This window comes from Motacilla alba, chromosome 20 (assembly GCF_015832195.1).
Source record: "Motacilla alba alba isolate MOTALB_02 chromosome 20, Motacilla_alba_V1.0_pri, whole genome shotgun sequence".
Taxonomy (NCBI): Eukaryota; Metazoa; Chordata; class Aves; order Passeriformes; family Motacillidae; genus Motacilla; species Motacilla alba.
Window position 1 is genome coordinate 1,462,206 of NC_052035.1, and position 67,703 is coordinate 1,529,908.

A 67,703-nucleotide genomic window follows, 5' to 3' on the forward strand; every position below is an offset into this window, starting at 1 on the left:
TGCACATCCTGGGCTAGCTTGAACATCCCTGTGATTTTAAGGAGGACTGTGGCATTTGCTGAACAAGAAATCCTGCAGCAGCAACCACCTGAACTCCCTGGCAGGAATACTGCACCAAGCAGCAGTGCAGCACTCCCTGTACTGCACCAAGCCCTGCAGCCCCTCGCCCTGTCAAAGTCCTTCCCACTGCTCCTGGGATCCCCCTCACACCGGCCCACTGCAGCCTGGGGTTTATTGTGTTTGCATCCTCCTCTTTGCATTATAGATTTGGCCTTTGTCTTTGTTATTTGTGTCTCCAATTCTTCCCCTACCAAGTACATCAGTCGCTATGGAAACGATTATTTCCTCAGGATGAGTAATCTTTGTGACAGCCCCAAAACCAGCAAAAAGTCAGTGCATACACTGCACCTTCTACTTAATTCAGCAAGTTGTTAATTAGCTCTTCCCTTCAAAGGGATCAAAATCTGCCACCAATGATCTGCAGGGAAAAAGAAGGAGTTTTGACTGGCTGCTTTGATCATTTTGTGCTAACTTGGCATGAATCGGAGGAACCCAACAGGCAGCTGCTGGAGCAGTAACCACCATCCTGGCCCTGCATGTGGGAGGACCAGAGGACGTCAGCTGCATGTAGGAAGCTCCCAGTAACTCATAGCATCGGTGCCTGAACCACTGAGCAAAGCAGAAATCCCAGTGGAGTCCCAGCACTCTGGAGCTGACAAAGTCACTGCACCACAGCTGAGGGGTGCGGGATCTCCCCCCACCAGTGTCCCCAGGTGGGCAAGAGGCCAGTGGCACCTGACTTCTACCAGCCATGGTGTAGCCAGCAGGGCCAGGGCAGTGCGTGCCCCCCTGATGCACTGCTGAGGTCACAGCTCAAATCCTGTGTCTGTTCCTGGGACCCTCACAAAAAGAGGGACCTTGAGGGGCTGGAGCATGTCCAGAGAAGGGAACGGAGCTGGGGAAGGGGCTGAAGCACCAGGAGCAGCTGAGGGGCTCAGCCTGGAGAAAAGGAGGCTCGGGGGACCCTTCTGGCTCTGCACAACTCCCTGACAGGAGGGGACAGCCAGGTGGGGGTCGGGCTCTGCTCCCAGGGAACACGGACAGGGTGAGAGAAAATGGCCTTAATTTGTGCCAGAGGAGGTTTAGATTGAATATTTCAGAAAATTTCCTCACAGAAAGGGTGCTAAGGCACTGGCACAACGGCCCAGGGCACTGGTGGAGTCAGTGTCCCTGGTGACATCAGAAGCTGTGTGGATGTGGCACCTGGAGACATGGGCTAGTGGTGGCCTTGGCAGTGCTGGGCGAAGGGTTGGACTCCACGATCTGAGAGGGCTTTTCAGACCTTTACAATAAAAAAGAATCTCTGTAGCAGGGCCCTATGAGCATCTCCATGGGGCACCACCCACCCCAGCAGGTACAGCGCTGGCTCTGCGGGCTCCATGTGCAATATCCCAAAGCTTCTCCAAGGCCTGACATTAATGAGAGATGATTAAACAGCCCAGGCTCTCACAGGGTGACTGATGGCACAGCCCGGGCTGGACCCTGTGCCAGGATGGAGCCCAGACCCCCAAGGCACCCGAGTGCTGCTGCTGCTCCTCACACGGGGCTGAGGGCCAGGGTGGTGACCTGGCCCTGGCTACTGCAGGCTCAGTGAGAATTGTACTTTAGCTGAGTTCTAGAAGGATCCAGGGATGAGAGGCAAAGAGGAGCCTGAGCAGGGCATCTCCTCCTACCTTCTGGAGGAAGAGGCTCAGGTTAGGATGTCCCAGAGGAAAGCCTGGCTGGCTCTCTTGGGCTGCTGGATGAGAGATGCAGGTGAGCACTGCCAGGTCTCCGGTAAGAGCTGATGGCACAGGGATCACATCAGCAACCTCAAGAGCTCTTTGGTGTGGAAATGAACAGGCAAAAAGATGACTGGGAAAACTACCCCAATCCCAAACCCCTCCAAAAGAAGTTGGTGTCTCCAGTGATCCATGCACAGGAATAAACCCAGGAAAATCCCCTGACTGTGATCAGCCTGCACCACTGAGGATGGAATGTGTGAATGGGATGGGACAGACTGAGCTGCTTCTTTATTTCCCTTTGTCTCTACCCAAGGAAAACGTGCTGCAGTTCAAATAACAGCCCAGCAATGAATACTTCCTGCTCTGTTGTCTGGCCTTATCCCAGCAGTGACTGTTACTGACATTTCTGAGGGCTGGGGGCAGCACTCCCTGCCCCCTTCCCTGCCAGCATCCCACACTCCTGCTCCATCCACTTGGCTGCAAAGGCAGGAGCTGCTCCCAGACCCTGCAGGACCCTGGGCTGCCACCCCTGAGATCTTCATTCCCACCTGTGGAGAGCCCATGGGATGGAGGGGAGCTGCCTGCAGCCCAGCACTGCGCTTGGGCACTGCCAGGTCCCGGGGGGCAGCCTGGGAGGTGTCAGGGGTGTGCTCATCCCTGAGCAAAGAGCTTCCCTGAGTCACTGCACTCAGACAGGGGCAGGCCAAACAATCTGTTTTCCATCCACCCCCCCTCCCCTCCCCCGGCACTGCAGCATTATTAGAAGGTGCTGATGTCTCCAGATCGATCACCAGGGAAGGTCACGTGCAGACAGGCTGATTGCTTCTTCACGTTGCTGAGCCAGGCATTTTGCATCTCAAGTGTCACCTCTGGGCTGAACTTCACCCCTGTGCTCACCTCAGGGGTCTCCTATCCTGGAGAGGACACATGGTACAGACACAGGGGCCAGGCCAGGCTCTGACTGGCACAGCTGAGCTCTCCTTCCCAGAGCTCTCCCTGTGCTCCAGCACAGGGAGGAGATGCAGAGACCCTGCTCCAGGATTGCCTAAACAAACCCAGCTCCTCTCCCCCGCCACCCCCACAAGCAGCTTGATGTGTTTTCATATTTAAGTCCACCACTTCTCACTCTGCACACTCTGTTTTTCTCGCTACATCCCTGTATCCCCTGGCTGCACCCACCTGTGCTGTGGGTGTCCTGCAGGGACTGTAAGCCAGGCCTGCATTAATTCCTGGTAGGAATTTCTGTAAGGATTTGAAGGCTCACTTTCAGCGGGCTAAGTTCCTCCTAAATCTCAAGGCTTTGTTATAGATGAAACCCAAATTAGGCCAAATCAATAATTTGCGAGAGCCAAATTAAAGATTAACAAAAAGAAATAGAATTTATTTCGCATATTGGATCTCAATTTTTGCCAGCCACGAATCAAAGGAACACAGCCGAGCCCGGGACTCGACTTTGGGTGAATGCAGCTCTGATGCCCTGACGCGTCAGAACTGGTGAGTTCACAAAGTCCGTTCGAGTGAGTCCAGGATTTTTACTATTTTTCTTGTCTGGAGCCAATTTTCTTTTGTTCCTTTCTCTGTTGGCAAATATTCATACGGTGCTCGGTGTTAGAAGAATCCTATTTGTTGAGCAGAGAGCAGGGTCCAGAGAGTCACTCGAATGTCAGCCTGATTTTCTAAGACTTTGCGAAGCCTTCTGATGTTTGCATTCTTGTAACGAACTTTCTCACACACAGTTCTGTAAACAACTTATGTTTTGCATTCTTTCATGGAGGAGGAGAGAATCGATGGACTCTTGGTCTATCCAGTGTCCTTGGAGAGGTGGCACTGTCACCCTCCAATCCACTGTCACTTTTGGAAAACTATCAATGTTGGAGTCAGAAAATAAAGGTCCCTCTTTTTTGCTCACCTGGAGAGCAGCAGTGTCCGTGTCATCTTTTCGTGTCGTATTACGACACTCGAATATTCATGCAGTTCCCTTGTCCTCCGTCCGGTGGTTGCAGACTCCTGTCTCCTACTTGGACAAAGCTACCTTGGAATACACAACACGCATCCAGGAACACATACATGAAAATAAGGGTTAAGGGAACACGGGAACCGGGTATTCATACACTAGGCAGGAACTACGCCTCTTATCTGTGATCATTATGGGCCGGTGATGGCTCCAGACCACTCCAGACTCGCTTAGAATTTTTACAGGAGAAGTTCCCCTTCATTTGCTAATTTAGGTTTCTATTCAGTGGACACCTGTGGAAGCTACATTCTGATGAAGTAACCGATTTCCCAATTCCTGTGAAAGATTTCTAGGATTCCAGGTGCTTTTTGTATCAAACCCCGAAGCATGATTTGAACATATATATGTGTGTTTATATATATATATATTTCCCAGGTACAATATTTATTTGAGCACGAATTTCAATACATCTATAACAGCTTCATTCCCAAGGTGGAGAACAAGCCACTGGAGCAGCTTTTGGAAGTGGCCAGGGGGCAATTCCCTGATACCAGCTTCTTTATAAGCCTGTGCCTTGCCCTGGTAGCCAGGCGTTCTCTGGAGCTCTCGTGGTCACCACCATGGCACTGCCCCTGTGGACAGGGCTGGGGGATGCCTTGCTCCAGGCTCAGCCCAGCTCCCTGCTGCAGCAGCACGGGAGGGAGGAGGCAGTGGGAGATCCCTGCACAGCACCCACAGCACCACACCGTAACACATGCTGTCACCACAATGACAGCAGGACTTTCAAAGTCCTCTGTGCCATCTCATGGAAGATCTCAGATCCACACCCCATCCCAGTGAAAACCTACTGATCTGCTGTCCCTGGGCATCCCTCTGCACTGCTGTGCCCCCACCCAGGTGCCAGGAATGCAGTCAGATCCTGCATCTTCACACCACGTGGCAAATGCTACAGCCATGGGTTTTCCTTCTCTATGGATGTATTTCAGGTTTTAATGTAAAAATAAAAAAAAAATATTTAGCTTATTTAATGGCATCCAGACAATCTTTTTATTAAGACACCCAAATATTCTTCCATCTGTGTTTGTACTAAGAGAAAACGAAACCATTCTTATCAACAGACTTGTCAGCAAGTCTTGAGAAGAGGGTAAAATTAAGCCATGAGTGCAAACCTCTTGTTAATATGAGCATCTGTAATGCCCTCAAAATAGAAGGAAACTAAACATTAACTCAGTAAAATCAGGGGAGAAGCAAATTAACAAACTACTCTTGCAGAACAGTGGTTTTTCTTTCTTGAAAAAATCCTCAAACGCGTTGATCTCCCGCTCTGTGTCAAAAGGTGTAAAACTCTTCTCCTTTCAGCACCTTCCATGCCAGCTGCTGTAAGGTCAGCCCAAAAGACAGCCCAGCTGTACCAGCAGTTACCTGCACTGGGGTCTTTCTTCCAGTCAGTTATGTGTGCTATAAATTCTCTCTTTCTTACTCATAGCACAGCCCAGAGATGTTCTGCTGGATTTACCAGGTCAATTCTGAAGTCTGGTCACATAAAGCTATGGCAGGGAGAAATAAACTCAGCACATCTTAATTCAAAGCCTGAAGACACAACCTTCATGGAAAGCAGTTTGCATTGCTGAGAATAAATCTCAATCTTTGCCCATGTAGAAAGATCTAAGAATAAATTATTTGATAATGTTTATCCTTGTGTGGAGGTCTTGTATCATTCATTACATACTCAGGATAAGGAGCTGAGCTCTGAGCTGCTCTCCTGACTGGACAGGAATGCTCTGAGGTCCTGCCAGGGTGAATTAATTACTCTTCCCCTCCCTGGGCAATGAAGGGTCATTTCCTACAGGCCAATGCCGAGCCCAGCCCCACTCCTGTGTGCCAGATCCCTCCAAGTGTCTCCAGCTGTCCCAGAGGGACATCCCCTCATGCACCATCACAGCTCCTGACAGCTTCTCCCCACACCTCTGCCCTGCTCAGCAGATCTCTCGCAGCTGGCGCTGCTCCAGAGCCTGGGCCAGCAGGGTTACACCCTCCTGCTTGGCTTCTTTGTGCTGCTCCAGCTGAAATCCTTGCTGGCATTGCAAGGAGAGCCCCCCACCCACCAGGGGGGCAGAGCTCATCAGAGCTGGCCTGGGCACAGCCTCCCCATCCCACCAGCTCCATGACCCGGCAGTGCTGGGTTAATGGGTGGGCACCAGCAGCTCAGGAGTTCTGCTGCCCAGCCTGAACCCTCCACTTCATCCCTGAAAGATTCTTATTCCAGCTCCCACTACTGCAAACTGTGCCCCTTCCCCATGGTTGGGAAGGAACGCTGACAGGCTGCTTCAGAGAGGAGATCAGCTCTTTGATCTACTCCCAGAGAGGAGATCAGCTCTTTGGATTTCCACCCATAAGGGTTTAGGTGTTATTAATACTGTTGGGAATGGCATTCTTAATGCTAAATCAGTTTCAGCTTGAGCCAAGGAGGCCAAGTATCGTAGGCAGCACAGAGAAGGACTCACAGGAAGGATTCACAGAAGTTGAGGAGGTTTTTTGAAAAAGATAAAGAAATCTGTGATTAATCTCCTTAATGCAAAGAGCATTTTCTAGGACGTCAGTTTAATGACTCAACACTTCTGCCACAATGTCACAAAGTCCCTCCACTCATCCAGCTCCTGGAGTCCAGGGAATTTCTGGGTTTTATTCAGAGTCAAAAGTGCTGAACCCCTGTGGAAGGCAAATAGCTGGAGAAGGGAAGAGAAGTCTCTCAGGAAGGCAGGCAAAGGCACTCAGCAAATCCCCATCCTCAGAGGAGACTGAGGTTTTGGAGTCGCATCCCCACCCTCCTGTGCCTACACCAGGCTCTCCCCATCCTGAGATGGCCCAACACTGGCACCGGAGGGCTGGGAGAGCGGAGCACCCAGGGACAGGGACAGGGACAGGGACAGGGCTGGGTGGGAGCAGACTCGGGGGGTGGCTTTGCTGGTCATCCCGGCCACGGCTCTGGCAGCCATGGGGGATGGGCAGTGAGCACTGCCCAGGGCGTCCCGGGGGCTGCACCGCCCAAAATCCACCCCACGGTGACAAATGTCAGCCAGGCCTGTCAGAGCAGATGGACAGAGGCTAGGAAGCAGATGGAGAGAAGGGAATTTGGAGCCGATTTGAAAGGCCCCAAAGTGCCTCGTAAGGAAAACACATCCAGGCATGGACAGAGCAGCCTGCAAAGGTGGGGAGGACAGGATGTGAGAGGAGCTGCCAGGCATGGGCTGCTTCTGTCACCCGTGGGGTCAAAGGACAGCCAGAGCTCCCAAGGGATACCACACACCTTCATTCCCACTGGATGCAAACCCAGCTGGCAGCTTCCTCAACCAGCCACACACTCCGAGCAAATAAATCCAGGAGAGGCTGGGAGCCCCCAGAGCACCTCTGGGGGTTCCCTCCCCTCAGGATTGCAGCCATCATCCCTGGTGTCTGTGCCCTGCCTGAGCCCGGAGTGATGGCCAAGGCACAGCCCTGCGTGTGCCCACACCGGCACCAGCAGCTCCTGGGCGGCTTGGCTGGCTCCTCCTCACCCCCTCCATCACCTCCCTGCCCACCTCCAGAGAGAGGGATGGGATCTGGGCGCAGCGGGGAAGAGGAGCTGCGAGCACTGGGAGCGGGTTTGGTGCCTGTGCTGGTTTGTACACCCCTCTGCTGGGCAGCCAGCACAATCGCTAAGGAATGTGGCAGGGACCGCAGGGAGGAGCCTAGCCGGAAAAGGAATAAAACCAACATGTTTTTAAAATGAAAATGCCAGGGGAAAAAACCCAACTTCTTTAATTCCCAGTGTGGAAGACCACCACCAGCACTGTGGCCAGGCAAACTGAAGTCCGTGTGACCATCCCTTGGCCCAGCTCTGCCTGAGGAGACAGAATTGATCTGAGATTTTCACCAGAGGAATCCCTGAAGGAAAAATAAGCTGGGAATCCTTGCCTTGATGTTCCAGATACTGGATATCTAGAAGACCTGCATGGGATCCATATATAAAAATATCACTCATCTTTATGTTCTTGTAAGGCAGCAGAGGGTGGGGATTTGGGCTTGGACACATCAGTTTTTAGTCTAAGCTCAGACAGAGGTTTCCCACGTGTTCTGTGACTTTTCTGTCGTGGTTTAGTCCCAGCTGGCAGCTCAGCCTTGCACAGCCACTTGCTCACCCCAGTGGGACAGGGAAGAGAATCAAAATCAAAGAAAAAACTCACAGGTTGAGACAAGGACAGTTTATTAGGGAAGTAAAATCCACACACACAACTAAAACAAACCAAGCAATTCATTCCCCCCTTCCCCAGGGCAGGCTCAGCCATTCCCAGGACAGCCAGACTCCATCATGGTAACATCACTGCTGAGGAGAGGAGCAGAACAGCCCGTGGCTGTGCCAGCCCTGCTCAACAACTAAAGCATCCCTGTGTTATCAGGATTTTTGTTTTCAGCACAAATCCAAAACACAGCCTGGTGCCAGTTATTGGGAAGAAAATTCACTCCATCCCAGTCAAAAGAAGCACATTCCACCCTTTATTTCATGCCTATTATGTCATGCTCAGGTCCCATAGTATCTACACAACGTCATTAACCACCAGCCCACTTCCCATCTTTTGATAGAATACACAGATATAATTCCCCTAGTCTTTGGGCCGCTGTGTAAAATGTCTATAAATGTCCATAAAGTGAGCATTCAGCTCATTTAGTCCATGCCTTTGGGCTCCATGGCCTGGTGGTCACTCAGAGCTGGAGAAGTGGTGTTTGTGGAGAGTTACTGGGCACGCAAGGCAGCCCAGGCCAGGTCACTGCTGCCCTGCCACTGCTTCTTGTGTGGTTCCTCCACTGATCCAGGTAGTTCCTGCTGTAGTAATTCCCATAACCTGCAACTTCAATCCTGGGCTGCAACAATTTAAAGATATTTCCATGACAATCTCCACCTCTTTGGACTTGATTATCGGGTTTAACACTGCAGTGAACTCTTCCCTCCTTCCCTGCCCCTGCTCCATCTTGGATTTAATCACAGACTCGAGTCCCTCAGGGGTGTCCCTGCTCCAAGTGGAACTTTATCCATGAGCCACAGTCTCTACAGGAATATACCTGCTGTGGCACAGATTTATCCAGAGCCACAGAGCTCTGAGTTGCACCTGCTCCAGCGTGGCCTCATCCAGGGGCCACAACACCTTCAGAGACACACCTGCTCCAGCATGGCATGATCCACAGCCACATTCCCTTTGGGAGTGGCTCTGCTCCAACAGAGCCCTACCCCTGCCTCCATCCCTCTGTGTGTGCTAATCCATGACCACACAGTTTCGGGTGCTCCAGCATGGCCTCGTGCACAGCCAGGTGTACCTGCTGCAGCATGGACTTATCCCACAGCACCAGATGCCCTGAGATGTCCCTTCTCCAGCATGGATTTATCCCTTTGGAGGCACAACATTCGCAGGATGGACATCCCCACAGCCACACACTTCCACAAGTACCTGCCCTGGTGTGGAGTTATCAGGCACTTCGGGGTGTCCTGCTCCCGTGTGGACTCATCCCCAGGTCCCAGTCCCTTTAGGAGAGAACCTGCTCCTGCCCAGGCTCATCCCAGGTCCCAGCCCCTCTGACTGGAGCTCACCTGGGGTCCCAGCCTGCCCAGCCAGCACAGCACAGATGCAGCAGAGGTGCCACATCTCCCTGGCTGTTATCCAGGTGTTCCCAGGCACAGCACAGTGAGATGATCGGCACCACAGCCAGCAGGGAACGCCAAAAGCTGCCGCTGATGAGCACAAGACTGCAATCTGAGTGTGAGCCGAGCCCCCGGCAAGCACAGGAGCTGCCAATGAACAGCTCAACAGCACTCACCTATAGATTCCACCCAGCACATTCAGATCGAACCTGTCACTCTCTCGAATGCTTGGAGCCCCACAGCAGGCACCAAAAAGGACTCCCGTGGGCTGCTGCACACACAGGCAAAGCAAACCAAGGAATTCATTCCCCACTTCCCATGGGCAGGGAGGTGCTCAGCCACGCCCAGGACAGTCAGGCTCCATCATGGTAACAGGGACTTGGGCAGACAATCGTCATGACTCCGAATATCCCACACTTCCTCCTTCTCCCTGGCTTTACATTATGGTCTGGGATGTTCCTGGGGTCAGCTGTGCTCAGCTGTGCCCTCTGTGTCCCCCCAAGAGCTCCTTGTGCACTCCTCTTGCTGGAGGACTGAGGAGCAGAACAGCTCTGGCTCAGTAACTGAAACACCCCTGAGTTATCAGCAGTTTCCAGCACAGATCCCAAGCACAGCCTACACCAGCTACTGTGAGAATTAACGCCACCCCAGCCCAAAACAGCACAATGTTGTTAACCCAGCAGAGTGCCAGCTGGGTCTAGACACTCCACGTGGAGACTGATTTTCTGTATGTACCCATAGCAGAAGCTTACAGCCCTTTCATACAGTCCCCAAACTGAATAAAATGACAAATTTGGGTTCAGAGTTCAATTAGTGCTTTTTGTGAGCACAGAATTGATGGCATTACTCTGGTAGCCTACTCAGGGGCAGACAGGACCTCCTGCCTCCTCTATCCGAAGTACAGAGAGAATTTTGGCTGGAGTCTGTGGCCGTGTTGGAGGTGCAATAAGTCAACAAAACATCAGATGGTGCCACTGGGCAGAGGAACAAACACTTTCAGAGCCCAGGGATATCCATTTCCCTCAGCATGTGTGAGCTCTAGCTGTACCAACACCCACTCTGAGCCATGCTGGGAGCCCCTGCTGACATGGAGGCACATGGAGGGATCATGGGGGAAGGAATCCATTGGCAGAAGAGAGAGCAGGAGTCTGAGAGCCAGCACAGCCCATGTGCATCCGTGCTTGGCTGCTCTCCTGCACTGGCCACTTCAAAGACCAAGCCCAGAGGGGACCCACAAGGCATATGAGGACATTCCCTCACATTTTGCAAAGGAAACAGTGGGAAAAAGTCCCATTCCAGCAGTGCTGCACAGAAACAGTCACAGTCAGTTCAGCAGCTCTCTACATATGTGTCAGGGGATCCCATTTTGATCCAAACCCAGGAGTCAGTGGCTGGGATGGCTCTGAAAGAGATGTTAAGGCACAGCAGATGGATGAGCTGCTTGGTCAGCTCCTGGGAGCTGGTAACATCTCCTGACTGAGTTTTAGCTTGTGCTATGACTGGATGCCAATAGCTTTTGGAGCTTTCATGTTTTAACATGGCAGAGGACTTAAAATCCTTAGGAATTGCAGCTGGAGAACTAAAAATCCATAGAAAAATCATTGAATTGAAGCTCACTGATTTGTTGTGGCCTGTCTCTGAGACATTGCTTCTTTATCCCTTTGCTTTCTTCCCCCCATCCTGTAGAAGAGAACATTATCCCCTGCAATGCTCCCTGATCCTGATTTTGGAGAGAAAAAGCCATGTGCAAGATGAAAGGACCCTTGTAAGCAGGGCCACACTTTCAGGTGCCACGGGGACACCTCCTGTCCTCTGCTCTCCCTCCATTCCCCACAAACACAAGGAAGATGAAGGTGGGACACCCAGGGAAGCTGGGAATGACCCCATCAGTGAAGCACCCCAGGAACACCTGAACTGAGTTGGGCCATTTTGCACGTGAATCTTTCTGGTGTCACTGCCTATGGGCTCCCCAAGAGGAGCTACAGGAAAATGGGAGAAAACCTGCCCATTTTGCCTCTGGAGCAGGCCCCATGTTCAGAACTGGGCTCCCAGTCAGAGAAGTCTGATGAGAACGGGGTGATGGGAGAGGGAAGTGCAACAGAAATGGTCGGACATTTGACAGCAGCATCCTGACACACCAGTCTTGCAGCAGACAGCTTGTGGATAATAAATTCATAATATGCACACTTTAGACTGTTTTCATGAGCCATTCCTATATGGCCATACATGCATGCTGCTGGAACGGCTGGAGAAACAACATGAATTTCACACTTAGGGCTCCTCTGACAACAGATTATAAGAAATAATCACAAGCCAAATATTAGGCCCCAACAAGACAGACAAATTACATTGATATTTATATTGGACTAACAATAAAAGGCCTGTAGAAAGTTACCAGAGCTCTTCTTCATAAGTCACAGATTATAATTAATTACAGATTTGAACCTTTGTAGCAAGAGATAAGAGCCTTTTGCCCTTAGGAAGGAAAAAGATGAATGTAATTTCTTCTTCTGACACTCCTCCCTCCTTCCACTGTGGCTCAGAAACACCACAATACTCATCTGTCTTCATTTCTCTTAAATACCCAGGGAAAAGGAATAAAGGCTTGAACTACAGAGTTGCAGCTTCCAGTTGTGCAGCTCCAGCTGATTTGGTGGATCAAACCATAAAGCTCACAGATTTGGGGCTGAGTCCCGGGAGCACGCATCCTTCTGGGTGTGAGGAAAGCTGTGGATTCAGGACTGAGCCTGCTGTGTGCTCGTGGGTGTCAGGAACAGGACTGCCAATCAAGGGTGTAAAAATGACAGGGCACACAGAGAGAGGTCAGGCACTGATCCCAAAGGATGGAGAGGATAATTGGATCTTATCTGCATCTGCTCTGAGCAACCTCTGCCAGCCTGCCTGGACTGTGGGAGAGATGAGGTTCACCTCTGGTCACTGTGTCACTGTTTTGCAGCCAGTTCTCATGTTCCAGGATTTCCAACAGACCAAAAGAGAAGGAATAAGACAGCACAAGGGTGAGGCCATCCTAATTACAGCCAAGGCTAGTCAGAGAGGTCCCTAAGTGGCCTTGGAATAGAGGGAGGTTTTGCCATTCACCCTCTGGGCCCCAGGCTGGTCCTAATCCAGGACCAAGGTGGGAGAAAGCTAGAGGAAGAACAAACAATTTGAAAAACACATCACTGATTATGGGGGACAAACACTGAAAAAAGGGCAGAGGATGTGAGAAGGAAAGATTTGCAAATGTCTTGAGAGAGCACTGGAGGAAGATGTGGTACCAAGTGAGGAAACACCTTGAAGACTCTGGATTCCTTCTGAAGGACAGAAATGGAAAAACAAAACAAAAGGACGAGAGCCTAACATGAATCCTCCCTGTCTTTCCTTGGGGCTTCAGCAACTCTCACTCTGCTGCCACTTGCCAGGTGCCTTGAGGTGTTCCACCAGAGACAGCCACCACATTATCAGGGCCCCTGAAGCCTGAAAGACACAACAGCCAGTGCTGGTGTATCAGCATTCCATGGGACATGGGACTCCTCATCCTCTGCATATTCCAAAGAGCACACGGTGCCCACGCACTGATGCTTTGGAGAAAGGGCTCTGGCTGTGGAGCTGCTCTGCGGCCGTGCTGGCCCAGCCCCAGGGAGGTGCCTGTGCTGAGATCCCACAGGATCTACTCACACACGAGCAGGAAGCAGGGAACTGTGTCTCCTTTTCCCATCTAGACACTCCCTGACCCAGCAAATGCACTCCTAGTGCAGTTTGTCCCTTTCCTGATCTGCCTCACTCTAGTCTTGCTTTGCTGCCAACTGGTTTGGGGATTTTTCTAACCTGACTTTGCTTTTGGGAGTGGGTTTATCTGATTGTCTCATTACAGGAGAACCAATTCCCTCGTGTACTTCTGTTTGCCACCACCTGTGGTCCCAGGGTGGGCAGGGCCAAAGCCCAGCTCTCTGTGTGCACAAAACCCAGCCTGGAAGCACAGGGCTGTGATCATTCCCACTCTGTACAGCCCTGAGCTGAACAGGCTCTGTTTCATCCACCTCCAGGGCACAGCACTGGGATGTTCTCCCCAGAAAAGGTGCTGATGTAAACACCAGCTGAGGGCTCAGAGGTTGCATGGATAGCGCTTTTGCCATCAAGAATTTATTTTTCCCTGTTGGAACAGGGAAAGAAATTCCTTATACTGAGAGGCAGAGATGTTGAAGTGAGCATCATCATCTATGACAGAGCAGCTTTTATGGGCTGTGAAAACAGTACTGAAGGGCAAATATTTGGAGAAAGGCAGTTCCTCAGGGTTCTGGCCCAGAAGAGCATCCATCTGCAGGGAAGGCCTTAAAAACAGGCTGAGTTTTCCTCCTTATCCTTGGACCTTAGTCCAGGCTTTCACACTGCCTTCACCAGGCACGGGATGGTTTAGCTGCACCTGTCTAATGGGGTTGTTTCCAGTGGGTCCCACAGGCAGCTCCATAGCTGCCAGCACAGACAATTCCAGGTGAATGCCCCTATCAAAGGTTTTTAAACTTGTGCCTGGGAATGATTTTCTGGGTAGAATAGGAGTGGAAATAAACAGAATGCAGCTATGGTGGGGAGAGGAGCTGTGGACTAGGCACTACAACATGCAGTTATCCCAAAGGAGATACAAATTACTTAAATATTGGGGTTTTTTACATTTTAAGTCTTCGGTAGAATTCATCCTTAGTTCTGTGTACGCTCCACTCAGTGCAATGGTGTTGCTGCCCAGAGTAGAGGCTCAGAGACACTGTGACACTTTAGTAATAAACAGTTTTCCCACTTACCAGTTTCTGAGAAAGCTCTGGTGCTTCAGAGCTTGTTCTCCAACAGAACAGCTAAACATGGAAAATCCTGACTGTGAGCTACATCCTAACACTTCCACTTTTATTTCAGTAGGCTCAGGGACAAGATACATCTCTCGTACTGTTCCTCTCTGTGTGGGGATATTAAGGACTTAAAAAAGGATTTTGGAATTTTCTACACAGGGAGGTGTAATGGCTAAATTTAAGTCAAAATATCTCTCTTTGGTAGGAAAAAAAATAATACAGCAACTTGTAAATTAGTTACTGCAACTGCACACAGAAAACATTCCATGAATTTGTGAAATCATCCAAGCCCTTTCCACTGTAACACTGCCTGTTGCACTCGTGAATCAAGCTTTTATTAAATGAAAAATCTTGAGAGATTCTCCCAGTTCTTTAACTCAAACTCAGCAGTTGCTTAGTTACAGATTCACTCAGGGCAGCACCCTGTAAAGGGAAGGCAGTGGTAGTGCCCTGGCTGTCACAGACAGTATTTTCCAGTGTGGAAGCATGAGGTGAACACAAGCTGTTTTTAAAGCAGCTGGGAAAAATCCTGGAGTAGAACTAAATCTGGACTTTTTACTATTTTGATTATGTAGTATACAACATAAAAATTTTATCTGCATTAGAATAGAAATGCTTATATAAAATCTAAATATTTAATGTAATACAATATAATAATTAGAGATATATAAATTTGTCTCAAATATACAAATCATAGTGTACACTACAGATATTTTGAATGTGAAGCCCAGCAGACTGTAACTGTGCATTTATTTACATATTGAGAAGATTTTTACCAACAGACTGGGAGAATTTTCCTAATGCAGACCATTGAAGGGAAGTCAGGACACACTCTTGGTGACTTCAGGCAGATGTCTGGGATTCTCCTGTGCAGCTGTGCCTGGAAGGGACTCCACAGACAGAGCCCCTGGGGCTGCCCGGGCTCTCAGGAGGCTGTGACAGGGCTCTGTGGGACTGACCCCAGGGCTCTGTGGGACTGACCCCAGGGCTCTCTCAGACTTTCCTTCTAGGCTGATCCTGTCTCTGAAGGAGAAGAAGCAGTGCCTCAGAATGCTGGAAGAACAGAAGCTGACACTGAACAATCAGGTGTCTTGGTTATTTTCTGCTCTTAAACAGGCACAGCAGCTCTGTTCTCAGCAGAGAAGAGAAATGCAGGAGGTCAACGACCAGGTAGGCTGTGCAGTGGCATCCTCTTCTCCAGGGACACACAAGAGCACCTTTGGCTTGCAGGCCCCAGCCTCTTTCCCCTCCCAGCAGCATCCACAGCTGCCGTGTTCTGCCCGGGGCTGCTGCTGCACCCGCAGGCTGAGGCTGGATCTGGTGTCTGCTGCAGAAGTTTCCCCCCATCTTCTCCTGGGTCCCAGCAGGAAATCTGGGAGGAGAAGCAGCAGCAGCAGACTCCTCTGGAGCTTCTCTGTCCCTCTGTTAGCACTGCTGTCCCAGACAGAGTTGGTGCCTGTGCCAGGCACTGAGCAATGTGGGGACACAGACGTGGCTGTGGCAGGCTGGGCAGGGCACTCCCAGCGCAGCCAGTTCAGCCGCTGTTCAGAGCTGCAGCCCAAGGATGCCCATTGCCTCCCTCTCCTGTTTTCTCTACATTTGTCTCCATTGGAATCCTCTCTTCTGTGCCTTCTGGTCTTTGCCTGCAATCATTTCTCCTTCCTTGCTCTCCCTGCGGCCCACTCTGCTGCCTCAGGAGCAGCCCTGTCCCTGAGGCTCTGTGCATCCATCCTCCAGATGCAGGCCACACTGCTGGCAGAGATTGTGAAGAGAGATCACCAGGCAAGTCAAGAGAAGCAGCTGCTGGTAACTGAGGTGTCTGAGGTGTGTGTGAGGCTCCAGAGCTCTGAGGAAAGAGCAGAGGCCATTGCCACACGGTGTAAGGCCTTGGAGCTGGAGCTGAGGAAGAGACAGGCTCGGAGAGACAATCTCAGGGCTCGCAATCAGGAGCTGTGGAAACAGATGGAGGAAAAAGTGCAAGGTACAGCTTCTCCTCTGCCACCCACTGCCCCATGCTGTCTCACCAGCGGGGATCTCTGACCCCATGCAGAGGAAAAGGGCACTGCCCTAAAATGGCAGAGATGAAAAACAACCAGCAGGAGATTTATCCATCCACGTGCCAGTGAAAGCTTTTTCCTGAGAAAGATGCTGTGGCTGGCAGTGCCATCTGGCTGTGCTAGGGCTGATCCCGTGCACAGCTGGTGCCCTTCAGGTGCCGTGTCTGTGCTGAGGAGCTGCAGCTGGATGCCTCAGCTCCATTCCCCCAAACTCCAGGCCCTGCCAGAGCCTCCAGGCTATTGGCCTCTCTGGAGCAGGGCTGCACAGGCATTCCTCTCCTTTGTCTCTCTTAGATTGCTCACTCTGCACAAGGCCAAGAGCAAACACACTTTCCTATGCCTCAGAACCATGCCCCTTCCATTCCTGCCTTTTTCTCTGCCTGGAAGTTTCCTTCATTTCTGTCAGCTTTGGAGCCCTTTTGGGCTTAGGGCCTGGCAAACACAGGCAGGCAGAGAAGACAGTGCTGTTGTCTCTGCAGAGTGCACATCAGTTTAACTTTGCTTTGCTTTTCCCCTTCCCATTTCCCCTTTTCTTTCCCCTTCTCTGCGGCAGAGTGGGTGAGGGCAGAAGCCAGGCACATCTCTGGCCACATTGCCCTGGAGAAAGAGGCCACTGAAAGGCGGGAAGAGGCTGTGACTCTTCGTCAGGAGGTGGCATCTCTGAAGAGGAAATTGGAAAACCTGGAGAAGAAAAAGAAAGCTGTGCTGGTGAGAGTGGCAGATGCCACAAAGGGCCATTTCCTGGCTATGTTTGGACCTTGTGTCAATAGCTCTGAGGAGCACCTTTTTCCAGTTTAGCTTTTCTAATTGCATTCTTGTGAATAAGGAGGAAAAGATGTTGTAGTCATGGCAAGGCCCGGTAATGCTGAGGCTGCTGATTGTCCTCCATGCTGGGCTTCTGTGCCCTAGAAGCTGTAGTTCTCAATGTCCTCACTGTCTCTATTGACACTGCATGGTTTGGGGAATTCCTGGTGTCCAAACCCATGTTCAGATTTCTAAATATCTGGATCTGGAAGCAGGGGGGAGAAGACCAAGTTTGCTGTTAATAGAAAGGTTTTTTGGCCTTGGCCATCTGAGAGCAGGCAGTGGGGAGAGAGGAGAGGAAAGCCAAGTGCTGATGCACATCAGGCCGTGTGCCTGCAAGGGAGAACTGGTCCTGAGAGGCAGCAGAGAATGACAGACTGATCTGGCCATTGCTGCTCCCAGACAGGCAGTGGGGCTCTCGGGGATGGAGCCATGGAAACTGGATGGACAGGAGAGGTGGGAAAGCACTCCTGTCAGCCCAGCCACAGGGAATGAAAGGCTGGGGGTGTTTGCTCTTCCCTTCCTCCCTGAAGGAGAGCACATCCTCGTGGTACTGCCTGAATCCTGCTTAGCGTGCACTTGAAATCCTGGCTGCAGTTCTGGCAGCTCCTGCCCAAAGGAGCACTGGAGTGGAGCTGCAGGAGGTCGGGGAAGGGCAGAAAGGAAGCTGGGATGGGCTGAGTGAGCTGGGAAAGATGCAGCATCAAGTGGGGGCCCAGCAAAGGTCTGCAGCATCCCGAGGGGCTGAGAGAGAGGGGGCAGCCTGTGCCTGCCCCTGCGGCAGGAGTCTGATCCCGGTGCTCTCTGGGACTGATCCCGGGGCTCTCTGGAACTGACCCTGGTGCTCTCTGGAACTGATCCCGGTGCTCTCTGGGACTGATCCCGGGGCTCTCTGGGACTGACCCTGGTGCTCTCTGGGACTGATCCCGGGGCTCTGTGGCACTGACCCTGGTGCTCTCTGGGACTGATCCCGGGGCTCTGTGGCACTGATCCCGGTGCTCTCTGGGACTGATCCCGGGGCTCTCTGGGACTGACCCTGGTGCTCTCTGGGACTGATCCCGGGGCTCTCTGGGACTGATCCCGGTGCTCTCTGGCACTGATCCCGGGGCTCTCTGGGACTGATCCCGGGGCTCTGTGGCACTGATCCCGGTGCTCTGTGGCACTGATCCCGGGGCTCTGTGGCACTGATCCCGGGGCTCTGCGGGACGGAGCGCGAGAGACGCCGCGCACTACCAGCGCATGCGCAGAGCCGCGCGCAGCTCTCGCGCGCCCGCTGGAACCCGCCCGCGCCCCCGCGCGCGCGCAGCGCTCAAGCCCCGCTCCCCGAGCACGCGCGGCGGCGCGGTGACGTAAGCGCGCCCCGCCTTCTCTATAAAAGCAGCGGCGGGTGGCGGGCGCCATTGTGGTGTGCCAGGCCCGGCCGTGAGGAGCGGGCCCGCAGCGCCTCCGCCCCTCACGCCGCCAGCGCTCTCGCTCCTTCTCTCTTTCTTTCTGTCTCTTTTCCTTCCCCTTCCTCTTCTTCCTCCTCTCCTTTCCTCTCCCTCCCCTCCTCCCCCCCCTGCCGCGGACATGCCGCGCGTCTACATCGGCCGTCTGAGCTACCACGTCCGGGAGAAGGACATCCAGCGCTTCTTCAGCGGCTACGGCCGCCTGCTCGAGGTCGATCTCAAAAACGGGTGAGCGCCGTTCATCCGTCCGCCCCTCCCGAGGGCCCCGGGCCGGCTGGGCCCGTCCATGTCGCGGCCGCTGCCGCGTGGCGCCGGCGCAAGATGGCGGCCGGGGGGGGGAGCGGAGCGGGGGCACCGCGGCATCGTCCCGGGGACCGTGGAGTGCACCGGCGATCGTGGAATGCACCGGGGACCGCGACGTGGACTGGGGCCCGTGACGTTGTGCTCCCGCCGGCGCCTGACCGGGCCTTTCTCTTCTGCCCAGCTACGGCTTCGTGGAGTTCGAGGACTCCCGCGACGCCGACGATGCCGTGTACGAGCTGAACGGGAAGGACCTGTGCGGGGAGCGGGTTATCGTGGAGCACGCCCGCGGCCCCCGCCGCGACAGGGACGGCTACAGCTACAGCAGCCGCAGTGAGTCTGGGCCCGTCCGTCCCCGCGGGGCTCGGGGCGGCGGCGGGCAGGGCCGAGGGCGGGCAGGGCTCGGCTGGCACCGAGCCCCGGGGCTGGGCGGGGAGGGTCGTTAGCGGGGGGTACCCGGTGCACCGCTGGGGCTGCAGCGTTTTCCTCGGCACCAGCGGCGCCCTCGGGTATCCCGCAGCAGTTGTGGCTGCCAACCAGTGGCCTTTTAGAAAGGGTTTGCTCTGCTAATTAACGGCTCCAGTATTCCTGGGAGCATTTAGATGTGACAGCGATGTTGCATCAGTAATGTTAGTGTATAAATATTGTTGTGTAACTGGGGGAGAATCGCTCAGCTGTGGACTTTGATGTGATTGATTCAGTTGGATATATGGGAGGGGCGGGGGGAGGTTTGGAGCAGGAATCTGTTCTGCTGAAGGGGGTTGCTGTAAATATTTCTGTGCTCGGCTCGCTCTTGTAGCTTCTTGAGCTGAGCGGTGTAGAGCTTGAACGACCTAGTACTGTAACTAAAAGTACTAAGGTTGATTTTTCAGTGGTGTTTGGAATCGTGGTGTTGGGGGGGGTGGGTTTCTGTGTTTTTAAAAAAATCAAATGTATGTTGTTTTAAAATTGTTGCATGTTCAATTCAAACTTTTTAACAAGTCCTTGATGTTTCAATTTAAAAGTGACCAGTGGGGCTGAGGCTGTGTCCACTGAGGCTAAGATGACTGCCTTTCCTGGCCATGGCTTTTCCATACATTGTGTGACCCTTGCCCTATGACCCTTTGGCTGACCTTACCGGAAGCCATGACGACAGCAGCCTTTTGCCATTAGACGCAGGGTGATGGTGAGGATTCCAAGGGTTAGACAAAACTGGTTAAACTGAACTAGGTGACTGTTACCTTGCGTGTTTTGTGGCCAAACCACCACCAAAAACCTCATACTGTGATGTAAGTACTTAGTGTAACTAGTAAACGTTTTTGTAAAATGTAGAAATGCATGTAATCAGTTAAGTTTTATATTTTACAATGTTCTGTAAAATAAAACTTAGCAAGGTGAATCTAATAAGGAGCAGTCACTCTCTAACAGATCTTAGGAGCACAGACTTGTAGGATGTTAGTCTGTTTGATTTGCCATTAATATAGATCATGGCAAAATTGCAAAGTTTATTGGAGGCTTAGTGAAATAAAGTCCTACTCCAGTAAATATGATGTTAAACTAACTTTTTCAGAACATTGAGCCTCCTTCATGGTAGGAGACAACCTAACTTTGTTTCTTTGTACAATCAAGGTGGGGGTGGTGGCGGATATAGCAGTCGGAGACAATCGGGACGAGATAAATACGGACCGCCCGTTCGTACAGAGTTCAGGCTGATTGTTGAGAACCTTTCCAGTCGCTGTAGTTGGCAGGATTTAAAAGTAGGTATTGATGTTCTGTGTGGAGTCTTTTGTGAATATCAGGAAGCAATAGCTTCCTTTAATAGCAATGTTGGTTTTGTTGCAGTAGAATAATTTAGCAGTGTTTGTGCGCGTTGAGTGCTGCTTGCAGAGCTCCCCCATTCTGTAGCTGCCCTGTGCTTCCCGCAGGATTTCATGAGGCAGGCTGGGGAGGTGACCTATGCAGATGCCCACAAAGAACGAACAAATGAAGGAGTGATCGAGTTCCGCTCGTACTCGGACATGAAGCGCGCCCTGGACAAGCTGGATGGCACAGAGATAAACGGCAGGAAAATCAGGCTGGTGGAGGACAAGCCACGCTCCAGCCACAGGCGATCCTACTCCGGCAGCAGGTCCAGGTAACACGGGGGAACACACTGCAGCAAAAATGGTTACAATCAGCATGGGGATGGGTGCCCTACCTGCAGCAGTTACCTTCAGCTGATGGTTTAGGAATAGGAGGAGGCCTCAGTGTAGAAGGAAGCATTTTACATCAAACAGCAAAGCCAGGTTTGAGCAGTTTTTCATGTGTGAAACCTCAGATGTGATTCACTGGCAGTATGTTAAGCCCACCCTGGTGGGACCACCCTTGCTCTTGAAAAGTTCTGTAGCAGCTCTTCTCTGTTAAATTACGCTGCTAGATAGCACAGTGTATTAGATGTAATCATGAAGGTTCTTCCCTGTGAGGATGGATTTCCCAGAGCAGCTGTGGCTGCCCCTGGATCCCTGGCAGTGCCCAAGGCCAGGCTGGACAGGGCTTGGAGCAGCCTGGACTAGTGGAAGGTGTCCCTGCCCATGGCAGGGGTTTGAACACGGTGATCTTGTAAGATCCCTTCCATCCTATTCTTGATGATGGAGAGCACAACCAGGAACAAGAGAAAGGGAATGACATTTTAAATGTCTGCAGGTCACGATCCAGGAGACGGTCTAGAAGCAGAAGTCGGAGGAGTCGGAGCAGCCGCAGCAGATCCCGTAGCGTCTCCAAAAGCCGTTCCCGGTAAGTGCTCCAGAGTTAACACTGCCAGTGCAAGAGCTGCCTTGCTGACAGATGTTCACACCTGCTGGAAGTACACTGCAGGCCATGCAGAATAAACTCTTTTTCTCTCTTTAAAAGATCTAAATCCAGGTCACGAAGCAAAGACCGCTCCCGTTCCAGATCCAAAAGCAGGAAGTCCAGATCAAAGAGCAAATCTAAACCCAAGTCTGACCGGGGTTCACGCTCACACAGCAGATCCAAGGAGAAGTCTGAGAAGTCCCGGTCCAGATCCAGGTCCAGGTCTCGATCTCCCAAAGAAAACGGTAAAGGGGATGCTAAGTCTAAGTCCAGGTCCAGGAGCAGGTCTCGCTCCAACTCTCCACAGCAGCAGCCGTCTGCCAAGGCTCGCTCCGAGTCACCGCCCAAAAGAGCCGCGTCCAGGTCCCGCTCCAGGTCTCGCTCAAAGTCCCGTTCACGATCAAGATCCAGTTCAAGAGATTAGGACTACAACTCTCCTCTCACCTTGCACACTATTACGGAACATTTTCCTACCTGTCAGGCCATTAGTGTTATGTTAGTACTTCAGAAGTTGGTTTTTTCTCTTGCAGGAGTGAATGGCCTAGGAACTAAGGCATAAGGCATAAAGGTTTAATTTCTATTCCAAATTTGACAAAACCAGATGGAATGGTGGTACAAAGCACGAAGAGTTCCAATTTTGTAGAAATTGAGCTAAGAGTTTGATTTTATAGCATTTCTGCAGGAGTAACTTAACTACTCTTAAATGCAAAGTGGTTTTTATATTAAAAATAAACTGAATATAAACGGGCTTAAATATCAGCTTTTTGAAAGTATCCTTTTTTCCAATTTTTTTTCATGGCATTAGAACTATGGGTGTCATTAGCTTCGTAGGTTTCAGCTTGCTGCCAAAGGCAGGATTGCCTTGCTGGGCAGGTCACACAGTTTATCTTAATTTTGGAAGGAGTCAGCAAACTGTATAAACCAGTAACAGTACTAGGAAGATTTTAGACCAGCAATAAACTCAAGTTGGAGGACTTACGTTGTACCTTGTCTTGCCAAAAGAACATTCCCCCCATACTGAGACTGTATTAAAGGTAACAAAGGTACTCTGGAACCTGTATCCTACAGTATTGCTGAAAACCCCTTTGTTCCAGACTTGAAAGAATAAAAGCTTTCTGACATTTCTTGCTTGAATCTCAAGTGTCACTGTTGTCAGACACGCAGGTGTCTCTTGGCTGTGGTCCAAGTCCTTAGTATGCTGTATGGTTTGTCAGCCTCTGAATCCCCATTGGACATGAAACCCAGGTAAAGAAATCTGTCTTCCCTCCCCTTTGACTCACTTATGTTAACGTTTTGCTTCAGACTAGGAGAACTATAATCCTCTTGTGTGTAGGTCCGAACTTTATTGGAAATGTAATCTCTTGGAGCTAGAGTTCTAGTTTTAACAAAGGCTTTGCTAAACCACGTTGCCAGTTCACTTAAATTGTGGAATAGGACTCATCCCAAGAAATCCCCTTTATAGTTAAATTGATTTTTGTAACACGCAGTAGCAAACATTAGAACTGCCTTGTACTCTTTATACAACGTGTAGTTTGACTTGTATAAAATTAAATTGGTGACTCAAACTCTTGTGTTCATTGCAGTGAAATGGGGTTCTTGCTCTGCCTTGTGCTGGGGAAATTACAAGGTACCCTGCTTTTATGGAAAAAACTTCTTTGGTTTAGTGAGAGACTTGGTAGCTCTTGACCGGCTCTTGGTGGTGTGCTTGAAACCAGCACAAGCTCTTTGTGTCCCAGTGTGTCACCGTGTCCTTTCTGCAGGTGTGACTGGGTGTGACAGCTGCACCTCTGGTCCCAAGTTACACACCTGCCCAGAGGAACTGGGTCAGCACATGTGAAATGTGACTTGATGCCAACTTGTCTTTCCTGGAATTTCTTTATGCTCTGAGCAGTGCTCCTGAAATTCAGTTTCCCAGCATTTCCTGATGGTCTCTGCAAAGCTGGATTTTGCCTGTTGCAGGTGAGTATCCATGCTGGGGTCCTAGGGAGAGTGGTCAGGTCCGAGCTCACGTTCCTGGAACCTGGAGTAGTTCTGTGCCTGGTGTTGCCATAAGATCAGGTTATCAGCCTGGGTGCTGCAGTGTTATCTGCACCTGACCCTGGTGGTAATTAGTGATAAGGAGTTCTTGGGTTAAATTGGAGCTGTTTGCTGAGGGTGGTGTATTTTAGCATGAGTACAGAAATGGTGTTGCAGTGTTGATTCCTGCAGGATCTCAGATGGGAGGGGAGTACTGGGGGCTTCCTACAGAATTTACACTGGGCAAGAACAGTTAAGTTCAGCTTTACAGCCCAAGATGCCCTTGAGGACATGCTTATTTATGAGTTAAGCTGCTTTGCTTATACTTCTGATCATGGAGTAGGTCAGACTTAAAAGAGAACTGCTCCTCTTTCTAAAGCAACTTCACAGAGAACTCTGGTAAAATACATATCACACTCCTCAAAAGAAGGATTGAGCTTGGAGCTCAGCCGGTGGAATGTGCGTATTCCCAGTATGATAGCAAGATGTTGACCATTACTTTTTTGTAGATACATTCCCTTCTTTTTAAATCTGACCCCAGTGCCACCCTGAGGCTGTCCTGGCCACTCGGAGGCCGTGGGCATCCCAGCCTTGGTCAGCAATGCAGAGATGGCTCCTGACCAGCTGCACTCAGCTTTCTGAGCCAAGATTGCTGTGACAGTGACTATTTTGAGTCCTCCTTATTCATGAATTACAGGGAGGGGCCAGATTGTATTTAACCAATTTACGTGGAACTCCTTTAAACATCAAGACTTCTTTCTGTGTTACTGGAGCCACATTGTCTGTCTCCTTTCGCTGCTGCCCTTCACAGTGCCAATGAAGTAGGGATTCCTTGGCATGACTCATCCTTCTGGATCAGTTTCCTCTGGAAAGCCAGGAGGATTTTGGTAGTGCCAGATCCTGAGCCAGGTGGTGAAATGCATGTTGTGTGATAATGCTGTAAAGGAACCAGCAAAACCCAAACAGCCTCAGTGTTCCAGCTCAGCCAGCAACACTTTTTGTGGGAGTGGAACACTCTGAGGCTGGCGTGTGTTGGTCACCCTAAGTGTGATTATTCCCGAGATCTCTTCTGGGTGTAATGAAAGGGGTTGGGATAAATCTCCATACAAGAGTAAAAGGCTACAGGACCTGCATGCTGCTTGGTATGTGCTTGGCTTTGCCTGCAGTAGCAGCAATAGTTTGATAGGGAAACCACCTGACATTGTCATAACTCAGTTTTTAACCTGACTCTGGACACAACCTTTTGGGGGTGTGCTTCAGAATTGGCCACCTGACTTTTGTTGTTTCTTGTGGGTTTCTTGTGTGGTTTGGTGTTTTGGTTTTTGGGGTTTTTTGGTTTGTTTTTTTTTTTTTTTTTTTTTTTGTGGTGGGGGGTTGTCTTGGGCATAATCAATATTAATTTGTCTTTAAAAAGACAAATGAGAAACCTGCCTTCTCATCAAATGTGGGGTGCAGGATTGACCAAATCTAGGTGTCCTGTAGCAAATTGTGAAAGAGAAATCAACACTACAGTTAAAATTAAAACTTAAAATCTGGGACTGGATTTGCAGTCCGGTCCTGGCCTTTTCCTATATTTGAAAAAGCATTCCTCCATGTGTTTTGTTTTTTAACATAAATGCAAGTTTTTTCCTTAAATCATAGAATCTCTGATTGGTTTGGGCTGGAGGGACCTTAAAGCCCATCCAGTCCCACCCCCTGCCATGGGCAGGGACGCCTGCCACCAGACCAGGGTGCTCCAAGCATCCTCCGGCCTGGCCTTGGACACTGCCAGGGATGGGGCAGCCACAGCCTCAATTTGATTCACTTTTTATTTGACTCTTATGTTAGGGAGAGTTGTGTTGCTGTAAGGAAGGGCACAACTTCTGTGTCTGATGTACACTAAAATAAGTCTCTCACCTTGCATTATCACTGCTTGGAGCAGAGCTGAGGAGCCCGAGTAAGTGACCCTCCTTTTTCCTACTATAACATTTCTACCTTTCCATGCTGTGGTTTCAGATTTTGTTTACAACTGGGAGATGACTCTGTCCCAATCCTGATTGTAACCACCTTTAGATGAGCAATGGGGAGGGGCATCTAAAGCAATTCTTGGATTTCTTCTTCACGCATGGAATAACTTGAACTATTTCCAATTCCTGCTGAAGTCTAGTTTAGGTTGGCACTGTAGCATTCACAGAGCAATTTCATACATCAAAGAGCAAAAGTCATGAAAGCAGGAACTTGCCTGAGAAGCCTGGAAATCCCAACAAATAGCTGAGGTGCTGGGAATGTCTTTGAAAGGTGATGCAAACTCTGGGATAATTTGAAAGATTCATCATTTGGCTGTGGTTGGTGATAAAGTTGTTCCTTTGGGTAAGAACTGAATACAGTGATTTTGGTCCAAAATACCAAAAACAGTGGAGGGAATGCTGCAGGTGAGACAAGGGTTGGAAGTGACAGCCTGTGCTGGCATGTGGATGGAGTTGGGGACGTTGTAGATTTATTACTGGTGTGAGCAGCTCCTGAAACAGGATCATCCTGCAAATGGGAATAAGAAGTTAGTGCTGCAACACCCTCATCAATTCTGCTGTGTCCTGGCTTTGTCAGGGCTCTTTAAAGCAAACAGGAACATGTTACTTTAAAAGGTGAGTAGCACAACTAACACAAATAATGCTTTGTGTAGTGGCAGCAGTTCAGGAATTTTATCTATGTGTCCTTAGGATTATAATGGTCACTTTTACACTGTGATCAGCCCTTTGCCCCTCCTTTTTTGTTTTGCAGTTAGGTGAAAAGGGTGAAATAGCAGAATATGGGCTCAACTCTCACAGCTTCCTCACACTTTATTAGTTTGCTAAATGTGTATGTAGATGTCAGAGGGGAAGTTTCCGCTGTTTCATAATCCAGTAAAAATTTGAAATAAACAAACTGCCCTGGAGTGGCTCATAAACTTCCACCCTTTTAGCAACATCTGTCTTTACCAGGCTGGGTCGGAAGCACATGGGTGTGTTCCTGTGGGAGAAGGAATGGCAAAGCTGTTGGTATGATCCACACCACGGAAAAAAATGCTGACCACAGGAGATTTCTGTGGCTAATGCACGACTCAGAGTGTAGTTCACACCAGCTCGTACTAGCACTCAGCTTCTGGGCGTGATTCTGGGTGATTCTCTGACTCAAGGGCAACTTGACTCTTGTTCACAGAAAGTGGCTTTTGCGGGAGTATAATTTAGAATATCTTAAATACTCTTTTTATTCATTTTAAAAGCAGACACTTAAGTCTTGCTCCAGTGTTTTTCCTTTGGGGAAGAACTGAGTATGGTGATTTTGGTGTAAAACACCAAAAACAGCGAAGGGAAAGCTGCAGGTGAGACAAGGGTTGGAAGTGACAGTCTGTGCTGGCATGTGGATGGAGTGGGGAGGTTGTAGATTTATTACTGGTGTGTGCAGCTCCTGGAACAGGATCATCCTGCAAATGGGAATAAGAAGTTAGTGCTGTTTAGCCAGCAGGTGTTCAGTGGGTCACAGCTCGTGGGCCTGGTGTGACCACAGTGCACAACTGTGCCCAGGGAGCTGCTGGGGCAGAATGGGGTAAGGTGCAAAGTGCTTTCCCCTGCACAGCTCTTGTGCTCCTTGTTCTGCTCAGCATCGGCACAAGAGGAAAACAGCAGTCTCTTGTGATCACAGTGGTGACAGGGATGCTGTACAATTCACCTTTGGGGTGCCACAGCAGCTCCTGTTCTGCTCAGCTCTGGCTCCAGTGTGGAGCACGTGCTGACAGTCACGTGAGACACAAAAAAAGTATTTCTGAAAGAGCCTCTCCAGTTACCTTGTCTGGGTCTATCTGCGGACAATTAAAACCAGTTGCTCTGTGACACTGGAAGTGTAACCCACCACTTGCCATCATTCAGGTGCCAGCTGTATACATGTGGCAGCCCAGACCAGACTTGTTCTGTAGCTCTCCATACACAACATCCCCCTAGAAAGCATGAAACTGAAACACAGCATTGCAGTGACCTTCCCAGTGGGAATAAAAGCTGTGGATGGCAGCAGCTTCCTGGTGCTTCATGTTTTATGAGGTCTGTGTCAGGCTTTGGGACATGACCGTGGGTGAAGACACAAGTGACAGGCACTACCCCATGTGTGCTGCCATCATGTGAAGAGCAGCATGTTGTAGGGATGAATCCCAGCAAAACAAGTCCCAGAGCAGCACAGCCCTGCGCACATTGGGTCTCGTGGGACTAATGGACCAGCAGAGTTGAAAAATCCATGTCAGAATAAATTAAGTCATAAAAGCATTACAAAGAGATAGGTTTAAGTAAACAAAAGTTCACAGAATCCCGGAATAGCTCAAACTGGAGGGGATCCATAAGGATCATTGAGTCCAAAGCCCTGCTCCTGGGAGGGCCTCCTAAAATGAAACCATAGGGACTGAGTGTTGTCCGCATATTCCCTGAACTTGGTGCTTCCCTGGGGAGCCTCTTCCAGGCACTGAGCAGTCTCTGGGTGAGGAACCTTTTCCTAACGTCCCACCTGAACCTCCCCTGAGGCAGCTTTGTTCCATCTCCTTGGGTCCATTGCTGGTTCCAGAAGGGGGAGATCAGCACCTGCCCCCCCAGAGCAAGGTGCAGACAGCAGTGGAGTCACCCTTCAGCTTCTCTCCTCCCAGCTGAACGGGCCAGGTGGCCTCAGCTGCTCCTCCCAAGTCCTGCCCTCGGGACCTTTCACCATCCTGGTTCCCTCCTCCGGACACAACTCTAGCCCTCAGTTGTCCTTTGTGTGCTGAGGGGCCCAAACTGTCCCCAGGACTAGAGGTGAGGCTGCCCCAGTGCAGAGCAGAGCAGGACAGTCCCCCCCGATGTCCCCCTGGGCCAGGCTGGCCCTTGAGGCTGCCAGGGCTCCTGTTCCACTTGCCCTCAGCGCAAAGCCCCTGAGCCCCTTCCCCATGGAGAGCTCCCCAAGCCCCGAGGTATCAGATCAGATCCCTTCCAACAGGGGTCACAGAAATGGAAGTTGAGGCACAGAGAGGGAAATGGCCTGATGTTACATCAGCCAGAGGGCTCACTGGGAAGCTAGGCTGTTTTCTCTTTTTTACCTAATGTAGCTATTCCCTAGGAATTCATCATTCTGAATTCCTGATTGGTATTTTTGCAGCTAGCTCAGCCAGGAACAGGGAACTGATGGGCTGCTTTTCAAGGGACTGATTTTCACTCTGCTTCTGATTAAAATCTGTTTGACCTTCCCCCTGCAGCACAAAAGGATTGATATGGGAAAATCTTTTCCTACACTGTGCTACTGGAGTTTTATTTGAAAATGGAGAAGAAGGCAGTAGCAGCAAAGGAAATATATTGTTACTTCCCTCCTGATTTGCGGATCTGTTGCTTCATCAGAGTCTGACTTAATATTTTTAATGTGGCAAAAATTTTGGAGTACAAAACTCAAGGTGGCAAGGAACTTGCAGATACACTTAAGCCATGAGGTTGTTCCTACAGTCTCCAAAGTGAGCAGGAACACTCCGTGCCCCGGGTTTGGGCAGAGCTGGCTGTCAGGGTGAGCAGGCAAACTCCTCTCCCCAGCCCATCGAAAACACAGCAAGGGCTCTTCTCAGAAGCTTTTTGTACATTTGGTCCTTGTGCTTCCAGCCTTGGCTCCTTCTACTCTGCCTTTCTGCAGGTAAGTGGGACAGACCTTGTGTGTCTGAAGACACTTCTTGTGTGGCCACAGAATACTGAAGGGTGGGCAGGTGAGCAGCCCTGGATTTGAGCAGAGCTGTTTGGAAGTGCTACTGCAGTGTGTCCATCCTGCATTTCCACCTCAGGACCAGTCAGAGTGATCCTTCCACTTCCCATGGGGAATGTCACCTTAACATCCCCTGGTCCCTCTGTGGCTGGAGTGCTGGGGAGGGGATTCTGCCCTGGTACCAGAACCAGACAAGGCCTGGGTAGCTGCTATGGTCTCCTTGGCTGCTGTGGAGGACACATCCCCACTGGCCCTGTCTGATTCCTCTCAGAGGGATGTTTGGTTAATTACACGATCTTAGAATGGTTTGGATTGGGAGGGACATTAAAGCTCATCTCAGTCCATCCCCTGCCATGGGCAAGGGCACCTTCCACCATCCCAGGCTGCTCCCAGCCTCGTCCATCCTGGCCTTGGGGACTGCCAGGGATCCAGGGGCAGCCACAGCTGCTCTGGGCACCCTGTGCCAGGGCCTGCCCACCCTCATTCCTTTCCAATATCCCATCTAACCCTGCCTGTGCCAGTGGGAAGCCATTCCCTGTGTCCTGTCCCTCCAGACCCTTGTCCCAAGTCCCTCTCCAGCTCTCCTGGAGCCCTCTCTTCTCCAGGTGAGCACCCTCAGTCTCCCAGCCTGTCCCAGAGCAGAGTGGCTCCAGCCCACCCACAGCGCCCGTGCCTCAGCGAAGCATCACCCCGTGGCTCTGTGCTCCCCCGTCCCGTCTAACCGTGGCCCCGCGAACCGGGGCTGCCCGGCCGCTCCGGGGGGCTCCCGTTGTTGCCATGACGACGCCCCCCTTTCCCGCATCCCCCCGAAAAGCTGCGGCGGGGCTGAGCGCGGCCCTGCGGATGCGGCCCCGCGCGTTTCCACGGCGACGCCGCGGCTGAGCCGCCCCCTCCCCGCGCTCCCCGCGCACACTCGGACCGGCCCCGCGCCCCTCCCGCTCCGCGCCCCCCGCACCCCGGGCCGGGCCGGGCCGGGCCGGGCCGGGCAGCGCCGCCGGGGCTCGCAGCAGCGCCCGCCCGGGTGCAGGTAAGGAGCGCGGCCGGGCAGCGCCGGCCCGGGCTCGCCGCGTCCCCGCCCGGCACCGCCGCAGCCCGGTGCCCGCACGGGCGAGGCCCCGGCGGGGCCGGGCCCGGCGCTGGCGGGGAGAGCGCCGACATCCCCCGAGCTGGAGCCGCGCGGAGGGGCCGGGGGGGCCGGGGCTGCCCCGGGGGCGGCGGGGCCGGGACGGCGGGAGCGGCTCGCTGGCTCCGGCCGGGCCGCCGCTGTTCCCCGGACCCCGCCGCGCTGAGGGCCCGGGCCGGGCTCGCGTCCCGCCGGCGCTGCGAGCTGCGAGGCGCTGCCCAGCCCTGCCCGCCGGGACCGCGCTGCCCCGGGGGAGCCTCGCCGCGCCCCGCCGGGCTGGGAGCGCCTCGCACGGGGGGCGCTCGGCCGCGCTTCTTCGGGTGTTTCTCAAACACCGGGTGAGCAGGTGCTGTCCCAATGCCTGCAGTGACAGCGCCGCAGCCCTGGACAGGGCCCTGCAGCGTGCAGGGCTTTGGTCCAGCCTAGCAATGCACAAACAGCCCACCCAGGCTGTGCACAGTGTGCTCCACATGGTCCAGGACAGGTCCCGGATTGATTTTACTAGTTTTTACCTGGATTTCTTTACTAGTTATGAAAGAAAATAAATCACCGGACAGTTAAAAATATTTTGAGGTCAGGTATCCATCCTGTTTAGATGTTTCCATCTGCTTATAAGTGTAGAAAAATATCCAAACTCTGCAGGTGTGGGTGGTGAGTGGGGCTGGTGCTCTCTCAGGGGGCAGTGGGAGGTGGGTGTGGTGGTCCCCACTGGGCCCCTCAGAAGTGCCCGGGCTTCAGTCTGCCTGCTGGCCTTGGATGGTGTCACTTTGACCCCTTTGGGGTGGCACATGAGATTGCTGGTGACTGCTCATCCTTCCCACCTGTGGGTCTGAGCAAATCCACAGGCCTGAAAGCTGGTCCTGGTGACAGTGAAACTCCTGGGGACAGCAGGTGACACCCAGCCTGAGCGTCTCTGCTTTATCGTCCGTGTCTGAACTTAAAGCAGAAAGTGGCTTGCTGCTTTATTGCCCTTCTCCCTCTGATCTCCATTTCCACAGAATCTATTTACTCTTTTGAAATGTGTAACATGAGCAGCCTCTTACTGCACAGAGGGACATTTAATCTGGTTTTGAGATGTTCATAAATACTGTGGCCCACTCCAAACCTCACTATGTTGCTCAAGGACCCAGGAGCAGAACTTTGTGGCCCCTGGTTTGTTCCAGAGCAGGCATTTGCTCCTGGCTTTGGAGCAGCAGTCAAATTTGGAAGGGAAGAAGTATGTGCTTGTCTTTCTCCACTGGTCCACCTGCCTGTGCCAAGGATGTTCCTAAGTGCTCCTGTGTGTATACATAGCAAGTATTTTCTGCAGTGCCATTAGTCTCCTAAACACCTGCCCTGGGCAATGCCAGAAGTTGGGGAAGATCCAAGGGAGCAGCTCTCAGCCCCGCAGGTCTCTGTAGTGTTCTGGTGTGCCACTTGCAGTTTTAGCATTATCCCAGCTGGTGGTCTTTCTTAAAGGCTCAATTTTACCACTGGAGGTAATTAAAAATCTATATCTCAGCTGATGGCAAGGATGGGGAAGTTTTTTGTTATGGCTGAGGAAATTCCTGAAAAAAGTAATTTACAGAATCTCAGGCTGAGGGAGGCTGGAGGCACCTCTGGAGGTCACCTTGCCCAGCCCCTGCTCCATCAGGGCCACCCAGAGCCGGCTGCCCAGCATGTGTCCAGGTGCCTTTTGAGTCTCTCCAGGGATGGAGACTCGCCCACCTCCCCGGGCACCTGCACCAGTGCTCAGCCACCCTGCCAGTGCAGAAGTGTCTCCCGAGCTCAGAGGGCCCCTCCTCCTGTGTGTCACTTTGTGCCCGAGGCCCCTGGGGCTGTCCCTGGCCCTGTCCCCTCTGCGGCCTCCCCCTGGGTTTTTATCGCCAGGGATGAGATGCCCTGAGCCTGCTCTGCTCCAGGCTGGGCAGTCCCAGCTCTCTCAGCCTCTCCTCATGGCAGAGACGCTGCAGTCCCTCCATCACCTTCATGGCCCTGTGCTGGACCCTGTCCAGTCTGTCCCTGTGTCCCGCACTGGGCAGCCCAGCTGTGGGCCCAGCACTCCAGGGCTGGCCTCACTGGTGTGGAGCAGAGGGAAAGGATCCCCTCCCTCCGCCAGCTGTGACACAGCTCCCAGTGCAGCCCAGGACGCTCTTCTGCATTGCTGCAGGAGCACATTGCTGGCCCATGGGCATCCTGGTGTCCAGCAGGACCTTTCCTCCCAGATGGGCAGCTCCCAGCACATACCAGTGTAGGTGTTAGGAATATTTAAAATTCTGAGAAGCCAGTAAGTAAATACCTGTCAGAATTGTTTGAATTAGAGTACTTCAAGCCAATTTTGTGATGAACAGAAGCACGTCTCTCGAGCAGACCATGCTTTATAAGCACTGTCAGGGCTGTGCAGCGGCTCCGTGCTGGGAGCTGCTCTCTCCAGGCTCCTCTCTGGCCTGTTGCAAGCAGCATGTCCCTCCTATTCCCAAGGAATGGATCACTCCCTGCCTCTGCTGTGGTTTGTGAGAGGGTGTGTGTGAGGGTGTGCGTGAGGCTGTGGCAGAGCTGGAGGCTCGTGTGTACAGCAGCCCTGGAGATGCGCTGCTCCAGAACGTGGCTGTGCCAACACCCAGTGATCCCTGCGGGATGAGCTAAATCTCAGGGCAGCAGGGCCAGTGATCCTGGTTGCCTTTAGGTGTGTGTTTTGTGACCTGTGTCCCTGGTCCGTGTGACTGTGTGCATAGGCTGGTGTCCCCAGCTCTCTCAGGTGCTCAGGGTGGTCAGACTCAGGTGCCCTATGCTGGTGCCCTTCCCTGCTGGGCCATGCAGGGACCCCTTCTCTGTGCTGGTGCTTTGTTTCCTGAATGTGAGGGTTTGTGTCTGACAGAGACAAACTGTTCAGAAACATTGATCCTGCTGTCAGAACTGGTTGGAATAGGCTGGTGGGTCTGGCTGCAGACAGACTCCATGTGCACAGCCCTACACTTACACGGAGCATATGATTCCAGGAGCAAAGCAGGAGGGAGCAAAGCACTCCCAGATGAGAATTATCTTGAAAAATTCCACCTTCCAGCAGCACATTGTGGTGTTCTCTGGAGGGACCATGTGTATGTGGGTGGGGGTTTCTTGGGGTGGCTTTCCTCCTTCCTGGCTTTTCCAGCCAGGGATCCTTGGCTGTCCCTCAGCAGAAGGCAGAAGTGAGGAGTGGATGTGAGGAGTCCTTGTGGATTGGATGGGCAGCTGGCTGAGGAGTGGGGCTCACCTGCACCCTCTGTAAGATGTAGGGTTACACCCAATACCAGGAAAAATGGAGAGCTCAGGGTCTCACTGTTAGGGCCAAAACAGCTGCACCTCCACTGTTGCTCTTTTAAAAGCTGGCTTGGGGAGTGGGGGGTTTGAAGGCTGCTAAGCAGCCTGATTCTGGTTTGTCTGGGTGGGCAGAGCTTTATCAGATGCCACTGTGACATGTGTAGGCCAAAAGCTTTTTAAGACAACAGCTAAAAAAAAAAAAAAAAAAAAAAAAAAAGAAAGATAAATAAAGCTTTTGTTCAATTTCTAGGGCAATCAGCAGAACAAATCATAGAATATCTTGAGCACAAGGATCCTGGTCCAACTCCTGGCCCTGCACAGACACCCCAGCAATCCCACCCTGTGCCTGAGAGCTTTGTCCAAATGCTCCTGGAGCTCTCCTGGGGAGCCTGTTCAATGCCTAACCACCCTCTTGACCACCCTCTGGGGTTAAAATCCTTTCCTAATATCCAAGGAAAAGTGTGAGTTTGGTTTGCTATTTGTTGTGCTAATTTGCAGATTTGCATCCTGGTAGGCTGGATAAAGACCAGACTGAATAAAGACCAGGCTGGGTAAAGTCCTGAGCAGCCTGGTGTGATCCCACCCTGCTGGGAGCAGAAGGTTGAAGACCTTTGGAGTTCCTGATCTGGGTCACTCCAGGGCTTGCAGGATCCCTCTGAAGGGATCTCTGGGGCAGTGGTACCTGCCTGGGCTCTGGCTCCAGGGGCTGAGGCCACCAGAGTTGTCTGCGCTGTGGGCATCCCCTCCATGACCTCTTCTCTGCTCCCAGAAGGAGCAGGGTTATCAAAGTGCCTTTCTCCTGCTGTGGCAGTGGTGCTAGGGCAGGTCATAGCTGTGGCTGAGCTCCTTTTCTTCATGTAGCACTGCTGACCTGGGATACTTCACAGCAGGTTGTTTTTATTACAAAAATTAGTGAATTTGCATTATATAATTAATATATTAGTAGTAAGTGTTTGAGGGGGTTAATATTTTTTAAACATTTATGTAATATTAACAATAGTTACTATTTATTGGTATTGCTTATAGAAAGCAGAAACAACAGAGGTTATGAGTTTATTACTCAGAATTTCTAAAACTTTGAATCATTGGGGAATCAGCTGACTACTTTGTAGATAGGAGTTGACTGAAGTTTTTAAATGTTTTGTTTTTTGAGAGATTTTTTGTAGTTGAATTATTACTAATACTTGTATCTTTATATGGTGGTTTCACTCGTTGGGAAACACTCTTTTCAGTAAAAAATTAGTATTTATGTTATATTTGGAATAGTACTGATTTGTAGTGTTCTTCCAGGGCATTTTATACCGGGATTTAAAGAACTGTGAGCTGCAAACAACATCTCCAATCCTGATTCTCAGTCCTTCAGGTGGGAATGGAGCTCTGCAGCCCAGGTATTGTGCCATGCCCACACCTGTGGGGACATGGTCCAGGGGCTGTGGGGGTTACCCCAGGAATGCTGAGTTAAAAGTTTACCACTGTGTGCTATGGCTGATGGGAGCAGTGTTGGTGGTAAATCGTTGTCTGACACCATGGAAGCCCTTGACAAGAGGTGGAAGAGCCCAGGGAGCTGCTGAGATTCAGCTGTGGCAAGAGTGTGCTTACAAGTTTACACCAACAGTGTTCTTGCTGCTCATGTGTGGCCTTGGAATAGTTTTGGGCTTGGAACAGAACTTGTGCTGCATGTGTGCTCCAAGGGCAGGAGTTGGGACAAGGAGTTAGGGAGAGGTTTCCACCAGCAGAAGAGTTGCGGGTCCACCACCAGGAGAAGTTGCCCCAGCCAGAGGTGCTGGGGAAAGCACTCACACTGCTGCTGAGGGACAGGTGAGGGGAACAGGAGGCACAGTTTGTGATAGAATGATGGCATTGTTGAGGTTGTAGAGGATCTGTAAGATCACTGAGTCCAACAGCAGGGCAGGGCCGTGAGCTGGATGGGCTCCTCTGCCTCTTGGAGGGCTCCCAGCCCTCTGAGCTGGGCTGCCCCAGTGCTGGTACATGCCCTTGGCTGCAGTGAGGCCTTTCCCAGGAGGCTGCTGGAGGAGGGCTTGTCAGGAAGTTAAGGCCTAATTCTCAGTTGTTTAGCTTTTCTAGTTTAGAGAGCAGCACCACAATCTGTAATCCAAATTCATTCTGTTCACCGTGCGCTCACAGTGTCCACAGCATCAGCCTAGTCCTGTAAGCATTTGGAGAATCAGCCACAATCATAGAATATTTCAAGCTGGAAGGGACACCTAAGTGCCATCAAGTCCCACTCCCTGCTCCTGGTACACAAAGTTAAACCATGATGTTGACTACTGCTTCACATTTCCTGTGCAAACATTTGCTTTTGTGTTTTTGAGACTATGAGAAACTCAGGTGGAGTATCATGAACCTGAGCACTGGATCTAGTTATTTCTCTTCCTTTCTAGGCATTTCCAGTCCCAAATTCTGTTTGAATTTTTAAAAAAGGCAAAAGTTCCCACAAAATGAAGAGTTGTCCTTGAAATATTTGACCCAATGATGAATCAAGGATTGACTGGATTTAAGTGCCGAAAAAAGCAGATAGATTCCTACTGGGTATTAGGAAGCACTGAAACAGGTTGGCTGCTAAATTTGTTTTGACTTTCACTTGGAGTCTGTTGTCCAGATTAGTTTCTCAGTTCCCTCAGTTGTCCTGACACTTAACAGTGCTTTTCCGCACCTGGAGAGCCTGAAAGGTCTGTGCTGTTTGCCATTTGAGCATCAAGTGTTTCTGGTCACAAACCTGACAGAACTGGGAGAAGTAGATTCTCCCCTCAATGCAATCACACCATCCTGCTCTGCACCCTCTGATTTTAGCACCTTTATCTGAATGTCTCAAGTTTTAAAATTCCAGACTTTGTCCTTTGTAGCCCAATTCTTAGCTAACCCTGCTTCACCGAAACGAGTATCCTATTTTCCACATGGATGTCTTTCCTTTCAAGTTCAAATTGCATCTGGAGGGGCCAAGACATGGCCAGGGTCCTCTCTGTAGCCCTGCCTCCATCCTGGCGGCAGGTGCTTTGGAGAGGGTGCTGCTGCAACGTGGAGCCCCTTGGGCCCATGGATGGGGGGCTAGTCACAGCCAGCGAGGGCCAGTCGTGCCCTCAAGGACCTGACACTTTGCTTCCTCCTTGAGATTCATGGCAGGACAGGTTGAGCATCACCATGAGAAACTCAGGTGGGCTACAGGGACATCAAGTTCCCCCCAGTAACTCACACCTACAGTAACTCCTGTCACTTGTGAAATTCTCTTGCAGCCAGTTAGAAGATCAAGGGTGACACTCTGACGGGAGAACGGGAAGGAGACCTGCAGGGAGCTCTGCCTGCTCCAGGGTGGGATTTGGCAGCCCTCAGTCACAGTCTGCTGGAGCACTGTGGGCCCCCGTGGGAGCCAGGAGCAGCTTGTGGTGGACCTGTTGTGCTTGTGCCATCTTATGGTGGTGCCAGGTGAGAAAAAACCCTCAGCATTTGCAGGCTCTGAGCTGGGACCTCACAACAGGGGCTTTCATGGGGCATGTTGGTGCCAGCTGTGACCTTCATGTGTGTTCAGTGGACCTTTAGTACATCTTGCAGGGGTTTCTGGTGGGAGAGACCATCCTGTGCAGTCACATTCTCACTCATTTGTTGTGTTTATACTGGTACCCAATTTGATTTCTTCCCTGCTGCCCTGCAGGGCGTCACTGTGTGCCCAGGCAAGGTGATGGACAGCAGGGGAGAGATGGAGGTGGTGAGGAGCTCCAAGGGCAGTGCTGCTGGGGAGGTCAGTGTCCACGTGGTCACCACCGAGAGCACGGTGCAGAGCACCCACCTGCCCACCACTGCCTTCATTATACCAGGTATGTGGAGCAGCCCCCTTCAACTGCTGCCTCCCCAGCCTGGACAGCCCACACTCCTTGTGGAGCTGTGCTCCTCCCAAACCTCAGGAGGCAAAGCCAAGCTGCTGTTGCCATCTTGGATGTTCTCTGTGGCTATCCCACATCACTTGGGCTGTTTGTGGTCATTCAGATATTCCTGAGCTTTAAACTAAAGCCCTGATGTGAGGGGCCCTGAGCCAGGGCAGCACAGTGTGCTGGCGCCTGCTCTGCGGGGCTGTGGGCTCCTGGGCTGCTGCATTAGCAGGGAATCCCAGAAAGCTCAAGCTGGAGGGGATCTATAAGGATCATTGAGTCCAAAGCCCCTGAGCCCCTTCCCCACTGGGTGGCTCCCCAGTCTTGGTCCCCGAGGCATACAATTTTTCAGGGTTATCCCATCCTAGGTGCAGAATCCAGGTCTTACTCTGGTTTCATGCACATGGTGATTGGGTTGCCAGCTGTCTGGTCTATCTAGATCTCTGTGTAAGGCCTCTCTACCCTCAAGGGTGTCCACAGCTCCTCCTAATTTAGTGTCATAGATAAAATTACAGAGCACTGGCCCTAAACCCTGGGGAACCCCACTGGTGATGGCCACCAGCCTGATGTGCACCCAGTTCCTGTAAGGCTTTGAGCCCAGCTGCAGGAGAGCCATCATCCAGTTGTTCACCTGATGGACAGTGGACTGGATGAGCTCTGTACTGGACTCTGTCCAGAAGGGTACTGTGAGAGGCAGCATCAAGGCTTTGCTAAAATTCTAAAAACCACATCTATTGGCTTTTCTTGCAGCTTAGTGGGGTGACCTTTTCATAAAGGGAAATTCAGTTGGTTAACCAGGACTTCCCCTTGTGAACCTGTGTTGGCTGTGAGCAAGGACTGTATTGTCTTTCCAGTGTTTTTCAGTAACTCCCAGGATAACCTTTTCCATAATTTTACCAAGCGCTGTAGTGAGACTGACTGGCCTGTAATTATCAGGGTTGTCCTTCTTACCCTTCTTGAAAATTGGGACAATTTTGAGCAGCTGACCAGTGTGTTTTAGGAGGTGTTTGAGCAAAGCATGGTTGTGTGTTAGGTGAGATCAGGGGTGTTCTCTAGAAGCAGATCTCCCAGTTTTTTGTGGTGCCTCAGTTCTCATTGCAGAGAGGCCCTGGGTTGCACAGTGTTTTCCTTTGAAATGTAACTAAACTGGAACTTGCAGTTCAGGAGCAAACTCCTGTCACATCGGGGCACCCTAGGTACAGAAACAGTCTGAGATCAGGCTGAAGTAGAAACCCTTGAATGTGGATAGTGTTGGTGCCACCCCCCAGCATGAGCCATTACTGGCTGCAGATTTTTTTGCATCACTCTGCTTCCTTTGTGCTTTGGCCCACAGCAGAGCCCTCACCTGGAGGCCATGTCCTCTGGGATCCTGGGCTGCCTTTGAGCCTTGTTTGCATCAGTGAAGTGTTCTGTGTATGCCTCTGGTTGTTTGTCTCCTTTCTTCTCTTCTCAAGCAAACGCTACTGCCATCAACCTTCCCACGAGCACCTTAGAAATCCAACGATTCCCCCGGGAGCCCCAGAGAAGCACAGGGGCCGAGAGACCAGACAGGGGAGCAGGGAATGAACCCATCACTGCTGCTGTCATTCCCCAGATCAGCGGGGTGCAGACCTGCAGCACAGTCCGTGTGCTGGAGTGGAAAGATGGGGTTGCAACTTTGCCTGGAAGTAACTTGCGGGTAAGTGTAGTGCTGGGCCACTGGGTTTGAGCCCTCTGCCTCTCCCCACAGCTGCTTGTGCTTGTAAATCCCTCAGCCTGTGCCAGGCAGGGAGCATCAGGATGTGCTGTGGCCCCCCCTGCACCCCAGCTGGAGGATCTCTCAGCTACCCCAGCTCTTCTGCTGCCCCATCCCTGTGGCCCTGCCATCCTGGGAGCTGAGCACAGAGCTCACAGAGGTGCCTGGGGAGCTGTAGCAGCTCTGCCCTGCACAAGGAGGGACAGGGTTGATGTGTGCTGTGCAGGACATCTTTCCTTCCAAACTGTGCTGTGCTCTGCCCCAGCTCCTGCCCTCACCCTGGGAGCAGCAGCCTTGTGCTTGTCTGGCAGTGGGTGCCTCAGGGGCACCCTCAGTGCATGACAGCTTGCAGAAGATGCACCCATTTCTCAGCTGCTGCCCAGCCTCAGGACTCCTCATCCTCCAGCCCCCCACCTGCCAGCTCCAGCTGAGTGCCCAGCACGGGCTGCAGGCAGGGCACCTTCACAAGGCCTGAGGTGCTGGCTCATCTCTGTGCTCAGAAGAGTTGTCCTCTTGTCAGACACACTGATGACCATCCCTGTCCCTCATTTTCAGAACAACCACCAGTTGCACGTCTGCCCTGCTGAACTCTTTTTCCTTGCTTTTTGTTCAATGCCAGTTCCGGATAAATGAGTACGGCACACTGAAGGTGGTGAGTGCTGATAAGATGCCTCCTGTGGAAGCTGTGAAGGAGGGTCACACAGAGAAAGATGGGGACTCCGAGGTGGCACCCCCCAGCAGAGACAATCCTACTGTGGCTCAGGGTAAGGGCACCGTGGTGGCACTCGTGGGGTGTGTGCCAGCATCCAGCAGATGCAGTCTGGTGTCTCCGTGGGCGAGGCAAATGTCTCCTGTGTCTGCTGTCCTTCCGTGTGCCTCACTGCTGCTCCTGCTGTCGCAGACGTGCCGGAGCAGCCCGCGGCAGAAGGGCTGTGCCACTGCGATACCTGCGGCCGCCGACACGTGTGGGACGGCGCCCGCGAAGGCAGGGGCTTCTGCAGCGAGCACTGCCACCAGCAGTTCAAAGAGAGGTAAAAGAAGGGGGGGTCTGTGCCCTGTCCATCCCTCTGCCCTCCCTCCCTGCCCTGCCCCACATGCTCCAGTGAGGGGTGGGAGTGCCTCTGGCAGGTGCTGGGGGTCCTGCGTGTTCACTTGTTCCTGGAGGCAGGCTGGGGAAGGAAAACTTCCCAAGGGAGCAGCATGAAGCACGGGAGCCAGATTTTCTCCTGCCCAATTTGTGGCCTCATAAACACATATCTGCTGGAGCAGGAGGTTGCTGCAGTGGGGGCTTCCAGGCTGAGCAGCAGTGGAAGGCCACAGGTCATGGGAGCATTTCCACCCCTACTCCTGACCAGCGTGTGACTCTCAGGACTTGTTTTCCAGCATCTCTGGTGCAGCTTAGAGCCCTGCTGCTAAAAGGGATCCCTTTTGATTCATCCCTGGGTCCAGGTTTCTAACAACCAAGTGTGTGAGGGTGACTCTGGCCTGTCCCTGGCTCTAACTCTTGGCAACCTGTGTGTGTACATTCCCCCACAGGAGGGGTGGGGGCATGAGTGATTGTCCAGCAATCCCTCCCTTACTGACACCCCAGGCAGTGTCACCGTGCTGTGCTGGCTGCAGTGCTTGGCCCTCCCTCCCTCTGTGCAGGTCTGTCATTGTGGAAAACTCTGCCAGCAGCACCAATGCCACTGAAATCCTCAAGCCTGTGAAGAAACGAAAGAGGAAGGACTATCAGAGCCCCTCGGAGGAAGAATATGAATCTGAGCAAATGGTAGGACAAAGACAGGGAGGGGGTGGGTGCAGCCAGTGTCCAGTGGGCTGGAGGCCAGCCCTGTGCACACAGATCTCATTGTGCTGCTCAGGGCTCTGTCAGCTGCAGGTGAAAAGGGAAACAGGTTGGCCAAAATGCCAAAAAGACTTGAATGTGTGGAGATGAGGGCTCCTAGCACTGGGCTGGTTGTTTGCCATGTGGAGCACTGAGGCCTGGGCAGTGCCAGACTGTCCAGGCTGGGCTGTAGGTACTGACCACTCTCTGCTTCTTTCTTCAGTCCGGGCTACCACAGTAAGGGTTGAAGTAGGAGAGTGTCTGTCTGTGTGCTGGGTGTCCTGGGGAGGGGAGAGACTTTAACAAGGTAAGGAAGCTCTCCTTGCCGGCTCTGACTGTAGCAGGTCCAGTCCAGGTGTGATTGCTGTCTGTCAGCACTGAAGTCCCTGCAAGCTCCCATCACCAGATTCTGTCAGTCCATCTCTGAGCCAGGCATTGGTCAGACTGTGGACCTCGTGGGGGTGCACTATGACCCTGGGCACCAGTGTGAGGGTACAACACACTGCCAAAAACCTCTGGGTTCTGTTCTGGCTGCTCTCATGTCTAGGAGGAAAAGCAGGAAGAGAGGAAAAGCTCAGTGGAAGACTCTGTCATGAGCAATCTGGAGGCTGAGACGTGGAACGGGAGCCAGCACGGTACGGAGGGTGGGGTGGCTGCGGGGTGAGCACTGCTGCTGCAGCTGGGGGGGTCCCCCTGCCGGGTTGGACCCTTTTGGTGCTCCTGCAGGGTCAAACACCCACTGCAATGTGCTGGCACGTGGTCCTGAAGGCTTGTGAGCTCCTCTGCTTGCTTGATCCTGCTCTCTCTGTCTCTTTCCGTTTCTCTCCTTTCCTCTCTCTCTCTCTCCATGGGAAGGGGGCCCCCCTACGGACACGGCACTGGCCCGTGCTGGACAGAGCTTCCTGTCCCTCCCCTCGGGAGCTCAGTTTGTTACTGGCTGGTGGGCACTGTGTTTGCTCCCAGGGGCACTGTCCTGAGCACAAGCAGGACTGCACCACGTGTGGCTTTGCCCTCCTTTGGGATGGGCTCATGGGGAACTTCCCTCCTGGCATCAGGAGCTCACAAGTTTAGGAGCTGCTCATGTAGGTGCAGTGCCACTGAAGCCATGTGATTTGGGGTTGTCTCATCTGGTGGGGATCTATCCTGGGACTGTATCAGAGATCTCAAAGCAGAGCTGTCGACATGGAAGGAAAGGAGACAAGCTGAGGGATGCAGTGTTTGCTTGGTTGGTTTTTTCCCTGCAGTGTCAAGGAAAACTTTGGGAAACACGGAAAATAAACATTTATGGGAAAGCTTTTGTCTTTGAGTACTGAAAATCATACTCAAAATAATTTTAAAATTAAACCATTCCAACTTCATGCTCCTCTCTGTAACCAAGTGCAGGGACAATGGCAGGGGCCAGGTGTCATTAACTCCTGATATCACAGTTAAAAAGGAATCTCAGATATCATACCTGCTTCTCACTGAGCCCTGAGCATGTAATCTTCCCTGCTGCATACAAGTAAGCAGTGATGAGCTTTGTTACTTCAGCGTTTTATTTTCTCTTATTTTAGAAGTACTTCAGCAAACAAAACACACACCTGGATGCCTCAGTGTGGCAGTCAGTGTATGCTCTGGCTCTTGGTGTATTTGTCATTCCCCAGAAGTGCAGAGCTTGTACTCACAGATTCCCCAGCCATGCCTGGCACTTTTTCTATGTCCTAAGGAATAGTAAAAATGTCTTTCACTCTGAACATGTCAGCAAAGCAAGGTCAGTCACCTTGCTCACGGAAGGTCACCTTTAATTTCTTCCCTAAGTTTCTGGTTTTCTTCCATCTTCACTTCCCCTAAGCCCAAAGGAGGAAGGAGTTGGTCTGTTTTTCCCCAGCATTTCTAGCCTGTCCTACCTGAGGCTGTCTGCCATGGCTAATCTGTATCTGGGAATTCCTCAGCACTGGAATAGGCACAGCACCCCTGAAGTCCCTTCAGCTGCTACAAATTAGGGAGACAAAGAAGCTGGAGAGCAAGAGACTTGGGTTGTGTTTCACAGGTCTTAGGCAAGGCCTTTGTGGCCTTCTCAAAGGTATGAAGGGTCACCTCCCTGCCTATGAAAAGACAATGCTGTCTTCTTTGTCATGTGGGCAAGCACATCTCTAGGGCATCAGAGTGGCCTTTCCACATCAGCGTGTCTGTGCCACGGGGGCTCAGGTGGCTGTCTCAGAGCAGAGGATGGCAGAGCTGGGACGTGAACGCGCTGCTGGTTTGACTGTCTAGGAGCCCCTTGCATCTGGGAATGATTCCCAGGCCTGTGCATGGATCCTGCTGGCTGCCACAAATCCATCCTGTGTGGACATAGCAGATGTTCCGGCTGGAAGAGGGTCTGGTCAGGTCTGGTGTCCCGATGGCTCGTCCCTCACGCTCCCTGGAGTCCCAGACTCGTTGGAAGGGACCTTAAAGCCCATCTGGTTCTACCCCCTGTCATGGGCAGGGACACCTTCCACTAGCCTTACTAGGACATGGTGCAGGACATTTGGGTCATGGGGTCTCCTGGCTCTGGCCCTCGTCGTGCAGCCAGCCAGGTTTGCTGGAGAAGGGGCTCTGGCAGGATGGTGCTGAGCTGTGCAGGGATGCAGGACCCTGGGGCGGGGCTGGAGCGGCCCCTCAGCAGCGTTTGTGTGCGTTTGTGCTGCGCTCAGGTGCCAGTGAGGAGAAGAAAGAAGGCTGGTCTTGGGCGTCCTACTTGGAGGAGCAGAAAGCTGTCGCTGCCCCTTTAGATCTCTTCCAGGATGTGAGTTGGGATTTTCCTGTCTTTTTCCCTCTTTCATCTTCTCTTTTCTTTCCCTTTTTTTTCCCACCCCTCCTCCTTTTCCTCTCTTCCTTGCTTCCCTGTTTTGCGGGACTCTGAGCAATAGCCAATCTCCCATTGTCAGCTGGAAGTGACAGGGCAGCCTCCAGTTTTGATTTGCCCAGAGTCCCACTCCCCAGCAGGTGCTGGCCCCATCCCAAACACCTCACCTTTGCCTAGGACACTGCTGTGACTCTGGCAGGGTGGTAGAGCCTTTCCAGCCCTTCCTGGAAGCCAGGTGGGCTCTCCTGAGGCTGTGCTGCAAACAAGTCAGGCCTGTGTCCTGCTCCCCCTGCTGCAGCTTTTACCCCAGGGACATCTTGCCATGCTAATAGCAAGAAATGTAAATCCATAAGGAGGTGTAACACTGTTTTTTTTTATTATGGGAAAAAAATTAAAATTTGCATGACAACAAAACCTGTGGCCCACAGCCTCTTGGTCCCAGCAGCTCCCATTGCCTGGTGGTTGCTCCCCTGGTGGGTTCTAGACCCAACTCCCTGTGTTGGTTTTACATTGTAGTTTCATTTTTGTTTCCAGTACCAAGTAGCTTCTCAGCACAAGAATGGCTTTAAAGTGGGGATGAAGCTGGAGGGGATTGACCCGCAGCACCCATCCATGTACTTCATCCTGACAGTGGCTGAGGTAAGGAGCCTCCAGTGCCCGTGTGCCTTGGTTCCTCCTGGCTTCTGCTCAGCCACAGGCTCTGGGGCAGGGGAGGTGCTGCCAGCTGGCCCTGGAGGAGACAGGACCTGTCACTGCAGAAGATGAGCTGCAGGAGGTGAGCTCCAGCACCTCAGGCAAACAAGCAGGGAGTTCTCTGCCAGCTTGGAGGGACAGGACACAGCACTGTGGAGCTGTGTTGGTCTCCGTCATGCTGACACAGCATGGGGGGAGGGATTGTGGTGTTGGCAACAGCTTATGTCCCTAAGAGAGGCCTGAACACTTGAGATGGAGGATGTGGAGGCATCCCACTGCTCTTCTTGTGTCCATGCAGATCCACTTTCCACTCAGCCACGTGGCAGCTGAACCAGCCTTGCCTTGCAGAGCTCCCCAAGCAGCCAGTGTGGCATTTAGCCAAAATCTCTGCATCAGCAGCTTCCTAGGCTGCAGAAAAGGGAGTCTGTGCACTTGCTGGATCCAGTAAGGTGCTCCACCATGGCATTTAAAGCACCAGCCTCAACATCCCTTCTTCGGGCTGGCTTGTGATCCCTTTGCACTGACCTTGTTCCATGCTGGTCACCCTTTGGGACTGGTTTGTGCCTCCCACTTTGGGCACCGGTCTGTGATTGACTTTTGGCTTCCCAAAGTAACCCATGCTGAGCTGGTGTGTGAGAGGGGGTGTGATGCTCAGCCAGGGATAGCAGCAGGTCTCCATGGCCCTGTCCTTCTCCTCCCTCCCTGCTGGCAGGTGTGTGGCTACCGGATGCGTCTCCACTTCGATGGCTACTCCGAGTGCCACGACTTCTGGCTGAATGCTGACTCCCCTGACATCCACCCTGCTGGCTGGTTTGAGGAGACGGGGCACAAACTTCAGCCCCCCAAAGGTAAGGAGTTAATTCAGCGCAAGTGGTGGGTCCTGCTGAAGGAGGGAGATGAAGAGTGGGCCAAATGTAGAGCTTGAGGTGGGGACAGGGTGGCTTCATGGGGCCATGGAGGGATACTGCTGTACTGGGGGAGTTCCAGGACAGGACAACATTTCAGGCACCCATCTCTGCTTGCTCACATTTTGTTGCTCTGGACCTCCCAGTTGCTCTGGACCTCCCAGTGCCACCAGGTGTGCCCCAGGGTGGCAGGACTGGAGGAGGAGCTGTGCTCTGGATTTCCACTCCACTGCTCATGTTTCCTAACACCCCTTCAAAATCACCCATCAGCCCTCAGCCATGGGCTTTGGGCATCCCAGGGCTGCTGAAGATCCTGCTGCAGGGTGACAGTGGGTCAGGCATGGCCAGGCTTACCCTCACATCCTCCTAGCTGTGAACTCACTGCTCTCATTTCTCTTCCTGAGGGGTTGTAGGTTATAAGGAAGAGGAATTCAGCTGGACAAACTACCTGAAGTTAACAAAGGCTCAGGCAGCTCCTAAGCACCTCTTCATGGTCCGAAACACTGTGAGTAGCAGCAGCCCCTTCCTGCCAGAGCCTACAGGTTCAGTTGTGATTCTTCCCCTCCAGCTGAGCAAAATGCTTCCACCAGCACTGGGCTGGGGGCTTTGCTTTGTCCATCCCACACCCCTCAAGCCCATAGTGCTCAAGAGCCAGGAGTATGTGGCACACTTTGTTGCTCAGGATCTGTGGCTTGGGCACTCATTTGATATGCCCAGAATTGGTGCTGGTCTGATTCTATTTCATCCAGGTTGATCTTATGGACAATTAAATGTGAAGTATTGATGAGGAGAAGTAACTATTATTCTCAATTATTTGGCTAAAATATATCACTTAATGTTTCATAAGTATAATTCCTTTGTCTCTTTGTTGGTTCTGTGTCTGCCTATTTTTTCACATGGAAGCTTAGGTAAGGGAAGTGGGAATATAGGAGAATGAAAATGCTGATTGTTCCTTTGTCAGCTGCAGAGGAAACTCACTCTACTGGCAAATCAGCCTCTCCAAGTTATTTATTGTGTCTAAACCCTGCTGTTCATTGCTGCAACAACCTCACCAGTGTGTGTGATGCAGTGTTTTGCACAGAATTTAGATCCAAGAAATAAAGGCAAGGAAAGGAGAAGGGCCCCATCCCAGCTCCTCCTGCCGTGCCTGAGGCATTGGTCGCTGCTGACTGTGACCACAAACAAGTGTTTTGGGACAAAGCAGAACTAGTGTTAGTTTTTCTTGGAATTTACTGGTTATAGAAGACCCCGAGGGTCTGAAGATCACTTTTCCTCTTTCTTTGTGTGGCCCAGCTGAGTTACTCACCCACTTCCTCTTTTCTTGCACGGCAGCACACTGCCCATCCGGGAGCCTGAGTGGTCCCAGGCCAGTCTGGGGGCCAGACAGGGTCTGGTTTTGGGAGGGTTTGAGCAGTTGCTTCCTTGCAGCAGGCATAGGCAGTGGTGAGGAAGGAGCTGGGGCTGCAGCTCTGAAAGAGCCCTGTCCCTCTATCCTGCCAGCACGAGGCTTCTCCAGGCTTCAAAGTGGGCATGAAGCTCGAAGCCGTGGACCGCATGAACCCTTCCCTGATCTGTGTTGCCACAGTGACTGACGTGGTGGACAATCGCTTTCTGGTGCACTTTGACAACTGGGATGATACTTATGACTACTGGTAAGGGCACAGAGGCTCTTGGGGGGCCAGTGCTGGGGAGACACCCACAGAGGGCCCTGTGTAAGAGCTTGGGTATGTTTTCTAGGTGTGATCCCAGCAGTCCATACATCCACCCAGTTGGATGGTGTCATGAGCACGGCAAACCCCTCACACCTCCTCAAGGTGAGTCAGTGATCAGTCAGATGCAGCCTGAGAGTGCATCCCCTTGGGAACAGGCTTCCCAGGGTTGCATGGGGGTCCTGGGGACACAAACTTCCTGCCAAGGCTCCTGTACACATGTTCAGGTGCAGCATGATGCTTATGACTTATGCCAAGTCTCCACTCAGAGATATGAAAATACCTCAGCTGTCTGTGCACACCCAGCTGTTTCTGCTTCCTTGTACTGTGGGTTTCATGATCCATGAGAAAATAGCAGCACTTCTTGGTGTCTCTCAGGTTCTCGTGTGCCCAGCAGACTTGGGTGGCCCTCAAAGGCAGTGGGGCATTCTGGGGTACTTTCTGGCTTCTGCAGGCATGTCTCACCTTCTGCATCTTCCCCCATTCCAGATTATCCTGATCCTGACAACTTCACCTGGGAGAAGTACTTGAAAGAAACTGGAGCATCTGCTGTCCCAGCTTGGGCCTTTAAAGTGGTGAGTGTCACATCATCTGCTCCACCCCACCTGGGCAGGAATTTGGGTTTTCTTCATTGTCAGATATTTGACAAGTCCAGTGATGTTCTGTATTCTCCTGCCACAGGCCTAGGCTTTGGATCTGCACTCAGGGTTCAGAAGTCAGGGCTATCCTGGGCAAAGAGTTCAAAACTGGGAAAAACGAGGAGTATGAAGTGCCCTCAGCTAAACAGGAGCTGAGTGCTGGAAAATAATTTAGGTTTGTTTGATTAGTTTTTGCCTCAAACTGCACCACCAGCAGCCGTGTGAAGCCAAGCGTGGTTGCAATACAGATCCCCAAAATGTGTCTCTTAGAGACCTTCTTCCCTGGGGCACATCTTATTAAAGACAGATCAAATGCAGGGAGACTGTTTCCACTTTCTCCTGTTGCCACTGTGAGCTGGGATGGCTCTTCCCTGGCCAGGCCAGGGCTGGGAGCTGGGCTCGAGAGGACACAGTGCTGGGAAAGCTGCTGAGAGGGCAGGAACCTGAAGCCCCTGCTCCCCCTGACTGGGCTCTTCCAGCGCCCGCCCCACGGCTTCCTGGTCAACATGAAGCTGGAGGCAGTGGACAGGAGGACTCCTTCCTTCATCCGAGTGGCCAGTGTGGAGGACGTGGAGGATCACAGGATAAAGGTGGGTGCTGGAGCATCGGTGCTGAGCCTGTGTCCAGGCACTGTGCTGGCTCACTCCTGCCCTTCCCAGCTCACTGGGAGTGTGCAAATGTGGGCAGGTCCCAGTGCCTGGCTCCAGGAGTGGGGAGCCTTGTGAGCCTTGTGCTGCACTTCAGCTCTACTCTGCTGCTTGCTCTTAACTGGGAGAGCTCCAGAGCTCCTCAGAGATGTGTGCTGGCATTTGAAGGGTGACCCCTCTACCTGCTTCCCCAGGTCCATTTTGATGGCTGGAGCCACGTGTATGACTTCTGGATTGATGCGGATCATCCGGACATCCATCCCATGGGCTGGTGCTCAAAAACAGGGCACCCATTGCAGCCTCCTCTCAGTAAGTGCTGCACCTGTGTCAGCTCCTTCCTACAGGGCACAAGCACGCCAGACACCCCTGTCACTGCCCCGTGCCCATGCACAGAAACAGGAGGGCAGGTTCTGGCTGAGAATGGGCGGGGAGGAGAGGCCACTCCATGGCTTTGTCAGTTGGAAAAGCTCTCCTTGTTTGGTGCAGGCAGGGAGCCCGGAGCTGTGGCTCTGCCTGGGCTTGCAGCTGTGACAGCCTTTCTCCTGTTCCTCTCCTCCGGCTGCAGGGCCAAAGGAACCAGCCTCCTCTGCCCACGGGGGCTGCCCAAGCCTGGGCTGCAAGAGCATCCCTCACTCCAAGAGCTCCAAGTACAGCTTTCACCACAGGTGAGCTCCCTGGCACAGCCTGGAGGGAGACAGCTTCTTCCCTGCTGGGCCGGGCCAGCTGTTCCTCTGCTCCTCCTCACCTGCCACCCCCACCAGCACCCAGCCTTTCCCTGCACTCACCCACACCTGGCTCTGGGCCCCGGGGCAGCAGCAGGACCCCAGCTGGAGTAACCCCTGGGAGCCCCTCTTGTGCCTGTCCTGCGGCCCCAGAGCCCCTGAAGGTGTCCTGTGTGCCCACCTACCACGGGTGCCTGTGGGCTGTGGAGAGGACAGTGCAGATGCTGTTTGCTGACTCCAGCTGTGAGAATGCTGTTCCCCCCATCCCTTCTGGATGCCTTTCCCTGTCAGGCTTTGAGCTGGGAAGTCCCAAGAAGGAGGAGTGCATGGTTCCAGCTCAGGCTGTCACTTGAGGGACCTTTTCCAAGGGAAAGCCAGGCTGGGTCTAGTGCCTACCCCAGCGCAAGGCTGGTGTCAGGAAGACCCAGTATGGTGGAGTATCTATGAGGATGGGGAGGGCAGGTGTGCTTCCTCGGGGTTTCTGTGCTGGCCACACTCCTGGCACATGCTTACTGCTTGCTCTGAGGCTGGTTTGGATGCCTGTGGGGGGCAAGGGAAGATGGAGACTCTGGGAGCCCTGATGAGCTGCTCAGTCAGCACACAGGTTCCTTGCCCAGGGTTGCAGGGATGGCAGAGGGCCAAGGTTTGTACCTGGAGGGACTGGCTGTGCCCTGCTCCTGCTCCCAGCAGCCTGTCTACAGGAATTGGCTCAGCACATCTTTCCTCTGCCTTCCACGGTCAGGGCAATGGCTGCCTGTGCTCAGGGGCAGAAGGGTGGCCCTGCTGGCTCATCCCCCGGTGCTGCTCCAAGCTGGGCCCAACCCTTGTGTCCCCTCTGTTCTCTAGGAAATGCCCCACGCCGGGCTGCGATGGCTCAGGCCATGTGACGGGGAGGTTCACAGCCCATTACTGCCTCTCAGGGTGCCCGCTGGCAGAGAAGAACCAGGGCAGGCTGAAGGCCGACTTGTCTGACACCGAGGCCTCGACACGCAAGAGGAGCCCGATGGGTTTCCCTCAGAGAAAGAAATCTCGGCACCACGGGAGGTAGGGGCACGGCCAGCGAGCCCCGTGCGGGGAGGGCTCCTGTGCCACCATTGCCTGCCCTGGAGGGGTCACCAGGCTGCAGAGGCTCCTTGGCCTCGGTCCTGCCGGCTCTGCCGGGCACCTCTCTCGCTTTTTCTTCCCACGGTTTCTGGCTTTGGCTGTCAACCCTTTGGGTCAGGGCCGAGGGATCCCTGCTCCCACTGCCGAGGTGTTGCTCTGGGCGCTGGGGAGGAGGGCCCTGGGGCCAGTCCCAGCCCAGCTGGACATCAGTCTTCCTGTCTCTTTAGAGGGAGACCTCCAAAGTACCGGAAGATCCAGCAGGAAGACTTCCAGAGTAAGTGCCATCCTCTGCCATGGTGTCATTGCAGGGCAAGGCTGGAGGAGCTGGGGTGGGTGGGGGGGCTGGGGGCAGGTCTCCTTTGGCTCACACAGGTCTGCCCCAATGAAGGGCTTGTGGTCAGCTGCCAGAGTTGACCGTGGATAAGGAACGTCCCTGCCTTGTGCCAGGGCTCACAAAGCTCCCTCGGTTTGGCTCTGGGGTTATGCCTGGGAGTCTTTGAGTGCTTTAGGGCATGGAATTAGGATCCTCTCTATGGCATGTCTTTTCTGTGCTGCTTTGTCCTGTTCAGACAGGGATAGTGGGAAGTTGTGCCCCAAAATTTCAGTGTGGTTGTGAACTGCCAAATTATTGCTGCCACACAGAAACTGATGCTGGACAGTTGACTTGGCATTTGGTTCTGATGCAGGCAAGCAGATGCCTGATGTATATTCCCATCCAGCATCCCTTTCACCATGGACTCTTCTGCCACCTACCCCACCAGTGAGTGAAAAATAAATGATTAAAACTTAAAAGAACAAGGCAAAGCCAAGCTTGTCTCAACTTCTTTTCCCAGGATCCCTAATCCCATCTAAGTTAACACTTGGATATAGTGACACCCTGTTGACTCAGGGGACAGTGACTAGCTCTTGATACCTGCATGGAATGTTCTAGTGTTTTACCTCGTGTCACACATTGTGCTTTATCCCCAGCTATTTCTTCAGACAATGTGCACCAGTCGCTCTTCATGTCTGCCCTGTCTGCCCACCCTGACCGCTCCCTGTCCCTGTGCTGGGAGCAGCACTGCAAGCTGCTGCCCGGAGTGGCTGGCATCACAGCAGCCATGGTGGCCAAGTGGACCATTGATGAGGTGAGGTGCTTTGGATGGCTCCGTGCTGGCCCCTGATGTGCCAGCGTGGCTGGGGGTGCCCTGCCTGGCTGTGCAGCATTGTGGCACAGGCACCAGGCACTTCAGTGGCCACGTCCCTGGGCTAGCAAGGAAGGATCTGCTGGAGACATTGTTACCTTTGTTTGCTTTCTTGGGCAGCTGTGGTGACCCTTGTTAAGGCCTGAGTAGGTGGAGGAGCTCTGGCACCAGCCCCAGCAGCCCTTGCCTGCTCTCAGGCACTGGCACAGCTGCCCAGGGCAGTGGTGGAGTCACCATCCCTGGAAGTGTTCAAAAGCTGTGTGGATGTGGCACCTGGGGACATGGCTTGGTGGTGGCCTTGGCAGTGCTGGTCAGTGGTGGCCTCGATGAGCACAGAAGGCTCAGCCAATCTTAACAATCTCCTGATGTCCCCATGACCCCCCTGCGTGCCCCTCTCAGGCCAGTGCCTGTGCCTGGGGCCAAGGGCAGGCTCTGGCATGGGAGGGCAAAGCAACTGCCCCAAGAGCCCTGTGGCACCTTGCAGGGCTCAAAATGTGAGGATGTGGGCTCAGGGGGATCTCCAGCCAGAATCATTGCTCTGTCTTGACATTTCTCTCATTTGTTCCAAGGTTTTTAGCTTTGTGCAGAATCTGACAGGTTGTGAGGACCAAGCCAAGCTCTTCAAGGATGAGGTGAGAAGGGCTGGCGGACGAGAGCAGGTGGTCAAAGACAGCTGTTTGCCACCAGGGCTGGGAGGAATTGGCCAGTGGCCTTCCTGCAGTGGCTTGCTGCTGGATGCTGAGGGCACATCCAGCACCTGGCAGTGGTCCTGCCCTGCAGCCCCACTGCATGGGAGGGTGCAGCCATCTGTCTGTGTCCCTGCGGGGCAGGAGGGAGCTGCTGAGCCCCAGGGAGCTGTGCTGCCCTGTTCTCCCAGCTTGGGGGGCATCCCCTCTGAGGGGATGCGGATGTGGGGCAGGAGGAGGTGGTGCTGCAGCCTGAAGAGCACTGTCGCCTCCTGTGTGGAGCTGCTCCTCCTCATCCTTTCATCCTTTCCCCTCTGCCCCTCTCACCAGCACTGCTGCCTGTCAGGATCAGCGTTTTTGGACCCTCTGTGGGCATATGTGGTGGGGGTGGCTCTGACACCCAGGGCTGATCCTGGGCACCCTGGCTACAGCCCCTGTTACAGCCTGTCTGGGAATGGCCCTGTGCTTTAAGGGTGCTCGTGTAGGCAAAGCAGAACCGGGGCAGTGTCCATGAGTGCTGGCCCCTGGAGCAGGGAATGGATGGCTGCTTGCCCAGAGCAGGTTGTGGTGGCTCTGTGCTGTGCCTGTGGGGCTCCAGTACAGAATCCCAACCCGGCTGCAGTGTGGGCTCCTGGGATGGCCCCTGAAGGACTTCTCCCCTTCTGCCCTGTTCCTGGGCACATGAGCTGCCAGCTGGGGTTTCCCTGGGGAGTGCTGTGGATGGGCCCTGCCCTGGTCTCTGGGGTCACCTGTGGCTTCTGCCCAGGTTGTGTGCTGGTGCTGGCTGTCCCCAGGAGTGACAGCTCAGGTTTGCAGTAGTGCCTTTGTCCCTGCTCTTCTTCCCAGATGATCGATGGCGAGGCGTTCCTCTTGCTGACGCAGGCTGACATCGTCAAGATTATGAGTGTCAAGCTGGGCCCGGCACTCAAGATCTACAATGCCATCCTCATGTTCAAGAACGCTGATGACACCTTAAAGTGACTTCTCTTGGCCCAACCGGGACCCTCCCTCATCACTGGTGCTGCCAAACTGTCCGGTCAGGACAGAGATTTCCCCAGCCTACCGCAGCTTGTCACGTCCTGCTCGTGTCCTCCCGGGTGCCACACGTCCCCTCTCCCAGCAGTCCACCTCCCATCCTGTTCTTTGCACGCTGCCCTTCTGCAGCGCTGGGCCCAGGCTGGCCGCAGGCCGCGGGGGCGGCTGCAGGGAAGGAGGGTGGAGGTGGCACTGGCCCATCTTGGTGCCACAGCTGCCCCCACTGTGTCCTGCTGTGCCTGCCCTGGGTCAGGGGTGCTGAGGGCCAGCGGAGCACTGTGGAGGGTGTCACAGTGGGGGGCTGGCACCTATTCGAGTCACCCAGGCAGGGGAAGGCACTGCCTGCCTGCATCCATGCTCACACCCACTTAAAGGCTGCTCTTGCCTTTGCTCAGCAGCTGAGAGAGATTTGGGGTTTTTCCCTCTGTGTGATCCTCTGGGGCTACTTGTGCTAACACCATTTCCAAGGGACATTCTTGAGGAGCTTCTGCTCATTTTGCCTTTTTCTCTGAATTCTTTTGACTCCCATTTTAAGGCCAGTTCATGACTGCTTTGCCCCTGCACTGCACTACAAACCAGTGGCCACCTCTTGCCCCTTCAGGGAGCAGATGTCCTAGCAGCTGCTCTGTCCATGACCAGCGCCTGTGCTTTCTTCCTCTTTCCTGGAATTCAGCAGCCTCAGGGCCCTGCCAGGCCAGGGCTGGCTGGGTGCAGAAAAAGCTCCATTTCTTCTTGCGCTTCAGACTGTTTTGTCCAGCACTTCTCTGGGAGAAAGGATGCTTGGATAGCTTGTTCCCCTTGCACCTATTAAAGAGTCCTCTACAAAGGAAGTTGGGCCCTCTTTGGCCCTTGTATTAGGAGCAAGGCCCTCTCTAGGATGGGGACAGCTGCTGAGGACAGAAAGCATCCATTGCTCCACTAGGCAGATCCACAGTTGCTTCTGAAGGCGTTCCTGAGTTGGCTGAGTCAATTCTGCCAAGCTGCCTTCTCCCTACACTTTGCCCTCACAAGGCACCCAGGTTTTGCTGTCTGAAGAGCAGAATCTGCTGTCCCTGGATCCCTTACCTGCAGAGCTAAAAGAAATCCAGCACTTAGCTGGCTTGTTTGTTTCTGTCCTTTTCAGAACATAGCACCTTTCCAACAGGCAGTTTGGGAATGCTCATGTAACACTGTCCCTTGTGATGGAGGAGGGACCAAAGGGCTGCAGAGCCAGAAAAGCCAACATTCCTTGGGGTCCTGGCAGAGTCCCAGCAGCTTCTGATAAGCCCCTGTGCCTCCTGGCAGTCCCCACATTGCTCTCCATGGTCCATCACCCTGGCACACCTGCTGTGGAGCTGTTGGAGCAGGGGCTGGCCATGCAGTGCTGGAGGATGGCCACCTGCTAAGATGGCCGCATGCCCAGGGGCCCAGTCCCAATTCTGCTTCATTTCCCATTCCTAACAATGACATTCCAGTAATAAAACAACTTCCCCCCTTTCCCAGTGCCCAAAGACAGGGATGCAGAAGTGTGAGCAAGTGCACCAGCAATGTATCCTAGACCTGCGCTGCCTTGGGAGCTGCTGTCACATCTGGGTCAACCTGTTTGGGGCTTCCCATGGAAATGTAGCATTTTGACTCTGTTATTGGATATTTGGGGTCATGTTTGACCTGCTCTTGAAACGTCTGCTGCTTGCTCTTCCTGCAGGACTTGCCACTTGTCCATGCCTTTGTTTTGTCATTGCTTGGGTTTGATTTAGGCAGCTTTCCTTCTCCTTTCCTTTTTTTATGTCCTTGCATCTTTTCAAGCACCGCAGTGTGGCCAGCTGTGGAGAGAGGGAGTGGGAAGGAACAGCTGCGTCCCTGGGTCCCAGAGTTCCTCCCTGAGCCACCCTTCATCTGCAGGAAGTGGTGTGGAGGTTGGTCTCTTCAGCTGATGGAGAGTCTCTTTCTGGGCAGCTCTGTGCTGGGGCAGAAGAGGAGGAGGCCTGGGACCTTCAGCCCAGGCTGTGAATGGTGCTGAGACTTTTCCAGGTGTGATCTGGAATGAAAAAGCTCCCTCACACTGAACACTGCCCTTGAGCTTGCAAGGACCCGTCTTACGAAAGCATCCTGTTCTCATCTGCTGTATTCCCATGTGTGAAATTGTTCCTCCTGCTGGAGAAGGGACTGAGCGCCATCCCAGGCATCAGATCTGAAATTACTGTGAAGGAGGGAGAGCCTTGTGTCTCACAGGGCTGCCTGGGAGAGCAGAGGTGGTGAGGAGCCGAGAAGATCTTGCTGAAGGGAAGAGAGCCATGGGCCGAGCCCTGGCTGCCCTCCAAGGCTGGGTACAACCAGCACCACTGGCTCTTTCTTGCTCTGCTGCTGGGTGCAGCCAAGCCATGCCCTGCCTGGGCACCAGCCGCACAGGCAGAGGTGCATCCCCACACTGTGCCAGCCACGGCACCGCCTGCCCTGGGCTCTCCTCACTTCCCTCTAAAAAACAGACATGACCTGCACCAGACTGCCAGGGTGCTGCCCCTCATCTGGGGGGGTCTGGCTGCAGAGCTGGAGCCCAGGTCTGAGCTCTGTGCTGGGAGCAGCTGTCAGGAGCACCAGTCCCAGTGGAAGGGTGGGGGGAGCTGGGAGGCTGTGTCACACACCTGCTGGATTGAGCATCACTTCCTCAGCCTCTCAGGCTGATGTACCTGTTGGGGTACAAAGCTGCTGGATTTGTCTGGGTGAGGGAGTTACAGGGTTTGTAGGTGGTCAAGGGCTATTTACTGTTAAAACTTATAACCTTCTGTGTCCTTTAAAACCAAACCCAAAGCATCGTGTACATGTGGATGGGTGATTGTGGGAGTACCATGACACCATTCCCCTGCTGTTAGTGTGTTGCTGTTTTAGGGTGGGGGTCTCTGGGGCTGTGGAGGCAGCAGACACCCATCCCAGGGTCTCATGTGATGTGTCCTCTGTGAGCAGTTGTCCCTGGTCCCAGCAGGGAAGCCCTGGTCCCAGCAAGAGGGAAGGTTTGCCGCACCCCTGGCCTTGGTAGGTGCTCCAACTGCACAGAGCATTGAGTGGGAGTCCCCTCTCAGACTGTTAGGGACGGCTGTGACCAAGGCAGAAGCACCAAAGTTTTCTGTCCTTCCCCTGCTGCCTGACCAGATTCCTCACAGGGACATTTACTGTTGTGTCACTAAGAAGCCAGAGAGGACAGTGGGCTGGGTCTGGCCCACAGGTTCTCCTCTGGGGCCTTTCTGAGAGTTGTGACCACAGCCAGTATTTCTAAGTCAATGAAGAATTCTTCAAGTTGAATGTTTTTCTGAGTGGGGGTCCCCAAGTCTCTGTTTCTGCCATTCCTGCCCGTGCAGCTGGTGTTGGCAGGGCTCAGCTGGAGCTATGGGAGAAGTCCCACTACGTGCTCCAGCCTCAGCTATGGGGTGTCTTCTGGGGGGGGCTGATCTGTGGCTGACTCTGGGTGCGTGGGAGCAGTTGGAGCCTCTTGGGAAACTGTTTCCTCCTCCCAGTGGAAATGGGCAGCACTGGTACAGTGTGATCCAAGGTCTCCATGTCCATGAGAGCAGCCAGCCTGGAGCTCAGCAGGGAGGGCGCCCGTGCCTGCCCCACCAGAGCACAGCTGCCTGCCCTCGCCTTCCTCCACTGCTCTCCATGGATCGCAAGCACTTTCAGGGAGGTCGGGGGGCTTAGGGCAGCTGCTGCCTGCAGGGGCACACCTGGGCCGGTGGGTGCGATGAGGTTGTTGGAAGAGGGAGCCGGGAGAGGGGTGTGACTTTGCCACTCAGGTTCCTCACTCCTCATCCTCCAGGAGAGCTCCTCGATGCAGAGAGAGAAAGACAGGAGGGCTGCAGCTTGGCTCCCTTCTTCCAGCCTAGCCCTTCCCTCTGGGGCCCGAGGCTTGCTTGTACTTGGAGGGGGGAATGGGGACCATATTGTGGAGGGAGTGTGATTATGATAACAAAAGCTTTTTTGCACTTTCATTCATTTTGCACTCTTTCTTAATTTCTTTTTTTCTGTGTTTTTGATATTGGCGCCTCCTCTCTGTGTTTTCATAATGAAAATCCTTCTGTTGTAGCCAGTGCAGCTATTCTGGAACTGTGTGTCCTGAATGTACAGAGATTTAAAGGCTCTATATATATAAATTTATAGTGGTACAAAGGTAAATTTATATATATAGATGATGGTGTGATGTGTTTTGTCAGTGTTTTAAAATAATAAACAAATGTGAGCAACAGAGGCCTGTGAAGCAGGAGTGGTCACTGTGCTGTGGGAGCGTTCACTGCAGGGCTGGAGCAGTCACTGTGCTGCAGGGCAGTGGGAGCAGTCGCTGTGCAGTGGGGTAGCAGGAGCAGTCACTGTGTGGTGGGAGGGGTCAGTGCGCTGGTCACTGCGTGAGTGCCACTCTGCATGGCTAGCGCGGTCACTGTGCAGCAGGTGAGGTGAGTGGAGTAGTCGGTGTGCAGCTGGAGCAGTCACCGTGTGGGAGCAGGCACAACACGGCTGGAGCAGTTGCTGTGTGGCAGGAGGGGTCAGTCCAGTGGTCAGTGGAGTGGTCAGTGGAGTGGTCACTGTGCAGCAAGAGCAGTCACTGCAGCAGTCACTGTGTGGCCGGGCGATCAGTGCAGGGGTCAGTGCAGGGGTCAGTGCAGTGGTCAGCGCAGGGGTCAGTGCAGTGGTCAGTGCAGTGGTCAGTGCAGGGGTCAGTGCAGGGGTCAGCGCAGGGGTCAGTGCAGGGGTCAGTGCAGGGGTCAGCGCAGTGGTCAGTGCAGGGGTCAGCGCAGTGGTCAGTGCAGGGGTCAGTGCAGTGGTCAGTGCAGTGGTCAGCGCAGGGGTCAGTGCAGTGGTCAGTGCAGTGGTCAGCGCAGGGGTCAGTGCAGGGGTCACCGCTCCGCCCGGGGGCGAAAACCCCTCCCCTCTGCGTGTTCCTGGCAGTTCCAGCGCCCGCCCCGCGGGACCCCCGAGGCAGCCGGGACAGGGACCGGGAAAGGGACCGCGACTGGCACAGGACCCAGGACAGAGATGGCGACAGGGACGGTTTATTCATCCCAGCGCGGCTTGCTGCAGGGCAGTGAGCGCGGCGGTGCCCGGCGGGGCAGCGCTGCCCCAGCCCCGGCAGCAGCGGCTCCGCGCCGCCTCAGCCGCGATGAGCCCCAGCAGGAGCAGCAGCCCGGCCGCCAGCGCCAGGCGCACGGTGTTGCACAGCGTGTAATCTGCGGGGACAGAAGGGTCCGTCACTGGGGAGGAACCCACTGGAAGATCCCAGTCCACCCACGGGGGCAGCAGGGGATCCAAGGGGACACACAGGGCAAGGGGACACCCCAGGGAGGTCCTCGGCTAAAGAGACACAAAGGGAAGTTCATAGGGAGCAAAGGGAACCCCGAGGGGGCCCCCAGCTGCACCTCCCACATCCCTGTCCCCTGGGACACCCCCTACTCACAGCCTCTCACCTATGACCCCACCAAGTGGCACCAAAGATGGAAAGGAGGGAAGAAACATGGAGCTGGCCCTCAGATGCCACTGCCAGTGAGACGATGACACCGAGCTGTGACAAGACATCTGACTGTCCCTAGGGCTGGGAGGTGCAGGGAGAGGTGTCCTTTGACCTGTCAGCCCAGCAACCCTAGTCTTTCGGTCATCTATAGGGTCTCTGAGGAGCTGGCCAGGCTCAAACTCAGGTGAAGGAAGCTGGAACCCTCTGCTTGGTCCCCTCGTACAGCTGCTTTCCTGCCCTAAATCCTTTTTTCTAGTTCCCCCAGGATGTGACAGATTGCAGGGAGGAAGAGTGGAGCAGGATGTGGCTGGGGCGATGTCTCACCTCTCACCACCAAGTCCAGGGTGTTGCTGACAGCAGACCATTCTCTCGAAGCATTGAAGGTGTAGCACTGGCAGCTGTAGCGGCCGCTGTCACCTTTCTGCACGAGGGAGAAGTTGTAGTCCCCTCGTTCCCTGGGGAACAGCTGGGCTCGGATCTGGCCCTCCAGGTACAGGAAACAGCCGGTGCTGGGGTGTGTGGTGGTGCAGTGGAACATCACGTCAGCTCCTGCAGTCAGCTCATGCCCAGGCAGGACAGAGAGGTCGGGTCTGGGCAGACGGAGCTCTGTGGGCACAGGAGACGGAATGAGAAGGGGCGGAGGGCTTTGATGTGGTGCCAGGAGCACCAGGATCTCTGTGAAGCCACCAACTGCCTCAGGCAGAGGTGAAGATGGTCCCCACCTCTCCAAGCCAGGGAAGAGGAGGAAAACCTTGTCCATCATGGAAATGGCCACAGGCATCCTGGTGTGCCCTGGGGCATGTGACCCCACAAGAGGGGAAACAGCATATCCCTCACCTTCCACAAGGACTTCCAGTTCAGTGCTTCGAGCCAGCACAGTGCCTCCCTCCAGGTAATGGCAGTTGTAGCCACCTCTGTCCTCGTAGGTGGCATTAGAGATGGAGAACTCGGCCCTGCTGCCACTCTGCTCCATGGTGTGGAGCCGGCGGCTGCCCTTGTACAGCACAAAGCTCCCATAGCTGCGCTGGCAAATGCAGCAGATGGTGGTGGAGCCTCCGGGTGGGATCACCCCTGGTGGCTTCAGGAAGATGGAGATTGTGGGGGCACCTGCACAGGGAGAGAGATGCTGCCAGCCAGACAGGGAGCCCCAAGCAGCTGCCCTGCCATGAGCCTGGGGCTGCCACCAGGCCCTGTCTCCACACAAGAGTGAGTTTTGTTCCAGGGGGCTGTGGAAGAGCCCTGGGAGATGGGTAGGCCCAGAAAACCAGTCTGGGTGTCCAAACTCCCCAGCTACCTCCTCAAGATACTCACTCGGTGTAGCCTCGCTCTGTGACACCAGCCAAGTGCCTGCAAGAGAAGCAGCTGTGTAACACGTCCGTGGAGTGTCTGGACACCTCCAGTCACCCTCTGGGAATCCCCACAGCCTCTGGCACTCACCCAAGGCCAGCACATGGGTCACAGGCAGCATCACGTCCCTCTTGGCTCCCTCTGTATTCGGCTCAAGCAGGGCTTCAGAGGAAAGCGTAGGCCAGAGGCACCAAGCAGCTGCGCGGCTTCTTGTGGCTCCTGATACAAGCTCGTTGTCACAAGCTGCCTTCTGTCCCACGGCTTGGGTTTCTGCGCGCGACTGCAGGGCTGGTGAACTGGAACTGGGCTGATGGTTGAACTGGAACCACAATGTCCAGTCACATGCCCAGGGCTGGGCCCCTGTGACAACTTAGGTCTTAGGATCCGGCAGACCTTGGAGGAAAGGCTATCAGGACTTTTTGTTTCTCTTTCTTAGATCCGGTCACTTGATGGTGAAATGGCTTCTTCTCTGCCTTATGAAATAGGGGGTTGTTTTGCAACCACAAACCCACAAGTTTGGTGACTCAGCAGAATGAAATAGGAGGGAAGGAACTTGACTTCCTTTTTGGCCTTTTCCTGGGCTACAGGGTCTGTCTTTGCAGGAGGGACAGCAACACCTCCTACCTGTAGGTCTGGGTGCACCCCACAGCGTTGGTCCCACTCCTCATCCATCCAAACCCCCTCCGTCTCACACTGGAGCAAGCACACTGGAGTCCTTACTCCAGACAGCTGCTCCCTTCCACCCACACCTGGAGCCAGGTGCACCTCAGCTGCATCTTCTCTGGGTTGGCCAGTGATGTAGACAGAGCTCCCTTTGACAATAATGAAGGGCTAATGAATCAGGGAAAGTCGCTTGCAACTCTGGATATGGGAGAAGGGAACAGATGAATTCTGGCCCTGGGGCTGTGTGGGACATGTGGCAGCTTGTCCAGGAGTCCTGCTCTGAAGGTGGCAGTGTTTGTAGCTCCCTGCCCTCCTGTGAGCAGCAGGCAGCACATCCTGTCCCCTCTGTGTCTGCAACCTCTGCCACAACTGGCCCCTGCAGGAAAAACAGGGAAGGCTCAGGGATCGGTGGGTGGGGGTTATATGGGTGTAAACCAGGGGAAAAGGCAAAGCTGTACTTCTTCCAGACACTTTTCTACCCTTTTCTTTCTTCCCCCTTCAGCCCTTTTGGTCTCCCATGAGAGATTCCATGGGCAAGGAGAAGTTTTGGCAGCAGGGTGCCCAATGGCCTCTTCCTGTTCTGGGCATCTCCTCTGGCCCCCTCTCCTGTCTAACCTCCCTTTGCCTCACCCAGCCTCAACTGATTCTTGGCATTGATGACTTAGTATTTTAGCTTTTTTATTTTACATATATTTGTAGTCCTGCAATTCTTTAGTGTATAACTCTAAACTCCATATACAGTGCTAGTAGCTGCTGCTTTCCCATTTTGGTCAGACACAACAATTGCTCTCCAGGCCTGGGAATCAAGGACACCTCACTGTCTCAGGCCCCAAGAAATGTAAACAAAAGTGAGTTGGGGGGAGAAAACTGGGGGTAAATGACTTCATTACCTGAAGCTGTAATTGGAGGATTAACCCCCAATATGCAAATGGACCAAACTTAAGTTATAAAAGTTTGGAAACCCGTGACTCATGGTCCATTTTTGGGTGTAGCCCCTGGGGGGCTTTGTCTGCCCGAAATGTACCTGAAGGCCCTTCAATAAATACAACTGCTTATTATTCCCTTAATTTTGCCTGGCCTCTGTTTTTAAGTAGCCCCCAAAAGGCATTAGCATCTCCTTGGAGAGCCTCCTTTCAGTCCTACAGTTCCCACTGACCACACCAAACTGTGCTGGGCTCACCAGTGCCCAGGGGAGAACAAGCCCTGGCCATTCTGTGGCTCTGGCCTGGCTCACACTGTCCAGGATGAGGTTGGTGGCATTGCCATGGGCCCATCCATGGGCACTCTGGAATCCTTGCTCCCCTCTCCAGAGCCTTTTGTCACATCCCTCAGCCTGACACCAACCTCGGGGTGCACATCCAGAGCCTGGGACCATGAAAAGAGCTTTCCCTCTCCATCACCACTGTTGGGAGCTGTCTGATCCAGCAGCCTGAGAGAGAGGAGGCTGTCACAGCTCCAAGGCCCCAGGTCCAAGCAGTTGTGAGTCCCCAGAAGACAGGTGGGGTCACACACAGACACAGCCAGTCCCACAGGTCTGGACAGGCACACAGGGCCTCCCACAAACAGCACCAACAGGATGTATCCCTGCAAGCACATTTGAGCTTAAATATCAAAAGCTTTAATGAATAATGTACTGTCAGAGTCCCACCACCAGAAATGGTTCTACAGGCAGTATGGAAAGATGTGGCTAGAGACAATTCCTCATATCCACTTCAGTAACTCCAAAGAACTCCCCTGTGATCTGGGCTTTACCTCCAGCTACAGCGATACCTCCCTCTGCTGTCCAAAGGTGGCTCCTCAGCAACTGCATTGCCTACAAGATGAGGATGTCACCCTCTGACAGGAGTCAATATCCCCAGCATTCCTGATCCCAGCCAGTTTAGCCCTTTCTACCATGGGACATTCTCACCCCAGAATCACAGAATATGCTGACTTGGAAGGGAGCCATCAGGATCATCGAGGCAAACTCCTGGCTACAGCGCAAATATGTGAATCAGTAGGTTCTTCTTTTTTTGGCCCTGAAAACCATTGTCACCTAACCTTTTCTTTCCAGTTTTCTACCTTCCCCAGTTTAATTCTGCAGTCTCAAGTCACTGGCTAGAGCAGAAGTATGTCCATACTAGAAAAAAAAAAAAAACAAACAGGGAAGGATAAAGAAATACAAGCTGTTTCCAAACCATGCAAATATCACAAGAAACCACCCCTGCTGCCAAAATCCAGCAACTGCTGCAGTGCTCCCAGTAGCAAAGCAGACTCCAGCAGTGATCTTTCACCTGTTCATCGGTGGGACCATCGTGTGTGTAACACCTGAGCCATGTCTCCTGACAGCCCCGCAGGCCTTGGCTGACTCTTCCCAGCTGGATTCTCCCTGGCTGTTGGTGGAGGTCTTAATCACAAACTCTAAACAATGCAGAAGCATCTCCAGACAAGCTAAGCATGAAACACTCTCTCTGCCTGTTCACACACCACCAGGTGAGCGTGCAGCCGTGCTCCCAGCGCCAAGGCCAGAGAGCAGCAAAAACCAGCCTGCAGCAGACTTCCCAGGAAAGGTGGCTTTACAAATGTCAGGGCAGACTTCGCAGCATTCTAGACCTGCCTCTGCTGAAGAGAGGCAGCAAACTCGGGCTCCCAAGGCAAGCAGCATCAACCCACAGTTCACTGAAGTACACCCAAAATTCAACATGGCGCAACATTGACTGTAATTTGTGCCACAGACACTTTTAGATTTTAACCATTAGCCTAAGCCACAAATGGTTTTTTACCTGTCACAGAAATTTTAGAACTGTGATTAAAAAAAAGCCAAAAACTTGGGAAATAATGCTGTTCAAGAAGACAAATGAAAAGACATTCCTAAGGTTAAATTTTAAAAATATTTTATATAAATGATATTTTTATCTTCTTCTTTTTTTTTTGGTTAATTTTTACACTTTAAACTATGCATTAATTCAAATACTGTGATAAAAGCATCATCTTGAATTACAAAATAGTAAAATATTCTTTTTGACAATATCAACAGGAAAATGGTTTTTTTTTCCACCTGAGTTGCTTCACATTAGTTCAGAATAATAAGAACTTATTCTTTCTTACAAGTAGATTTTATTGGTTTTTCAGTGAACCTGCATTTTCCAAAAGAGAAAAAAAAAGTTGTAATGTCGGACTTGTTTTGCGTTCTACTTCCTTTTCTTATGATCTGCCTATTTTTGCCTTTCATTTTTGGTTTCAAATCTGAGAGCCAAGATACTGGAGAATAAATGTCTCATTAGATCCCTCCCTGTCCCTCATCTCTGAACACCAGTCTTTGTCCTGGCCATGCTACCTCCAGAGAGAACTACAAGGAAGACTTTGCTCCAGACATGCAAAACTGCTCCAAACAGCCCAGGAGGTGCCTCAGCTTGCTCTGTCCACCTCTTAGCCCAGCAGATGAGAAAAAGCAGGGAAGAGAAGGGTCAGTTTTATTGTATCTATCAAGAGAAGGACTCATTTTACTTACCTCTTCTCATGGTATAATCTCAGACAACAACTGAGCCTCACACATGATCCCCGGGGGGATGGTGAAGAGAATCAAATGGTCAAAGTGAAAAAAAAGTCCCTTGTAGTTTAAGATAAAGTTGTTTAATAAGGGAAGGAAAAGCTGCACATGGAAGAAAAGCAAACCAAGGGATTCATTCCCCACCTTCCACTGTCAGGTTCACCCATCCCCAGGACAGCCTGCCTCCATCACGGTTACAGTGACTTGGGAGGACAAATGGCATCACCCAAACATCCCCTTCTCTCTTCCCCAGCCTTCCCTGTGAGCACAACGCCATCCTCTGGGGCAGCAGCAGCTGTGTCCCTCTGTCCCCCGGCCGGCCAGAGCTCCTGGCAGCACTGCAGGACCCATCCCCACCCCTGCAGAGGGGGGACACGGAGCACAGGCCCATGGATATCTGCAGTGCCACCACAGCTCTCAGGGTCACAGGGATGAGGGTCTTGGAGGAATGGGAATCTGCATTGAGAGGGGCCAAAGCCGTGGAGCACTGACCTGAACGCCATCGCACTCAGCAGCAAGGTGAAAGAAGGAAGAGCTGACAAGGCTTCCCTGCAGAGGTGCCTCACTGCATCCCCTGAAATTTGTCTTACATTTGCCCCAAGTCACTGTGTCCTGCCGGTTCCTTTTTCACACATTCCAAGTGGTCTCACGTCTCTGTGGTCTTTTTGCCCACGCTCTGCTGTCCAAGTAGCCTCAACGTGGTGTCCTTGTGATGTCGTGTGGTCCCCACATGGTCTGTAATAGTCCGTGGGGCTGAAATTTGTCTTATGTGATCTCAACAGTGCAAGTGATCTCCATATGGTCCCATGATCCATTAGATACAGCCCCTTCAACCAGGACAGTTTGGGTGTTTCTGCAGGCCAGTCTGAGGCAGGAGACCAGGCCCTGATGGCCCTGGGCCCACAGCAGTGTCCCACATAGTCACAGACTACATCCCTGTAGCCATATCCCCACGCATTCCCATACCACATCCCTGGAGGTGTATCCCTACATATTTCCACATCCCTGTGGCCATATCCCCACGTGTGGGAAATGGATGTGTAGAGAGTTCTCAGGATTGGACAGAAGGCCCACACAGTATGCATCCATATGCAAACTTTGAGATAAGAGATGCTGACTTAGAAATGCCATGGAATAAGACGGATATTGTTGAGAAACAAAAGGAGCTAGAACCAACTTTCAAAAGATGGCCTTGCAAACAAGACTAAATACTTTAGAGAAATAGAACTATGAAAGGCGCATTGTAGTGGGACCCACGAGGGGTCGTTTTAGATGATTGGCTTTAAAGCATCTACAACATGGTGTGGCTAAACCTGATAGGCCAAGAAACACTTAATAGTGTATTGTAATTAGGAAATAGTTGGCTTCTGATTGTGATGGCATGAATTATAACATCTGTATTATCTCACCCTTCTCATGAGACTGAAAAGAGAATAAAAGGTTTTAAAGAACCTCTCAGTTACCCCATCTCTAAATCAGAAAAAAATATTATCCAACACCCACATATTCCCATACCCCATGCACGTATCCACATTCCCATATTCCTGCCCCATAGGCAAGTTCCCGACCACTGCCTTTCATGTCTCCTTGCTCCCCGCCGCTATTTAAAAAAAAAACAACCAAAAACTCGGAAAATGCACATTTTCCCGAATGTGAGTCAGCAGCTGGGAAACGAAACTCTCTGTCCGGGAGATGACACCAGGGAGGCGGAGCAGCGGGCGGACCCGAGCTCCGAGCGCACCAGGCACCGGGCAGCAGCAGCAGCAGCAGCAGCTCCGGGAGTGGGCAGGGGTCTCCTGCAGTGCCCACCATGGCCCTCAAGCAGCCAAAGGCGTGAGTGGGTCTGGGGGCATCACTGGGGTTTGTGGGGGCACACAGGGCGTGTCTGGAGCATTCGGGGGGTCACGGGGGGCTGTTGGTGGGGCAGGTGGCTCGAGGGGTGCTGGGGAGAACTGAAGGGTGACTGAGGGAGGTTGGGGCTGCAGCAGTCAGGGCTCACACGGAGGAGTTTTCAGGGGCTGCTGGATGTCTTGGTTTTCACTGGGAGAGAGAGAATTTTCTCCCCAGAAGCTGCTCCAGTGCTGGTTTTGGTATTCAAAGTGAGAACAAGGTTGGTAGCGTGCTGAGTTGGAGCCCTGTCGAGCTCACTCCAAATCAAGGACTTTTCAGTGTCCCTTGCTCTGCCAGCAAGGGGAGAGCATGGCCAGGAGACCCGACCCCAACAGGCCAGAGGGATATTCCAGACCACAGAACCTCTTGCCCAGTACAGAAACTGGGAGTGGGTTGGCCAGGAGGCACCGATTGCTACTGGGGAAGAGGCTGGGCATTGGTCAGTGAGTGATGAGTGACTACGGGGCACTGCTGGTTTCTCTCATGTTTTATTCCGTTCTCTCTCCTTCCCATTACTATTCTTAATAGTAGTCGCAGCAGTAATGTCAATATATTTAGTCTTGTTTCAGTTACTTAACTAATCCACTCGCGGGCTTTACTTTTTCTGGATTCTCTCCTCCATCTCACCAGAGCAGCAAGCAGCTGCATGGGACTGAGTTCCTGGCTGGGGTTAAACCACGACAGTCCTTCTTGGTGCTCAACTGGGGCACAAAGGTTGAGATAACAACAGATCTGAGGAGAGTGTGTTAAAACACAGTTGTAAACATCTCTCATATTTACTTAATAGCTGTGGGTCACAGTTTGCTCTTGGAGCTCCTGCCCGTGTGCTCACAGGTGCATTTTATAAAACCCTTCCTGGTGTGTGTGGTCCCGTGGGAATGTTCATCCTCCCTGGCTCTGGGCTGAGGTCATCATTCTGTTGTGGTTGTAACACGGGGCTGTGGTACGAGAGGACGGCTGGAGCTGAATCGAAGCTGCCGGCTGTGCTCAGCATTGCCGTCCCCGCCGGGCTTCGGGAGCCATCCAGTGGGAACTGTCAATAATTACACCTTTAGGCTTTTCTCTTGCGAGAGCCAAGCCATGGGACAAATCTTCCAGCTCAGCCTTTCCTTTCCCCTTCCGTTCCCCATCCCCTTCCCTTCCCTTCCCTTCCCTTCCCTTCCCTTCCCTTCCCTTCCCTTCCCTTCCCTTCCCTTCCCTTCCCTTCCCTTCCCTTCCCTTCCCTTCCCTTCCCTTCCCTTCCCTTCCCTTCCCTTCCCTTCCCTTCCCTTCCCTTCCCTTCCCTTCCCTTCTGTGGTTACCCAAACCCTCAGGACAGTTTAACCCCTGCCTGCAGCTCATCCCATAAAGCCACTCGCTGTTCCCAGTGGGGGAGAATCAAAAAGAAAAGATAAAACCTCTGAACTGACACAAGAACAGTTC

The 67,703-nt window shown here is 52.8% G+C and overlaps 4 protein-coding genes across 11 annotated transcripts in view; 3 read left to right on the top strand and 1 right to left on the bottom strand.

Annotated features, from left to right (window-relative positions):
* Window positions 1-18,490: 18,490 nt before the first annotated feature.
* SRSF6 (serine and arginine rich splicing factor 6) lies at window positions 18,491-23,229 on the top strand. Its single transcript, XM_038158953.1, has 6 exons — window positions 18,491-18,784; window positions 19,041-19,189; window positions 20,465-20,592; window positions 20,761-20,969; window positions 21,518-21,607; window positions 21,725-23,229. The coding sequence occupies exons 1-6, from the start codon at window positions 18,678-18,680 to the stop codon at window positions 22,086-22,088; spliced, it is 1,047 nt and encodes a 348-aa protein (XP_038014881.1). The 5' UTR covers window positions 18,491-18,677; the 3' UTR covers window positions 22,089-23,229.
* A 130-nt stretch (window positions 23,230-23,359) lies between these two features.
* Window positions 23,360-55,538, top strand: L3MBTL1 (L3MBTL histone methyl-lysine binding protein 1). Of its 6 annotated transcripts, XM_038158950.1 has the most exons (24): window positions 29,940-30,416; window positions 35,082-35,179; window positions 37,043-37,232; window positions 37,459-37,621; window positions 39,127-39,350; window positions 40,027-40,171; window positions 40,309-40,438; window positions 41,055-41,178; window positions 41,780-41,867; window positions 43,908-43,999; window positions 44,594-44,698; window positions 45,465-45,600; window positions 46,062-46,162; window positions 47,158-47,309; window positions 47,395-47,471; window positions 47,856-47,941; window positions 48,484-48,594; window positions 48,846-48,960; window positions 49,217-49,316; window positions 50,220-50,417; window positions 50,705-50,751; window positions 51,447-51,604; window positions 52,231-52,293; window positions 53,194-55,538. In XM_038158950.1, the coding sequence occupies exons 4-24, from the start codon at window positions 37,486-37,488 to the stop codon at window positions 53,326-53,328; spliced, it is 2,523 nt and encodes an 840-aa protein (XP_038014878.1). In that variant the 5' UTR covers window positions 29,940-30,416; window positions 35,082-35,179; window positions 37,043-37,232; window positions 37,459-37,485; the 3' UTR covers window positions 53,329-55,538. The 6 variants fall into 6 exon arrangements, with proteins under 6 accessions (XP_038014876.1, XP_038014875.1, XP_038014880.1 ...); XM_038158948.1 differs by lacking the exons at window positions 29,940-30,416; window positions 35,082-35,179 and adding an exon at window positions 23,360-23,623; XM_038158947.1 differs by lacking the exons at window positions 29,940-30,416; window positions 35,082-35,179 and adding an exon at window positions 25,041-29,323.
* A 2,843-nt stretch (window positions 55,539-58,381) lies between these two features.
* Window positions 58,382-61,273, bottom strand: LOC119710203 (T-cell-interacting, activating receptor on myeloid cells protein 1-like). 3 transcript variants are annotated; one of them, XM_038158955.1, is made up of 5 exons: window positions 60,290-60,866; window positions 60,164-60,199; window positions 59,690-59,978; window positions 59,177-59,458; window positions 58,382-58,571 (listed from the first exon to the last, which is right to left on the bottom strand). In XM_038158955.1, the coding sequence occupies exons 1-5, from the start codon at window positions 60,302-60,304 to the stop codon at window positions 58,402-58,404; spliced, it is 792 nt and encodes a 263-aa protein (XP_038014883.1). In that variant the 5' UTR covers window positions 60,305-60,866; the 3' UTR covers window positions 58,382-58,401. The 3 variants fall into 3 exon arrangements, with proteins under 3 accessions (XP_038014883.1, XP_038014884.1, XP_038014882.1); XM_038158956.1 differs by having other exon boundaries at window positions 59,690-59,959; window positions 60,290-60,854; XM_038158954.1 differs by having other exon boundaries at window positions 59,690-60,199; window positions 60,290-61,273.
* Window positions 61,274-65,927: 4,654 nt separating this feature from the next.
* Window positions 65,928-67,703, top strand: part of LOC119710198 (sacsin-like) — a 16,028-nt gene continuing 14,252 nt past the window's right edge. The window contains exon 1 of the mRNA XM_038158923.1: window positions 65,928-66,224. Within this exon, the coding sequence (XP_038014851.1) occupies window positions 66,202-66,224 (23 nt within the window). The 5' untranslated portion in view covers window positions 65,928-66,201. The remainder of the gene's footprint in view (window positions 66,225-67,703) is intronic.

Coding starts and splice junctions, on each gene's coding strand:
- SRSF6 (XM_038158953.1), top strand. CDS start 18,678: ATGCCGCGCGTCTACATCGGCCGTCTGAGCTACCACGTCCGGGAGAAG. Junction 20,970..21,517: donor TACTCCGGCAGCAGGTCCAG/GTAACACGGGGG, acceptor AAATGTCTGCAG/GTCACGATCCAGGAGACGGT. Junction 21,608..21,724: donor GTCTCCAAAAGCCGTTCCCG/GTAAGTGCTCCA, acceptor TCTCTTTAAAAG/ATCTAAATCCAGGTCACGAA.
- L3MBTL1 (XM_038158948.1), top strand. CDS start 37,486: ATGGACAGCAGGGGAGAGATGGAGGTGGTGAGGAGCTCCAAGGGCAGT. Junction 39,351..40,026: donor TGCCTGGAAGTAACTTGCGG/GTAAGTGTAGTG, acceptor GTTCAATGCCAG/TTCCGGATAAATGAGTACGG. Junction 48,961..49,216: donor CCCATTGCAGCCTCCTCTCA/GTAAGTGCTGCA, acceptor CTCCGGCTGCAG/GGCCAAAGGAACCAGCCTCC.
- LOC119710203 (XM_038158954.1), bottom strand. CDS start 60,320: ATGCTGCCTGTGACCCATGTGCTGGCCTTGG. Junction 59,459..59,689: donor ACTGGAAGTCCTTGTGGAAG/GTGAGGGATATG, acceptor CTGTGCCCACAG/AGCTCCGTCTGCCCAGACCC. Junction 58,572..59,176: donor CCTGGACTTGGTGGTGAGAG/GTGAGACATCGC, acceptor CTGTCCCCGCAG/ATTACACGCTGTGCAACACC.